This window comes from Numenius arquata, chromosome 4, assembly GCF_964106895.1.
Source record: "Numenius arquata chromosome 4, bNumArq3.hap1.1, whole genome shotgun sequence".
Taxonomy (NCBI): domain Eukaryota; kingdom Metazoa; phylum Chordata; class Aves; order Charadriiformes; family Scolopacidae; genus Numenius; species Numenius arquata.
Genome location: NC_133579.1, coordinates 31,252,617 through 31,324,705, shown reverse-complemented (window position 1 = coordinate 31,324,705; position 72,089 = coordinate 31,252,617). Strand labels below are relative to the sequence as shown.

Below are 72,089 nucleotides of genomic sequence, written 5' to 3'. Positions count from 1 at the left end.
CAGCCTGTGACAGCCCTCAGCTCAGAAAGTCTCTTTAATATTAAGATTGACAATACTGGTTTGTGGATATGAGACACATAACAGGACCTAAACTTTTATATCCCTCGGCCTTATCACAGCCCTAAAGTCTGTTAGCACTAACCATACTTAAATGTTCAATTTCTGGGGTGATTCTTTAAAGTGATGTTAAAGCCTGCCTGTGACTAGAAACGTGAGATGCTTATGAGACCTTGACAGTTACCCAAAACTAGCTCAAATTTTCAGATTGACGCTATTTTTTTTTCGATTTCTTGCAAAAACAACCATAATTTTAAGAATCACTCAAGCCCTCAAGAGGCTCAGAGGGAGGGCAAGGTCAGCTGCCTTGCCTGGGGCTGTACTGAAGACAAGCTGCTGCTAAGCCAGAGCTACAGTTTAGGAGCTCCTGACTGGTAAAGTTGTGCTCAATCCACGCTTCTCCTCTAACCAGGGAGACAGCCAATGTTTCAATGCTCTAAGATCATCCTTTGCAAAAGCAGGACGGCGAAGGAGAATAAGAAGAAACCCAAATTACAGAACAAGACCTGTTACGAAGCTGTAAAATTAATGGAGGAGAAAATAATTAAGGATAGACTCTGATTATGTTAAAGAGTTGGGGGCGGAGTGAAGATGAAGAAAAAGGGATGAAGGAGAAATAGGAAAATGAAGTAAAAAAAATGGCTCATTTTGTGAAAACTTGATTTGTGATGTACGATCGAATAAACTGGCATTTAGTCTGAGGGAGAGACTAAAGAGAGGCACAGTAACACTCTTCAGAAACATAAAAGGAGAATAGGAGTGAACTGCCTTGTCCAGATTTCCTTGGTGGATGCGAGCTTAAATTGTAGCAAGGAAAATTCAGGTTAGACATTTGTTACAGGCTTTCTAATAGTAAGGAACAGTGGAGCTATGGAATAGATCATCTGAGAAAACTTCAGACTTCATAAGTCATGATTTTTAACTACAGGCGAGAGTGAGTGCCTGTCAGGAATGATGTACATGCAGTTACATTGATGATCCTGCCTTGAGGTAGCCTTTTATCCCCAAGTCCTGTGATTCTGTTATTACCAGCTTATGTCTGTGCTCTTGCCACTCCCTCACAACAAAACCCACCCTTCTGAGACGCAGAGATTGGTAACTCTCCTTTACCTTATTTGTGCAAATCCATGGGGTCCCCCAGGAAGGGAAGGCACAGACATCTCCAACTGCTCAAATGATGTGACAGAGCCTGGTGGTATGATCAGGGTTTGCGTGTTCCTTACATGATCTCCGTATTGAAGGCACTGATCTTTACTGGGTCAGGAGCAATTCAGTATATACCCTAAACACTTCAGGGAATTCTGAAGATCTTATATATTATTGTTTTCCTGTTTCCCTGATGCCATTAATTCTTTCCTCCTTCCCAAGCCCAGAGGGTACCATCAGGGAAAGGCCAGCATGAAGCAGACACTCGGTGCTTTGCAGCAGTGTTATGCTCCACCATGGCGGGGTCTCCCTTCCCAGTTTCAGGTTTGCATTTCAAACGGTAAGGTTAAGTTTCTGTTGGATGTGGTGTTTCTGTTTTAAAACAGGTGGGAAAAAAGATAGTGAAATGAAAGCCGGTGGCAGCCAAACGTGGGTGGAATGTCACTCTGCTCAGAATGTCCTTCTCCTTGGCAGGATTTAGGAAGGGAAGCTGCCTTTGACAGATTTCTCCAAACCCTGAGGGCTTGGCTGCAGCCACCTCCACCTGGCAGGGAGCTCCTCCCCCACACCACACACTTTCCCAGGTCATTAGGTTTCACTTCTTCTTTTCAGGATACAGAGAATAGTCCTCAGAAACCTCTCAAGAGCGACACAAATGAGTTATTTGTACTTGGCTGGGCTGCGAGATTGCGTATCACTGATGCAGCCAGCTCCATCTGGCTTTGGTACACCTTCGCCGGTGAATGCAAAGACAAGGAGAGTCTGACAGGCTGTGTGAACACAGGGCTTGATTCTTCACTGCCCCTCATGCACCTGGTAAAGTCACTAAAACCTGGGAAATGCGAGAAAAAATACTACCAGTGAAGCAAAAGAAATATTGCAACGTACTTAGCACAGGTACCAATGACCAAACAGGAATAAAACAGTAGTCATGCCTTTATCTTCCTGGGACAGAAAGAAAAGAAAATGAAGACACTGTTTTAGTTGCCACTTACCTTAAGGAGGCAAGTGCACACTGCAGTCGTTTGAGACGACATTATTTTACACCCATGTTTTATGGTGGAAACGTCTATACAGGTGTTTGAGGAGCAGAACCAGGCTCCCATGGCCCGACAAAGCTCTTTTCATACTGCCTTGGCAGCGCTGCCCACCAGAAATAGCCCTGGCATCAAGAGGCACCCGGCTGGCTCCTACTTCAGAGGGCATGGCCAGGTCAGGTGGGTGTTGAATGAGAGTCCTGTGTGCTGTCGAACCCGGGCTGTTGGCACCGTTTGTGCAGCGAAGCCTTCCTGGGCTTTGGTCAGAAAATGAAAAGTTGTCCAAGACGATATCATGCACTACAAGAGTCTAATTACAAGAAACAAGACACCAAACCCCTCAGTTTAAAATGCTTTTAACCCAGTTTTGAAAATGTCTAACTTACTCAGTTTTGACAGTTTCTAGATGGAAAAATCTGCAAGCTATTTTCTCAATTTTAGTTCATTCATACTGAAAAGGTATGCAAAGTAAAAAGGAGAAGATTGAAACTAAAATTTAAAAGCCAATGTTTTGTCTCATCTATGCAGTGAAGCTTGTTAGTGCCCTCATCACTTTCTGATGCTTACTTTTCATCCTGATTAAGATGATGCAAAATTTTATGAAAACTCAAAATCTTCTGCAGAGATTTTTTCACCTAGGCCCACAGGTCAGATGCAGAAAAGAAGAGGTCCACCTACAGTTTTTGAAGTCACCTTTGCTTCCCACTTCATTTCTGCATACTGGTTTTGCTGTTGACTTGGGCTGCAATGGTTTCTGCTTGGTTTCTCTCACTTTCAGGTATCTCCAAAGCTCCTGCCTACTGGCACCCCTGTTTGGTATTTAGTTCACCGCAGCTTTGTGAAATCCTAGACTACGTAAGATTCTTCACACTGTTCATCCCCACCACATATAAAGATGACGCCTCTTACACAGGTTCAATAATAGCATTTGGCTGCATTGGGAATGGCCACTGAATCCATTAAGTCCGTTTCCATTTAATTGATCTCAGCCCCATCTCTTTGCTTGGTCAGTCTGTTCCTGAATCCTTTTCACCCTATAAAAGTGGCACTACCTCTTGATTTATTTCTACCACTTGCTGCATTAGTGCCTTACTCAGCAACTTTCTCCCCATATTTATGGCTCTCGGTGAAACAGGAATGGCATTAAGTCATTGTTTATTCCTTCTTTGCATCTCAGTTAGGAGCATGTGCTTCAGCTCTGCAATAATCTAAATACACTGTCTGTTCCCACATTTTACAAGAGGTGAGTCCAGTTGGACGTTTACTTCATAATCTTTAGGAAAAAAAAATTCAATCCTTTCCTCAAGATTTTCACAGAACATCTACACCTTAACTGCAGATTTTTCTCCAATTGGCATTGTATGGTCTGCAAAAACATCTGCAAGCAATAGTGTGATGTGAAACCGCAAAACTCCTTGCCCCAAAGGATTTACGTGGTCTCCCTTGTGTTTTGAGGTTGACTTCATAGTGACTAACCCAGAACAGCAGGTCATTGCTATAGCCATAGCTTTTCATATAGAGACTACTACTCCGTAGCGTGAATTCACAGACTCCCCCCTCTGCCGAGAGCATTCAGATTTATTGCTGGAGGCAGCGCTAGAGATAACAGATATTTGGGACTGGGGGAGAAGAGAGGGAAGGGTTTGTTTTATTTTGATTAGAAACATTGGCTGAACGAAATGATTCCTACAGGTGAAAAATAGGATCATGAACTTGAAGGAGTTAGGGACTCCTCACTGATTTTTTTTTAACTTTGTTAAAAAGTGGAAACCCAAGCTGCCCTAATTATCTGTTATGTAGTTTAAAAAAAAAAAAAATTAAAGAAGCCACATACCATGTTTCTTGTCTTTCAGCAGGTCATATTGTATGTACTGGGCAGGAAGGTGATAAATTGCAGGTTTTAACGAGTACCAGGCTTTAACATCAGAGCTTTGTGGTTGTAATATCAGTTTACACATCTGGACAACCAACTGTAAAAAAACCCCATGACCAGTATCAGTAGAAGCATACAATCAGATTACCCATTTTGGCAGATGCACTTGGAAGCCTAGTACAAATGAAGGATGAAATCCCTCTGTGGGGGCTGACCTGTAGTGAGTCCAAGCAATAAGTGGAGTCTCTCTGCAGGAGCCTCAGTCGCTGCCGCTTTCCTGGATCCTCCCCAGTGAAATCAGGAGAAAGGCTGCTGGGCTTTCGGTAGCAGAAAAAGGCAGCAACTCAGAGAGAGGGAAAGAATTAGTTGCTTGGAAGAATGAAAATCCAGGACAACTGAACTTGGAATTGAAGCTAATAAGAGAACCCCTACTGAAAAATCAGAGAACATCGATAAATGGATTGGAAAAAAAATCCCACACGCTTCTATTGTAGTTCTTTAAAAAAAAACCAAAACCCGTGGCACAGGGGATATGGTGCAGGCATCTCCAAAGCCATTTGTTGTATGTGTCTAAGGATCTGTCAAGTAGATTGTGGAGCTCTATAATGATGCCTGCAGCCTAAAGCTAGACAGAATAAAATAATTTAGCAAAAGCTTTTAGAACTACTATTTACATAAATGCAGAAAACTGCCCTAATTAGTAACAGCCTATGTCAGCCAAAAAACGAAGAAAGCAGTGCTTTCCTCAATAAAAGTGCTAATATGTCTGTAAGTTAAAAAGTATGATAAAATGCTGAAATCCCTGAAAAGCTATGATCCATAATCCTGTGGTTTGTTTAAAGTTTTGATCCTGCAGGCTTGGGCCCATAAGCAGCAGAGCGACTGCTCAGCTCCTTTAAACTCCATGATTATTAGTGCCTTCTGCAATATACTTTGGAGATCCTTTTTTTTTTTTTTCTGTAAACTGGAGGGGCTTTTCCTTACACTACAAATGTGCCTAAGTGGTGATGGCAGCCAGAAGGATGTGCATATGAACCACTGCATAATCACTTCCACGAGCATCAGCTGCTAGCGCTTTCAAGATAGACATAATCCAAGCTGGAGACTGTTGTGAATATCTCTCGTTTTCCCTTGCTGGTTCCTTAGTGGTTTGCTTGTAGCTAGTTAGAAGGAGAATCCTCCATCCTGCTTAAATTGGTTATAATCTCTCCAAGATTTGTGCTACAGCAGGAAAAGACCAAACTATCAAGTTCAAGATGGGTTCATTCTCTTAAAGGTACGACATGCAAAGCTGCAGGAAAGAGCAGAGGTTAATTTTTGTTTCTAAAGAAGAGGTTCTCTGGCTAAATGTAAGTAGCTGAAAAAAAATAGGTGTTTCAACCAATACCTTATGTACATTTATGAGTTAACATTTGACTGTATTTGCACAATTTAAAGCCCTCTGCTTCTTTCCCATTCAAAGAAAATTTAAAAAGCAGAACGTGTTTACTACTCCAAATTTCACAGATATGCCAATTACTTCCTTCCCATTTCTTTGTCGGACATTTCAGGTGGTATCATTGTCCTTAGGAAATGGATTTTGCCATTATCCCAAGAAAGTGAATATCTGTAAAAATACAGTATTAAATTTTTCTCTTCTTCAAGGGTTATTAAGCACCATTCTAATCTTGCAGAGAGTTATCAGTGGCTAAATATTTATTACAAAAACCAGGGCCTGATTAATGGACTCAATGTCTTACAATAACTAAATAAATATCCACGTAATTACTCCAGTGAATTTTGCTTTTAATGTAATGATTCCAGTATTACTCTATCTGATTCTAGATAAGTACACGTACAAGTAAGTGCTTTGCCAATGTCATGTTCACATATGCTTTCACATGGATTGAGACTACAACTGACTCCTGGCAAAACTGTGTATCCAGACTGGAACACGGAGGAACAAAAAATAACCTTTACAAACGTATATCCATGTTCTTTCTTTTAGTCATCGTATTCAATTGTTTGCGGAGTAAAGGCAGGCTGTGTGCACACAGATACTCATGCAGCTCTTTGTTGAACTGTAAATTCATGTAACAAATGCTCAGTGAATAGTCTATAAATGCCTGGTATTTTTATTTTTCCTATTATATTCTATATAAATTGGGAAAATGCAGAGTAATTAGCAATATGAATGAGCACCACACAATGTACGGAAATAATGAAAAATTATGGAATGCTTAATCCAATCCTGCATTTTTACCCGCTGATTTCACTGAGCTTTCGTAAGTGATTAAAGAGTTAAATTTGTTGGATCAGATTCTCATCTCCAACTCTTAGAAAATATCAGAGGAACAGTATTATATTAGCCAAAGCAATATCGCTGAAGAGTCATTAGATAATGCAAGTATGCATGAATTTCCATTGCCATTTCATTAGGTATCTCTCAAAAGCGAAGAAATGAGGCCAAGAGTGCTAAGCACCACTGAAATGCCTGCAAATGGGCTCTACATTAAATAGCAGGGACAGATCTTAAGTCCTACTTCATTCTTTTTGCATTTTTTTTTTCCCTTGTATATGTTCTTACAGGAATTCACATGTGATACTAGCATGTTTTAAAGCTCAGGTTGGATTTACACCAGCATGACTCACTGGCGTTGGTGTGTGCCCTTGCCCCTGATTCATGTCAGTGGGGAGGAGGAGCTCCTTGCATTTCAAATGGGCAGAGGTAGGAGCAATAGGAGCAATATGCTCATTTAATAAATGTAAGAATACAGAAATTTCACTATGGCCCAGAGCTTTTTTTTCTTTCCTGCGCTGAAATCTCTGTGGAAAGGGCAATGCATGGCTGCACCGCCTCAGAAGTGACCCCGGGACGTCCTGAAGGACCATGGCAGAGTCCATGGCTATCGCTCCACAGACGCCGGCTCGGGGATGGTGCCTGGCTCGCCGGCAATGGGGCTGGGGCTCTGCTGACACCTCAGCTGCCTCCTCTCGGCTCTAGGACAGAGCAGGGAGCTCAGGGGCATGGGTTCTTCTTCTCTCCTGCACCTGGATGATGAGCAGATAGATGAGGCTGACCTCCTGGTTGAAGGCTGTAGCTCAGCCCCTCTCCTCCAACAGCACTGATTGTTAGACAATGAGTTACGAGCGTTCTCTCTCCCAGTCCTGGAGTGTGAGCTCACTGGGAAATAAAAGCCACTTCTCTAATGGATCTTCATGGGGTGCTGGAGGGTGGGTCCCTAGCACTGCTCCTAGTGCCGAGGTGTCTTCTCTGGGAAAGTCTCTCTCATAACTGGGGCCCTTCCCAGTCTCGGGGGCACAACATGGGGGGCTGGCCCCACTGCTCGGCATGCTGTTCCTCCGGCGCGGGCTGCAAGAGCCTTTCCCATGCCGAGACAGACGCCTCAGAGAAACGCTGCATTCATGTCAAGAAGGGCAGTGAAAGAAAACAAAACAAATGCGGCACCATGGAAGTTCCTCGTCTATTGATTTCACTCCGTTCCCACAGCTCCAGGACTTTGACAGCCTCACACAAACTTTGCTGAGAAAGACCTACGCTCATAATGTGGCCTGCTGCAAAAAGATTGCAGGGCTGAATTTAACACTATCTGCTTTTCCATGTGGGAAACAGATAAGAATCATTTGAATAACCACTACAAAATAAAGCAGCTTTTCTGGAAAGCGTAAAGGGAGAGAAAGAGTTTGTTAGGCTCCATCCTTTCCTATTATAGACAGCAAAGCACAGTGTCTAATTTGTAGTCCAGGAGTTTACAAAGCTGTCAGCCAGGTCAGATGCTGCCTCTGGGAGCATCAGGGATTTCAGTGCAGGCACACACACCTGCTAGGCCATTTGGATAGAAGTCTGGTAGCTGGAGTGTGCAACTACACGGCTATAAATATTTAAACTATCTGCTCTGAGCGCGTGTTCTCAAGCTGCAATGATGCTGGAGTGCAGAGCAGAGCTGGGGCAATGCCAAAGCAATAGGTGGGGGTTTTTAAAGGGTGCTCGCATGTATCTCCGTGGTCACTTCTGCTGGGTCTTTAATAGCTGAAGGGCTATGAAAGCAGAAGATAACAGTATCTTTTCACTAGCAGAAGAAAGCTGTACCAAAAGAATACAGTGTCTCTTGCATAAGAATAGGGAAGATTATTATGAGAAGAGGCTGAAAGAACTGGGCTTGTTTAGCTTTAAGGAGTGCCTGCTGTCTACAGCTCATGGGAGCATGTAAAGAAGATGGAGCCAAACTCTTCTTGGAGTGGCAGGACAAGAGGCAACAGGTGCAAGCTGGAACACGGGACAATCTAACTCAATATTTAAAAAACTCTTTTATACTGTGAAGAGGGTCAAACATTGAAACAGGGTCCAGAGAGGTTGTGACGTCTCCATCCTTGGAGATACTGAAGCTTGACAGGACAAGGCCCTGAGAAACCTACTTTGAGCCGGAGTTTGGACTAGGTGACTTCCATGACCCAGTGCCAGCATGCAGCCTTTCAAAAATGCCAACCACAGTTTAAAAATCAGAGAAACGTAATGGTCGTTCTTAACTAATATTACTCAAAATACCCACACATTTTTTGTAACTATGAAGGAGCCAAAAGCACATATTTGGTCTCCATCTAACAAATGCCCCATCCAGTTTTTTTGCAGGCATCTTCTACTCTAAGCTGAAGCACAGATTTCACACTCTGGCCTGGCCAAAGCCAACTCAGGCTCTGAGGAAGCTGAGGAATGGGGAGAATAAGAGTTTCACGGATGACAAGGAACTGCAGAGTTGCATTGCCAGCAGGATGAATCCTCTGCAAAATCCTTGAATCTCAAGAATTAATCTCCATCCAAACTTCTAGGACAATATGATCATGGCTTAAACATTCTGTTGTCTCTATTAGGCTAAGGGTCTCATTGTGCCAGGTGCTGGACACAACCAGAGTAATGAAAAACGCCTGAGTTCACGTTCACATTTGGACCCCTCTGTCCTGCTCTGTAAAAGGTCTTCAGGAGCAAGACTGGATATCAGTAAAATCTATGTCCACTGCGAGACCTCAACATGAAAAAAAATTTGGAATCAAGCCCAATAGTTAGGTGCCCTTTGGTGGGACTCAGATTCTTCCTCCCAAATAAAACCCCAGTGCTGAGAAAATCCCACTGCTCCTCCCATATCACAATTGTAAGATTAAGGATGAAAAGAGACGAGCCAAACCCTGGAGGTACAAAGATTTTAAAAGGTAGCTGTCATGTAACCAGCAGAGAATTATAAAATAAACTCTGCAGAAATATGAAAATAAATGCCTTTTAGTTGTTCAGATGAATAAGAAAATAGCAAGATTCTAAACCATGTATCACTTTTGTTAGAAGCTTGAATGTTATTGCTTTTTCTCCCCAAAGAAGTAGTATATGTGGCAGATACAAAAGGGTTGTTGTTTTGTGTTTTGTTGGGTTGGGTTTTTTTTTCTTTTTTTTTTCTTTTTTTTTTTTTTTCCTAAAGTATTACGCCAAGTTGCTGTTTTCAAACACATGTCGATGCTGGGAAGAAATGGGCATGTATCCATCTTGCCTTCAGGCAAAGCCATTTAACCAGAACTGGGAATACTGACAAACTTTCTCAACCTCATTCTCTCCAATGCAATTGTATAAAGCAGCCCTTTTCAGATCTCTCTATGAAAATGACCAGTAAAAGCATCATGCTGTGCACTTCCGGCTGTCAAAAGGAAAATTATTTTTAATGTACTTCTGAAGAAAGGTAACAGGTGAGTAGCAAACATTCTCACGGTCATTATAAAGGGGTATGTGTCAGTCTATAAATCAATAGCTGGCTCGATGCCATTCGTTTCGGAATGGAAACCAACGATTTCTGCAGAGTTGTGCTCCCAGCAGCTGAGCATCAATGCTAAGCAGTGTGCAGCTATTAGGGAAAAACCGAGCATGACAACACAAATCATGGAGCCCCCGATGAACATCTCTGCACATGGCTGCTTCTTCTAATCACCAGCAGAATTTAATGAGACACCTGCAGTTTACAGACACTCTTGTTCCAACATAAATTGCCCACAGAGCACAAAGTCTTCTTTTAAAAAGTATTCTTCAGTAAACCATAAACCACAAAGAGTTCATTGTCACTAATAACATACTCCTCATTAATTTATAATTGTATGAAACCATATGCCCCCGTACATGTCCTATGATGGATCTGAAGATTAAGTTAAAGGCTGTTAAGATCTCCTAATTAGCGCAGTTTTCAACCATTTTAGTTTTCATTAACAAAACAGTGCTGGAGATCTTGAAATTGGACCCTTTCAATGCTGCAAAAATAGTAATTCTTCATAAATCTGACCCATATCAGGTGAAGGAGAGGACTGAATGCATCCCATGGGTCTCTAGGTAGGAAAAAGCTCAGGCAGGTTGGGATTCGTCCTCTGCTTGAAGCTTCAACGGCATCCAGCTGACTGGAGCCACGGCTGCTCCTGCCTCACCTTCCCCTTCCACTGCAGTGAGGGGGCAGCTTGGACTGCCAAAAAACATAGAGGCAGTTCATTAGAATGCCAGAAAGGATAAAGTTAACATATAACTCGTCATATGTTACTGCATTTGCAGAGAGGAGGCAATAAAAACCTCTATGTTCTAACCAGCAATGTGTTCCTTGCTGCATGGCAGACGAAACAGAGAATGGCATCTGCTAAAAAGAAAACAAAACCGGCTCCTCTGAATTAGTGAGCTTAGAGAGAGAGAAAAGGCTTGTTGCTGAGAATTAGGGATACTGTCATCCACCAAGCAAGCAGCTGGAAATCACTGGCATCAATTGCTGCATCTATGGTGTGCCCTGGGGCTTTGTTGTCTTGGACCAGAGCATGGTGTGGCCACAGCAAAGCAGCCTATCAAACTCCCTTCAGTAGGCACACAGGCTTCCTGGGAATTTGGCTACGAGCTGTTTTGTTACCATTGACAATAACATTTTGACTTTTTAACATCCAGGACGAATACTTTAGGATCTTTGGTCTAATTTTCTTGCAACCCGCAAATATCTGAGAGTTACCTTAAGACTTCCCTTAGGAGGGTCCTCAGAAATTGTTAGCACATTATAAATTGTGATCTGTGCTAACCCAAACCTGCTGCTTGTAGGAGGAAAAAGAGGATTTGTGGCATTAGTTAGTAGAAGAGCATTTAATAGCAGCATTGAAAAACAAGTAATGGAGATTTCATTCCGCTCCTCTTTTGTTGTCAAATATAATCTATTTGCCAGTGGCTGCCTCTCCGACATTTCATATCCTCTTCCCTCCACGGACAATAGCTGCATTTCACACTATGCCAGCTGGTGTAAATAGACACATCTCCAGTGAAGTTAATGGAGCCAGGGCTTTTTACACAGTCTGAGGATCTGGCGCTGAACATTTTAAGCTGGCTGTGCAGTCTCATCAGTTATCAAATGGGACATGTCAGAGAGCCACTCCGAGTCAGACAAAATCGTTGTCTAACAGCTCTGCTATCAGGAAAGCCACAAAGGCTCTCACAAAACCAGTTCTGGTGGAGCTGGTAAGAGTCTTTTACAAAATATTCTTTATGGAAAAAAAAAAAGAGCAGCACATTTCTATTCCTCTCACATTATTTAGAGATTTTCTCATAATCAGAACAAGTAAATGTCACAATAAGTTTATTTGAAAAATTATTCCTTAATAAAGAAAATGGAACCTTCTCAGCTAACAGTAGTGAAAGAGAATAATGTTAATGGAATTTTCATTAAAGAAAACTTCTTTTCAAAATAGGACAGACCATTGAAAGAGGAAAATTAGCAGTCAGATCCTCACTGGCTGCAATCTGGCATCATTCTAGTGACAGACTAACATCTCGCCTAGTGTTGCAAGTGAAATTACACAGTCAAGTTGTGCTCTGACATATGCATTTGTTATGCACTACCTGATATTTGGTACTTGTTACCTCAGGGCAGAGAAGTAAATTTGATTTTAATAATGAGAAATAAGCAGGTGACATCTAACAGCAAGCTTCTTGAGCATTTGGCCTTCCTTAAAAAAACAAAACCAAAACAGTCTACACAAAATAGACATTTCAGGCTTTAATCAAGCCTCAGTGGCTGAAAATCTCATTCCTATGGCCTGGGGGGTTTTTACATGCTCAGTTCTTACTAAGCACAGCGCCATTTCTGTGTCACCTACACCCCAGGGGCCAACCCTTTACCACCACAACCGAGCCTACAGCTGTACAAAGGGTTAGTTGTGTTACAGGCTGGGCTACCATGCTAAACAAGTTCACGGTCAACTTCTAAAAGATGTAACAAACATCCTACCTCCAAATTACATAAAGGTAACCTATTGATTTGGATTTTTTTCAACATTTTAGTATTTTCCCATGCTTGAATTGCTTCTGTCACTGTTACAGCCCCCAGGACACAGAGGCTGAGAACTTCACAAACGTTAATGCATTTATCCTTGAGCAGAGCTTTGCTACTATTAATTTTTGCATGTATTTCAAACAGCTCTCATTTATAGAGATTTTTAGAGATAAAAAGGAATAGTTAGTTAGTTCCTAGTAGTTGGTTTCTCTTATGAGGAAAGGCTGAGAGACCTGAATCTGTTTAGCCTGGAGAAAAGAAGACTGAGAGGGGATCTCATCAATGCCTGTAAATATCTAAAGGGCAGGTGTCAAGAGGATGGGGCCAGACTCTTCTCAGTGGTGCCTGGGGACAGGACAAGGGCCAGCAGGCACAAGCTGGAACACAGGAAATTCCATCTGAACATGAGGAAAACCTTCTATACTTTGAGGGTGCAGGAGAGCACTGGAACAGGCTGCCCAGAGAGGTGGTGGAGTCTCCTTCTCTGGAGATATTCAAAACCCGCCTGGATGCATTCCTGTCCAGCCTGCTCTAGGTGAACCTGCTTTGGCAGAGGGGTTGGACTAGATGATCTCTGAAGGTCCCTTCCAACCCCCACCATTCTGTGATTCTGTTACACTCTTATTTGGATTATTTACACTCATGGGGAGCTAGGTACATTGCGGGTGATTGCTCCAGCTAAGTATTTATGTGCATCTCCCAGCACAAGCCCAGCCTGAACTGACATGCCGGAGGACACAAGATGCTTGGAGGAAAAGGAAGAGTGAAACCCTGACCTTTGGGCTGGCTTTTTCAGCCCGAAGCCTCCAGCCCCTGTGCATGCTTTGCATTACCACCCTGGCCTGGCATCCTGTCTGCCCAGCAAAGCACCCTGAAGCCCAAGCTAGTGCTGGTGTTGGCAGCTCTAAAGCACTAACCATCTCCCTGGTCTGCAGCACTGGAAAAAAACTCAGGCAGTGGGATCTCTGTGGAGCTCTCTGTGCCTCTCTCCTCCTAATCCTTTCAGAAGGGAGGAGAGGAGACGCAGCAGTGCCTCCACTACAACTGCAGAGGCTGGAGGTGAGGTAGGTGGGTGAGCTCAGACACTGAAGTCACCCTCCCTGGGGTCAAGAGCAAGATTGGTGCAAGATCATCGACTTTCCCTTGCAGGTTATAAAGGTGAGGTGGCATTTGGCAGTGTTTCAGAGGAAAGCAGGTGGTGAAATGTGTTGAAACTTATATGCAGCGGGCACGAACGGAGAATCAGGTGAATAAACACCAAATATAGAGTCCAGGGAACAGAAACCCTTTTTTCTATCAGTCGAACCCCAGCCGAGGGGCCCAAGCTAATTCTGTTAGGAAACCCAGAATACCTGAGGGGCACAGGAAAAACCTGAAACTTTGCAGGAAATCTGTACACAGTTGAAGCCACTGAGTGAGCCGGTGAGATAAATTACTCAAAGGCATGGAGCAGAGCCAGGGAAAACAGACAACAATCGACCACACATTGTAGAAGATTCTGAGGATAAATTGCTCTAGAGAAGTGCAGTGCTGCTTAGGATTGGATTCAAGGGTCCTTAAGTATTATTTCTTGTGTAAAGCCTCCACAGCCAGCTGCTTTTCATTTTTTTAAAGCAACTTTTTAAAGACTCAGAAATACCAATTAATCAAAGCAAATCTTTCCCCCCCCCCAAAAAAAAAAATCTAATTTGAGGTATACCCACAGGAACACAAAAATGACACTGAACGAGCCTATTTTTTTTTTGCCAAGTTACCTACTAAGCTTAATGTCTTGTTGTTCTGTGGCTCCTCAGCAAAAGGGGTGGTCCTGCCTATGCCAAAATTTTCATACCTAAGAGTAGCCCTAATTTGTGTGCTGCCTCAAAGCATATGACCCCACAGTTTCTGGAATCCTTTTGCAAAATCAGCATTGTAGAAGCCCCAACTCAACTGCTGATTTTCAGAGCACACTCACCATTTTGGAACCAGAGACGCTGAGCAAAAGGACTCTGATATGCCGAACTCCCTATAACAATCATGGTTGCTCTGTTGCTGTGAATGATGCTCACTGTGCTGCATAAAACAAACTCCCAATTTTAGTGTCATTATTTGTAGTATTTATAAATATGGGCATGCCATCCATTAACAGAGAGTTTAATAGCTTTGAAGTATTTTTTAATAAACAAAATCTTCACATTTTTCAGTACTGAGATCAAAGCATAAATAATTCTTATAAACTATTTATTTGAACCAGCATTAGAAATCAGTTTGGCATTTGTTGTATCATTTGGCTCATTCTTATGTAAAAGCTTCCTATTCTGTTTTGTATATAATTTTATTTCGATTACTGTAATTTCGGTTTCTAAACACACATTAAAAATCAGCTAGCCTTGAATAAGTCTCTATAAAAAGCTTGCCACTCTGTGCTGCTCATTCTTGTTAATTGATGCATTAATGCACACCTGATTTAAAATGCATAGTAAAAATACAAAGTGCAAATTACAGTGAACCAAACTGCAATCGAGCTTTTCATGGCTCTGCAGTGTGTGGCGTGGTATTCACCAGCTGCAGCCCAGGGGCCAGTAGGCTACATTTAAGCCCTCGTGCCTTAATTTATTCCCAGTGACCGGCTTCCCTGGGAGCAGGGCAGAAGGCTTAGTATGTTCACTGGGAGCAAACGGCGCTACAAGACCATATGAACTCAAAAAGACCCAAATCTTCAGGTCGAGTTTCTCACCAGCCTGATTCCCACACCGCCCCTCTAGACAAGTACACCCTCCCCTCCAAAAACTCATCAGGCCATTTTATCATTAGATGATGTAATTTTTTTCTAAAATTGAGGCAGTAATTTATTATTTTTTAGCAGTTACAATTAGATACGGGCCATATTTGCAGATTCAGAGCCTTTTTATTTCTCTGAGATGCTTGATCCCCAGTGTACTAGGGAAGCACTCTGCAGGCTTCAAATCAAGCCTGCGATTCCCAATGGCAGCCGGCACGGCTCTGTAAGACTACGTTCAGAAGCAATTGCTAGATCAGATCCTTAATTTGTACTTGACAACGTTCACCTCATATGCACAGTATGTGGGCGGGGGAATTTGATGGCTTTCAGATTGTGTGGGGGAAAGAAAAAAATAGACTTTGTTCTGTATTTGGCATGAAAATGATTAATCTCTTTTATATTCTAAGTTACAACACTGATATGGAGCGAGAGAGACTTAGATTTTAATCTTTTCACTGAAGTAAAATAATTAAAAGGGTTTCACAAACTCATTTATTTCCACATGAAATATTCTATTTCAGGCATGTTTGAAAAAGTGTTTCAGAAGCTAGTGATTTAAAGCAAGCAGCTGCATACTGATAACGGGGGAAATATCTCACTGCGGCTTTAGATCACAGGAATCCACTTAGCAAAGGAACCAATTTTTCTTTCTAATTTTGAAAAAAAAAACCCCACTGGTTAGAGTGCTAGCCTGAAATTAAAACATTTATCTGCTTATTTTGAAAGAGAAACGTTACAAAAATGGGTTGAAAAAGCTGCAGCTCTTTCAATATCTCACAAATAACAATTTACCACAAAGAGAAAAGCTACTGAACTCTTCCTCCTCTAATTACTATTCGTTTGTTATGTACGGACAGAAGATGTGCCACTGTTCATATGGGTATTTTAAATACTGACTGATGATGAACTCTATGCTTGCTGTTGAAGTTATTGTCACGGAGGGGTGAGGGCAGCGGGTTACGTGGGCTCCCAGTGCTCGCTGCAGCGCATCCCGAGCAGTCCCGAGTGGTGTCCGTCTGCTGGTCTTAGGGTAGGGACTCTGTCACCACAAACATCTAATGCAATAAGTGTTTGTAATGATTTCTTTCCCATGTAATAGCCTCCTCTTGTGCCTTAACCCCTGACAGCTCAGTTTTATCAAATGATAAAATGTTTTATCACGAGTCAATGCTTAGATGGAAAATGTGTGTTGGGAGAACCAGTGATGACTTACAAGTCAGTTTGTCAATCTTTTTCTGTCCTTGGACTTTTCAAGTGCAAAGACAATCAAATCCTGGCAGTGTTTACATCTGATGTCCATCTAGAATAATTTACTGGGTCAAAAAATTATCTCATTCTGCTACTTGGGGTCACCAAGGGGTTTTCTGGGCCAAAGACTGCCAGTAGCAGGCAGATCGTCTTTCAGCTGGGCTCCTTAGAAGTTTTCACCTACAGATATCTACTGTAACATGTGGGCCCATGATTTTCTTGGCAACTGTTCAAAACTGGGCTTTTTCAAAATTATTTCCATACTCACTCAATAGTTGGACATTCGGAGTTTGTCAGACTTGGAGAAAAAGATCTGCAAGGGAATTCAGGGTTCAGAAAGTCACATTCACGTTATCAGTATTTTAATTTGCCCTGAACTCAAACTTAAGCCCAGAAGGAATCATTAAATGTTGTAATGTTCTGTAGATCACAGGCTTTCATATGGTTACCCTTTGTTGAGGCCCCAAAAATGTTTGTTTGATTACTCATTTCTTCCATGTGAGATTTGATTGTTGATTTGAAGTCATCCAGACATGGAAAGTCCTCCACTTCTCTTTGTGGTTTGTTCCAATGGCTAATCACTCTCACTTGTTTCTCAATTAAATCTGCCTGATGCTGGCTTTCAGCCATTTATTCTTACAATGTCTTTCTCATGAAGTAAGGCAGCTTTGGGTAAGTCAAGTCAGGGTCCGGCACTGGCAAGCTATATCTGCTCAAGCAAAATGCTCTGCAAGAATGGTTGTTAGCATTTTTAATTGCAAACTCTTTATATATTTATTCAAATGAATTGAGATTAAAAAAAACTCACAGTGAGTTAGTGTTTTATATAGCATTTTAAAAGACATTGAACACTGTATAAGCATATGGTTTTATTTTAATATTTCTCTAGGCAAGTATTAATTGAGAATTGGCAAAATAAAAAACCCTACATATTTGCTCTTCTGCTTTGTATAACAAAAATCTGCGTTCTTGTGTACCTCAAGTGTCTGTTTATGAAGTCAGAGAAATCTTCTGTCTAAGGAGTAGGCCAGAACAGCACTGGAAACTGAAAAGAAATACCAGCTGACGGTCTGGCTGACTAAAGAGAATTAAATAAAACTCAAAGCTTCGCCTGTCTCTAATGAAACTCATAGGGAAAAACCTTAAAGACCCAACTATGGCATTCATTAGCTGTATTTTCATTAGAAAGCTGTTTCTCCTCTGCCAACTCTACCCTGAAATCAGAATGAACAGAGAAACTGAGGCCTCAGATGCCCAGAAGAAACAGGAGTTACTCAAAAATGCAGAAAACACAGCAGAGAGAAAACGAAAAAAATCCGGGTCTGCATCCATTGAAACCTATGGAAGTTTTGCTCTCAATGCTAACACATGCTTTACTCCTTTGACTGAAATGTTTCTTCTACTGAGTCCCCTCAGATTCAAGAACTGTTAATGTCACCCCTCCGTGTTCATGTCACTGTGCTGGGGTGGGTCAATCTGCTGCCTGTTTACAGGCTGGGTTTGGACGATGGCACCATAAGGACATACTGAAAACCTGAGACAAGCACAAGAATGCTTTGTAAATCCACCAGCCCTGAAGCCCACAGAAATGTAAAATCAGGCAGAGAGCCCAGGGGCAAGGGTAGGTAATATAAAAATATTTTAAAAAAGTCTCCAACAACCTGCAAAGTATTACTGTAGAAAGTTACTGTCATCTTTCAAATACAAGTTTCAAAGACCCCTACAGTTATTTTAATAATTGAGATAATGGTCTGACTTCTTGTTGTTCTCCACCATGGAAGAACGACACTGCACTTAACTAATCATTGTGAATGAATCGATTACACAATTACCATTAGTGCAGTTATCTGATTTTGCCCTTTCGCGCAGCTAAAGGAAATCAAAGACAAGCCACGTACATTAATGTGATGCACCTTTTCTGCAGGATATTCTGGCATCGCATTAAGTGCTATTTCTAGAGATTGCCTGCAGCAGATTTAAATTCTGCTTGGGTTGAATAAAGGAAAGATAATGTTACTTCAATCTCTTCGAGTCATCTGGGTTTTGTTTTGATCATATTTCAGGAATATTCACATGTTTCCCATACATACTGTAAGAGTATTTTTGTAACATAAAGTTCTCCTTTCTAAGGTCATTTATTTTAGTTTCAACGCATCTGTGCTGATAAATGGGAGATGAAGGGGCATGAGAACTTACTTCCTCATTTAATCACAAACTCTAAGCAATAAACCGTACTCCCTAAGTACTAAGAATAGTTTTGGGCCAAATCTTACATATGGGAAACTCCAATGACTTTTAATTTGCAAAGTCGTCTCTAGGCCACCTCTATACCCCTTTACTAGGTTAGTCTTGAGGGTGGCTGAGGCTGAAGCACTCCTGTGGTATGGGTATAGTACCTATCCTATGGATACCTCTACCGCAAGCCCTTTAGGGCACCTTGGCAGACCCTGAGCATGGGGTCTCCCCCCAAGTCCTTGCAGCTCTCTCCCAGCTTGTTTATTTTACACCCATTCAGGGTCCTAACTATCTGGCCCCATACAAAGGGCTCTGCTTGGCTTACATTACTATTTACCACTGCCACTTAACACAAAAAGGAGACATCCCGTCCTGAGCTCCCTGCACTGGCCACTGGGAGCCAGAAGCTGGCATTGAATCCAGCAATTGGCATTTGCACCCTCAGGTTTCCCTGAGCACTTGCACAGATGTAGACTTTATTCCATCGCAAAAGTCAAAGTCTATTAGTACTGCCTCAGTTAAAAGCGCACCTTTGCTTTCCTCGTTCCCATGCTTTGTTCAGACATAAGTGACAGGGCTACAAAGAAGTGCACGCTCATGGCCTCAATGCCCTGTGAAATCTTAGTCCAGTGTGGGATGTCCTGGAAACCACTGTGGACCCAGGCCCACCATGAAGGCTGTGATAAGACTTGCTGTGGCAGGAGAAGCACAAACAAGGTTATCTGCTTTTCTAAAAAAGCAAAAGAAACCATGCTGAGCCCAAGGAAACCCATTTTGTGATTGGGGGTGTCACTAAGAGTAAGCCTAAAGGATGGCCGCTTTCAGAAGGCAAGGAGGGAAGGTGTAAAAGCTTCAAAATGAAGAAACTATCTGCTCATAGAGCTGTGCAGGACTACCCATTAGTGTCAGTCATGGATCCACCTCCTCTGTGTTTTCTTAGCCTTCATGTCCTCCCAACACCTACTCATTGGGTAGTTCTGGTGGTGCCTAATGGGAACCAAGCTGTGCAGTAGGCACAGCCATCATGAACTTTCTTGTTAGATGGCTTCTCTGTCAGCACTAGCTCTGGCAGGGATGGGGTTGTTTTGCTGGTATATCCATCACCCCGTCCTGGGATGCTACAGGATCACTTTCCAGATATCCATATACACAACTGGAGGAGTACACTTCTTGGCAGTGATCACTGATTGGGCATAAAAGGATGTAGGAGCTAGAAGCAAGATGATGGTGCAGTCAGGGGAAGAGCATCATCTGTCTGAAATCAGTGACACATTCCCTCACTCTCACACCCTGGAAAAGCCACTGCTCTAAAGGACAAGTCTCAAGGTCCTTCTCTTAAAGGTCCCTTAAAGCAAATCTTGGAAGAGTAGACGCCTGGAAAACTTCTTGGTCCTCCCTGGACCTTTGCTTGGGCTGATACAAGGGTGGAAGCCAGGGCAGGGGTAAGAAAACACTGACTCGTGATGGAGATTTCTGGCTGGGAAACTAAGACAATACGGGAGCAGGGTAAGACTGTGGGAGAGAGCGAGCCTTGTGGGAGAGGCTGGCATTGCCTGACTTGCTGGGGCACGCCAGCCTGCTTGGAAATAGATTTCTGGCATGTAGTCACAGACAGAATTAGCTGCTGGCCCAGGAGGGAATCAGCTACATGCAGCTCACATAGTGCCATCAACCAACCTGGATAAGCACAGCAAGCCTGGGATGGGGAAATGGAGGGGTGGGTGTTAGGGTGTCAAGGGAGGCAGCCATCTGGCCAGAGCCTGGGTACTGAGCAGGATCAGCACCTTAGAGCAAATAGAGCAAATTCAAACAAAACCTGTTCCTGTTAAGGTATTTTCTGACATTGTATAAAGCGGCTGTGGGAAGAGCTGGCTTGCTCAGAAATGACATAGGGGCTGAATGTGAGGACAGGAGCATGGCAGGCACCTTCAGCAGCTGCAGGCATGGCAGCACTGGCACAGACAACCCGCATCGCCCTGCCACCTGTTTCTCCGGCTGCTGCTGACAGGGGATATCCGGGTTCAGTGCCCATCTGACCACTGGTGCAGGAATGGAGAACCATGCTCAAGTGTGAGGGAGGAGGCTGAGGGACAAGAGAGAGTGTTCTGCTGTCCAAGCACAGCACCCTCACCAGGGCTGCAGTCATGTTGTCCTGCCTGGAAGCCCTGCCACCACTGGGATGCCTGCCCACAGGCAAAGCTGGGCTGGCACTCCTGGCAAGCGAGATGCTGACAGGGACAGACACCCTGGGACATGGACAGCCCAAGGGACTGTGTTCTTGGGTGACCCACTTGGGAACAGAGCAGGAGGAAAAGCAGTAAGCGGCAAAGAGCAGCAAAACGTCATCAGGAACAGGAGCATGTAGCTTTGTGAGACAGCACACTGTAAGCACAAGCAAGAAGAAATGGAAGTTTATGTGGAAAGGACAAAGGCAGAAAAGACACAAAACGAGTCTATGAGCAGAATACCTGTACTCACAGTCTTACTTGAAGTCAAAATATTTTTTTCCCCAAGAATAGAAGTTAGAAGGAAGAGGTAAAAGAAACCTAATTTGTATGGCTGTGAATGAAATACCTCAATCTTGTATGGCTGTGAATGAAATACCTCAATCTCAAAAGACCAAAATGGGAAAAGTAAAGCTTATTTCAATTCTTGTTAGATTCCCTTTTCAGAAGACACCTGGCTCTGACACTCTGAATGCATTTAATCACATCTGTCCTATTAAGCAGGAGTGAACAACCTAAACTGTATGAAAATTGTTGCTGGCCCAAACATGACTCACTAGGAATGAAAGCCAGCCCCATTAATTACTTTCTGTAGAGGATTCCCAAAAGTGCATTATTCACACTGAAGTTCTAAACACGTTGTAGTTCATGAGGTAGAGGTGGGAAGACCCTTGTTCAGATGCAGGCAGAGAGCTATGCCTTTGGACTGAGCACGCATAAACTTTTGGGAGAGGGGAGTGACAAAAATGACACAGGATTCAATATGATTAATTACCTAGCTGTAATAGAAGTACTGCCATAATCATAAAGGGAGACATGATTAAATGTACAAAGAACTTGATGGGAATCAGGTGACCTATATTCAGTTATAAATTTTGATACCTCCTATCTGTAGCTGGTGCCTCCAACCCAGTGTCTCTCCTGACTGGTCGAGTATAAGCTCATCAGAACAGCAAGCGTCATACCCGGTGATGCTGTGCGACTTCCAAGTTTTTATAGACCTTCTGACCTTACGTGACTGTCGCATCTAAAAGTGATAATAAAACATATTATATCTTAATGAAATAGTGAGTTACTGTATAAATATCCTATGTTCACAAAAATATAAAAAATCCACTGCATTCTATGGTAAACTATTTTTTGGTAATGAACATGTTAAAAGGCTGCTGTGTTATTATTCTGAATTATTCTGAAAATACTCGCCCTGATTATGCAGCACTAGGCATGTGCAGTTGATTTGAAGGAGCTAAACTTTGCATCAAATTTCCCCTGGGTACTGTGTGAAACTGCACAATAAATGAGTGTTGCTGTAACTTAAACAGATACTGACTCTTCAGAGACATGAAAATAAAAATGTTGTGGTGTTAAAATGTAGCCCTGGCAGGTCTATTACACTCTTCACAAAGTCTGATAGTTTTCTTCTAACAGTAGCTGTCTTAAAAATTAATGGTGCATACTTTCAATGTTATCTCATTACTGATGCACAAGTCAGTAGGTTCAGATGAGATTCCGGCTAGATGGGTACGTCCTCCATGTATCAGGGAATGGGTTTAGTGCACCAAAAGGCTTTCCTTCTGTGTATCTTCATTTTTCTACTCAATCTACAGAAACTTTCTGTGAGATCGCCCACTCTGTTCTCCTTTCCAGTTACCAATAAGACTGCTTTAGGTCTCCATCTTGGGTTACAAGCTCCATATGATAGCATAAAAAAAGTGTGGGTTTTTTTGTCTGAAGTTTGGAAAAAAAACCAAAATATTTTAAGCAGAAAAAACCCTTATTCTATAGCACCTTTTAAACTTTCCAGTAATATTTGAAAAGATCCCAACAGATGAGAACTTTCCTCCATAAAGATGTACACAGCATTCAGAGTATTAAAACTCCCAGCTTAACTGTTATGATAAATTCCTGCTGGCTTATTATCACCGACTAACAATGCAGAAATTAAGTAGCTTTTAGCCTTTTAATTTGAACTAATTTAAAATTAATTGATCTCTGTAGTCATATGTCAAACACGCAAACCAGCGTTCTAAAGAAGTGTCTCTGTGATTTAACACAACTTCTCGCCCACTCCCACCCAGTGGGCTCCCTCCAGCAAAGAAAAAGCCTGGGAAAGTAGGTAAAATCGGCATTCTGACCCAAAGGTCGGTGGATTTGACTCTCCTGGGGGTGCGCAGGACGTGGGGGAGTGAAGTCCAGCATCCCTCACCCAGCCAGGGCCTCAGATATCAGCAGAGACACACATGCCAATGGCCGATGGATATATGCACACCCACTATTCCCAATACAGGAGAATACCGAAATCGATGCTGTTTTTTTCCTTTACATCTGAATGGTTGTTTACACTGCTTGAGTTTATGCTGCTAACATCAGTCGATTTCTCTCTAAATGAGAATTGATGAAGATGTATGGTTAATATCAAGCTGGGCTGGCCGGGTGCCCAGGTACTGGGAGCTAGGTGTTTTCCATTACTGGAGTGCATTTAGTCTCACTAATGTGCAGAATTCTGATTTTATTGTTATTCTTTCTAAATTAAAAAAAAAACCAACAAAACCAAAAACCAAACAAACTGCAGAGGCAGAATATCTAATTAGTACTACAATACTGGAAAATAATAACCCAAGTTTGGTCAGTGGGTCAAAGTGCTCACTTTGGGTGGCACTTTAGTGAGGGCATTCTGAAAGGAGCTGCGAGATATGGCATGAAATGAATGCTTTTGTCAGCCTTCAAAGCATCTGATCTTTCAGGAAATAAAAACTTATGGAACTGAGTCTTACTTAAGTCTTTCTTTCAATAGAAAGAGCACTACGGAAATTTCCTGGTTAACAAATGTTTGAATTCACATAAATTTCAGTTCCTTACAATGCTGGTCACATATGCTAAAAGATGCACAGCAAGTTGCAGAATGATATCTGCTTTACAGAGAGTTTTTCTTTTTTCCATATTATTTTCCATTATGTGAAAGGTAGAAAAAGAAATGAAGTTAATTTTTGGATAATTTTTTCCTTTGAAGACGGAAAAATACACATTATCATTTTGAATTATGACTTATCACCCTTTTTTCCCCTGTTCAGCAGAGGTTGAATTTTGTTTCATCTACCTCATCTACTTTGAAACATCCCAGAGCCACACAGCTCCAGCCGCAATAAAAATTTTTCTGCTGCATAATATAATCAAAAATGTAACATAAAAAGTTAAATTGGTATCAGCATCTATTTTAGCTGTGTAGGCACAGGTATCTTTTCTAGCACCTCCCGGTGGAATAAGCCTTTTAATTCTTATTCTGGAAAGCTCTTCGGCACTGAGCAGGCTTAGCTGCTTTCCCTGGTACTATTCTCTGGCTGGGCTGAGACTGGTGGCCAGCTGATTTGTAAGACAAATGTTTATTCTTGCCAAAATCTGTGCTGCGATAGCATGCGGAATGAAGGGAAATGCATTTTATGGGACTGTGGAAACTGAAAAGCAGATAATTACTTGCTTTACCTTTATTTATGCTAAGGTTCAACTTTGGATAATCTGCCCAGGTGACCGCTCTGCCTCCCAGGCACATCTGCAGTGCGTGGACCGATGGTAGGTCCTGGCATGTAGAAGATCTGCTTGAGGGTAGGAAGGCTGTACAGAGGGACCTGGACAGGCTGGATCGATGGGCCAAGGCCAATGGTATGAGACTCAACAAGGCCAAGTGCCGGGTCTTGCACTTGGGTCACAACAATCCCATGCAGTGCTACTTGGGGAAGTCACTCTTGAGGAAGAGTGACTGGAAAGCTGCCTGGTGGAAAAGGACCTGGGGGTGTTGGTCAACAGCCAGCTGAATATGAGCCAGCAGTGTGCCCAGGTGGCCAAGGCGGCCAACAGCATCCTGGCCTGTATCAGAAATAGTGTGGCCAGCAGGACTAGGGAAATGATTGTCCCCCTGCACTCAGCACTGGTGAGGCTGCACCTCAAATATTGTGTTCAGTTTTGGGTACCTCACTACAAGAAAGACATTGAGGTGCTGGAGTGGGTCCAGAGAAGGGCAATAAAGCTGGTGGGGGGTCTGGAGAACAAATCTTACGAGGCGCAGCTGAGGGAACTGGGGTTCTTTAGCCTGGAGAAAAGGAGGCTGAGGGGAGACCTTCTCGCTCTCTACTACTACCTCAAAGGAGGTTGTAGCGAGGTGGGGGTCAGTCTCTTCTTCCAAGTAACAGGAAACAGGACAAGAGGAAATAGCCTCAAGTTGCGCCAGGGGAGGTTTAGGCTGGATATTAGGAAAAATTTCTTCACCGAAAGTTTTGACAAACATTTGAAGAGGCTGCCCAGGGAAACGGTGGAATCACCATCCCTGGAGGTATTTAAAGGATGGGTAGGTGTGGTGCTGAGGGACTTGGTTCAGTGGTGGTTTTGGCAATGGTAGGTTAATGGTTGGACTCAATGATCTTAAAGGTCCCTTCCAGCCTAGACGATTCTATGATTCTAAGAGTGAAAGTTCTACCTTCACTTCTCAGTTGGCATCACCCAAGATTTCATACCACAGCCACGCTGCAAGCTGCAACTCTCAGCGCTGTTGATTTATTTAAATAGTAGTTGAAGGTTTAATAGTATTTAATTAAACGCATGTACTGATAGAGACAACGCAGGTGAAGCCATCTAAGCTTTGGTAGCCTGTTCCCATCGATGGAAACGGTGTTTTGTGTCATGGATTGTGACAAAGGAACCAGGATGACAAAAATTATCCCTCGCACACCACCCCTTGGTACCTGATAACAAGGAACTACCAAACGCTCCTGCCCAATTTCAACTGTCTGTACTAGAACATTTTTCTCATTACACATACTCTGCATATATTTTACACATCTGTAATGAAACGTAGTTATGTGTGTGTATACACACACATGCTCTAACACATATACCTATGTGTATATATATTTTTTTTACATATTTATTTATTTATTTATTTACACACGTACTGGGCTGCTCCTATGCTGGGACGAAACTGTATCTGGTCCCGAAGGTGATTATTTGATCCCAGCTTCATCCTGCAAGAAAATCAGACATATTAACTTCCAATACTTTTGAACTTCTCTCACTGGAGCAAGCTTCAATCCCTTTTACATATTGGGTTTAATAGGAAATTTGTTTTCACTGTTTCGAACAATAAAAAAATCATTGCAAGAAGCTATGTGTGCTCCTGGTGGAATTGTAAACTCTTTGGGAACAATTTTCACATATTTTCCAGCAAAGTTAAACGGCTTTGTCCCAGATTCTAATGCTACCCTGGGGGGATTAAACTGTTTAGAGGTTGCATCCAGTTCTGCACAGATCCCAGGAAAAACATACTTACTCATCCTGGCTGCAAATTTTTAGGTGAGAGGTTGAGCCGCTGCTCTGTGCAGCCCGTGGGCTGCAGAACCACACAGTTTTGCCAAGAGACAGAAAACACTGGATCGCTTTCAGGGCTGGGATGAATAATTTTCCTGAACTAGTACAAGAGAGGCCACAGAATTCTTCAGTTCATGGTTCTCCATGAAGCTGGGAGGAGCACGTTGATGCAAATCAGCATGCAGCCCAGGGTCCTTAAATTGCTGTACTTACTAAATTACTTTGTGATATAGTGACGTAGTACTTTCAGAGGTCTTAACCCACTATTTTTAAACCAACAATCAACAACAAGATGGAATGACACCGGCACAAAACGAACTAAACAGCAAGCTTCCCTGCGGTTATAAGCACCTATAAAATAATTTGTAAACTGCTAAGTTCAGATTTGACACAGCACTTGAGCATACGCCAATCTACAGTATGTAAGTAGTCCCTCCGGCGTACATCTGTGAAGAGGAGGGAAGAGAAGAACACTGTCAACTTAGGAAAATATTTGAGAAAATGTCACGCTCCGGAAGTGCACATGTACTAAATAATGTGAACTCATTATGAATACTTCAACTCAACGAACACTTTCTGAATCCTCTAATACAGTGGACAAAGTAAATCCAGCAAATGTAAATCTGAATCGACTTAGACACAGAATCAGATGATTTGAAAACTGATGAAAAAGCTATAAAACACCAAAAAACCCAGCAGGGGTCAAAGGGCAGGTGATATCTTCTGCCAACTGAGCTCATACCAGCTTCTTACACCCGGGGATTGTTTTAACCTTTCACATTTCTACTTGTTCCTGATGTACATTTATATCTTTTGGGACAGGTGGAGGGGTCTGTTGCTTTTAATCTTGAGAAATCAAGCCTGCAGACATCACGTGTGATGGCTAAGTAAGAACTGATTAAAAGAAGAAACTGAGGCAGGCTCTTACAATCCCTGTGTACAAACAGCAAAGGGTAAGGACAGCAGTAAATGTGCCTTCGGCATCACCAAATGCTCCAAAGGCAGCCCCAGCACTAATCCTTCCTCCCCGTTAGCAGCATTCCCACCACTGCTCCTACACCCAGCATGTCTCCACTCGGCATCAACACCTTCCTACACATTTTCAAGGAGAAGGTGGGTGAGGTAGAACAACAGGGTCCTCCCACGCAGCATAGACCGGGAAATTTAGCGATTTAGCACAAATGAATAACTCAATAGTTTATCTTAAGTGGAAGAAATTAGACCTGCAATAATTGCATTTTCTACATTTTTAGTATTATAATAGATAACACAAAATAATGCAAACATTTTAAAATGCAAGAATAATGCAAAATGACTTCTGTTATAATGCAAAGCAAATGTTAGCAACCGGTAGCATTTAAAAAGCAACAATAGGAAATAGATCAAATGAAGCACTAATTTATATAGCACAGGAGAAATGCAACTGCTCTACAGGCTATTTCACACTGTAAAACAAGAAAAAGATCAATTACATATAGCCAAACCTATGGAAGAATAACTAATCTACAGGACCTGAAAAGTAGCTTTGTATACAAATTTCCAGACAAAATGTAAATACGATTTGATTTCTTGCTGAGCATATTGCTCTAATTTTTCTAATACTTGTGTTGTTTTATATTTTCTGTATTACATATGAGAAAATTACATGTTGATGAAGTGCCCACTTCCTTTTAAATGCTGGCACCATTACATTAGAGCTATGTTAACAGTCACCATTTGAGAAAAAAAAAACACAAACAAAAGTTGTCACTGTAGTAGGTCAAAATCCTACTTTGAAAAATGAGGTAAATAAAAGCACAACTATGGCCATATAAACCTAAAAGGGCTTTCATAAAGTGCATTGACACATTCCATTGTGTCAATTCCTTCAGGAAAAAGATTTTGCAAATGTATATCCAAAGCAAGTGTTAAACTACTGTTCTATATTGTTTGAGTTGTGATATTCGATTCCTATTTTCCAGGTAACACAACAATATTCACTTAAAAGCAGCAACTATGGGGCAACAAACATATATATGTATATTTTTGTATAATTTCAAGTAGGGCATTTAAGATGCTTTTATTCTGGTAAATTTACTCGAAGGGCTACTATACATATTTTGTGTGAATTGCTGAAGAATGGCATTATCAATTAGACTTAAAAAATCTTTTACACAGCAGTTTCATTTCTGAAAATGGAAATTCATTAAAAATGATAAGAAGAATTAAAGAAGCTGGAATCAAATCCAGCCTTCGGATTATTCCCCTAAGAACAATCATACTGCTTATTTTCTAGCCATTTGACTCAACAAGAATTTATTTAGGAATGTTTTGCTGATGAAACAGAGACCCAAACATTGTAGCAAAGAATTAAATATACCATAAAAAGACAGAGTTGAAATTTCAAAATAACTTGGCAGAGTGATTAAGTGAGTAAGCAAGTACTAGGACAGATACAATGTGATTCAAAAACTCCAAGCAATTTACTAAATTTTTTAATTCATTTGAGGCTTATTAACCTAAAGTGTCTGGAGGAGTTGTTGATTCATGGATTCAGTTGACTGTATGTATTCAATCTCAGTTTTTCATCCAAAACCAGGTAACAATCACATGAAATAAACACAGCAAAATTCACAAAGCTGAGATCCTTAAGTTGTTAATGTCCTCCTGGGAACCTGAATGCAGGAAAACAGAAAAAGTTTAGATCACAAAAGAAACCAAAAGACAACGCAGAACTGTATGGTTAATATGCAAACAAAAGTGCTGTATTTCCACATTTGTATTTGCATTCTGTTAACCAAGTTTGGATTTAGAGCTTTCAAGTTAAATGTTTGCATTTTTATACAGAACAAGAAAGAATTCTCTCCTTGATAAATCTACAGTACTATGCAGAGCTTCATCCTTCCTCTTAGGTCTGGCTTTTTAAATTTAAAGCTCTCAAAATATTATAATCAGCTGTGGTGCTGGAAGAAGGAACTTCAATTACAGAAGTCTATTCACACCTTCTTAATGAGCTGAGACCAGGTAGCCAAATCACATTCCTAACTCTATAGGCAAGTAAGAGACAGACTCTTAAGAAACTATTCTTTAGCATTTTCAAATGGTCAATGATGCAGTAAATTAGATTATCCCTAACCTGGAACAAACTTGCAGCAATGAAAAATGGATAGGATAATAGCAATAACGTTACAATAGCATCTATTTTTGGAGTATGTCTCAAGTATTTAGGTACAAACAACCTACAGTGCACAGTCCAAAGGTTATTTCTGCTACTAGATTTGATTAGGAAAATATTTTTTCCCCATCATAAAAGAAATTGCTTTTTCATTGAAAGACTAAACATTTTCAGAATCTTTTTTCAGTGAAATCCCAAATATTTTCATCATATACAATTTCCATGCAAATATTTTCAAATTCAAGTAAAAACTGTTTCTTCATAAAACCAGCTCAAGCTATTATATTTACATGATATCTTCAAGGTATTGTTGTAGCCTAATATTTCACATCAAGAAAGTATTTGAAAGATGGCTTTGTCGAAATTTCTGTACCATAGCCTTCTAATTAGCAGAGGAATTCCTAAATGTTGGCTTGGGGCGATCCACCTTTTAGAATAAACAGTCCAATAGATCTCCAGCCCTAATATACAATACTGCTGAGAATTTTGACTTAATTCCAGTTGTGTGGGTCCCCTGCCTTCATCTTGTGTTCATACAATATACTCACAGTAATGGCAGCAATTATTTCCATGTAAAATAATACTTTTATTACTATATGCAATGAATTTGTAGCTTCTCATATGCTAAATGAAATTTGGCAACTAAACCAAAATGTCAGTATCATATGACAACGCAAGAGCAGAGCAACAGGAAGAGTTCTGCAGAACAGTGGCAAAGGCTTGGGAACTTCAGCGCTGCTATTTTGAATATGTCTGTGCTAGCACCAATGTCCACTCTTTTAAATCATTTTTCTGTACTAGTATATACTCTCCTTTGGAAGCTCTGCTCTTTGATTGATCTTAGAAGCAAAACATCCCTTTCACAGTAGCTTTTGACATTTAAAAATGATAGGAAGACTTTCATTAATAAAAGACAAAACAAAATTGTAAACTTCAGACTTTTTTTTTTACTTGACAGCAAATATAAAATAGCTTAAAAAGTATCTATAAACCTCTTCTGAAAACTCTAATCATGCAGGTCTTTATTTAAACTATAAGAAGGCTACCTGAATAACTATTCAAGTCTGACTCTTGGGATGGTTTTGAGCTTCAGCTCTAGCCCACCTACATTTAGTTGTCTATATGTGTGTTAGATGTCAAAACTCCTATTAAATTCAATGGAAATCTAGTAGACATGCCCAACAGACTCTGCAGAGTTCATTCAGCAGCAGATGTCCTACCCCAACCCCATGGGCTAGGTAGCCCAGCATTCTCAGAGGCTCCACTGGCCCAATCTGCATGGCCTTGAAAAAGAACTACATACCCAGCATAGTCCTGACTTCTAAATATGGGGGCAGGAGGGCGGGTACCTCAAACTTGAGCTCAATATCTAGCTACTCCTTTTATGCCAAAGAAAATCCTGAGTCTTTCCCCAGAGAGTGGGGGATTGTCTATGTATGGATAAAACCAAAATCAACAAGAATGATTTAGTATCAGAATCAAATGACCAACTTCTTCAAATGTTAAATATTTCTCTCACGCTGCTTCATGTCCTTGTTTTTATTAACATACCCACTATTTTCACCAGCAAAACAAAGAAGAAAATTAGGATTATGCTGTGATTTCCTGGACAAGTTAAAAGGCTGTGCAGCTTGGCACACGTTAGTCATAAAAAATGACCCTTTTTGCAAGATTATTGTAGAAAAATGTTTTTATTGTCATGAATTATAGATTCAAGTCCTTCCTGTTGACTACATCATTGAATTCCATTCTAAGACTTCTTACCCATAAATCTTGCCACACAGTAAATTTGAAAACTTACAAGTAATTCTCAAGTGCTCAAATGAAAACATGCACTCTGAATGCATGTGTAATAATATATAATAAAGAAATTCAGAACAAAGCTTTTCAGAATCAAAAGGGTAGGCACCGATCCAACATCAGCAGTTATTTTAGCTCTAGTTTTCTTTTTAAGTCATCAACACCAATGAAGAACCCACACCAATGGGATCCCTATAAACCATACTTTAAACACTTTATGGAAGACACTGTTTCCTCTCCAGGGACTAAGCATCACCTACCATGATCAACTTGATCCTGTGGCATCCAACTCATAACTAAAAAAAAAGTTAGATTTTTTTTATTTAAGTTAAAAAAAGTAAAGTTCTGGTCATTCTCTGAGACACCATTTCTGTTCATCAATTCTCAGTGAAAGTCACAGACTTTGGACCTGCAGATATCCAAGCTGAATCACTAAAACAGATTATATCTGAGGATGGACCATGACTGACCTGCCTGGCTTGAATCAGGAGAGATGAAACACTAGACGTAGGATCAGGATATGCTGAATACTAGAGTATCAAGGCCCTATATGGAAAGCTTCCATCCATACAATGGACTTTCTTTAGGGAAAGCAGAAAACTGAGATATATGTGTATATGTATATTCTATATTCACTGGAGGAAATTTATCCATGCAAAGATAGGAAGGACATAAAGTCATCTCTGAGATAAAATGCACATTTGGCTACTTGTTATCACTTATGCTGAAGACAAAAGTCAGATTAAAAGATGCAGTTTATATTTTGCTTCTTTATTGCTATGTTTTTCTTTTTTTATGTACAATATACATTTTTGTGCTGTTGTGTCTGTGACCGTCTTTCTTACATCAATATTTTCTTTTTAATACATATACTTCTATTTATCTCTGAAACAGTTAACTGTATAGCCTACCCCTTCCTGCATGTTTTACTACTGATAACTTGTGATGAACATTAGGTCAATAAAACTTGCGTTTCATATACTATACGTATCCTTAATATTAATGGAATATTCAAAGGAAAAGCTTGTTTTAACCTGCAAGACTATTATCGACAACCACCCATCAAGCGGGTTAAAGTATCTGGGTCACAAAACTAAATGTATGCATTTTGTATGACAGACCATTTTGTCCTTGGAGTAGATCTTAGCACCACAAAAGCATTTAGCCACCCCATTTTGTGTAATGGTATTAAATAATACACATAGCATCACTTTAATAGTTTATGGTTTTAACTTCAGCTCAGGTTCAAATGAAATTCAGGACCACAAAAAACAGGTTTAAATGAGCTAATCAAAATACAAATTTAAGCCAAATTCTAAGTTCTATGAAGTACAAGATGCCTTTACATTTAACATTGCTTGTTTCACAAAAAAAAAGCACAGCTTTATTTGCTAGCATCCAATAACACCAAGAAACTTAGCTTGTGCTACCTCGTTATTCTGCTCTAGAATCCATTTGCTTAGTAAAGTGGTTCCTTTGGAGACAGCTGATGTCATTATCATGATCCAAAAAAGTAGGGACTATTACAGATATGTGATACTATTTTAATAAAGAAAAATATTTAAAATTTGGAATGAGCATACCCATGGTTTTCTTCAGTACCCCAGAACATCCTAAATAGGAGGCTTACTTCTTTTGGCTCTCTTTGACTTTGAATAACCTTCTTCTTTCTGTTAACAAAAAACAAACAAAAAGGCAAAAAAAAGTAAAGCAAACAAGCCGTAATACTAAGCTAACAGCTCAACTAAAAAGTTGTTTCTGAGTGAAATGCTTAGTTGAATGATATGAGAAGTAATTAATAAGTTTTTAATTTCCAACAAAAAGTATGTTTATATGTACAGTGGGTATATAAATAAAACCAGAGCTATTTTGAAAATACCCTTTCACATGCTGGCAGCCAAGACTTTCAAACCCAACTGATCATTTTTGGTGTCCAAATTTGAGATAATGACACAGGCTTACCCTTCAGAGAAGTGTTTAGCAGTGTCCCCAGTCAGCACCATTGTATTTTAATCTGGAGAGAAGAGGAATCAGACTAACGAGCACTGGAGAGTCCATCCCTACCCCAGCTAATAGACAAGTCCCCCTCCTATATCTGAGACTCCAGCTGAGGCTTCCACCTCACTTGGCTCCAGCAGTGGCCATGCTGCACTGGCAGCATGGCAGGCAGACTGTGAGAATTTGCTGTCTCCTGCCACTTCCCAAAAGTAGCTTCCAGTGCTCAGGCTGGTACCTGTGCTACCCAAAGCCTGCCTGGAGGGAGAGGAATGGCATGGGGCACTTGTGACACATGACTGGGACAGGACAGTGCCCCCTTCCCCATCCCAGTAGCGCTGCCAGACAGCTCTGCTTGCCCAGTCTGCCCAAGCTGCAGAGCTAGCTCCATGCTTACGCTCCCTAGCATGGCTGAGTCATTCCCAGTGGCAGGCAAAGGACTTCAGCACTTAATTCTTATTATGGTGGAAGTCTCTCTTCAGTACTCAGACCCCTGGGGTTGTTATTCTTATAACCACAGTTATTTTTAGTTGCTGGTTTTCTTTGCTTCTGCATGAGACCGACTCCTGACTCTTCAGTGCTGGGCCTGTAACTAGTGACTCAGTTGTGGTCCTGCAGGAGGGCCTTTCCCAGCTGCAGTTGGATGGGGCCAGCTCAGAGCAGCTGGGCTGGCGTTTCCCCCACCAACTCCTCTCTTCCCTGCTGCAGCCTGAGCTCTAGGCCATGAGCGTGTTCCTGCAGCAGGCCCCTGAGGCTGCTCTACTGGCCCTTTCTGAACTGCATGGAGAGCACAGACTGTGCTCCTTTAATTACCATTAGAAGTTACAGAATTGTCTTGCATTTGGTTTTAAAGGCACAACAAAACAAAAAGATGACAGATAAAATTTAATGTTAATAAATGCAAATTAAGTGGAAGAATGTGAATTGTAGATACATACTCTTAAGTTCTTAACCAACAGTAAATGAGTACGCTGACAAGGTAAGTTTATATAGTGCAACATGTGACTGGGCAAAAGCACTTCATATCAAGCATGGGTAATGAGACCTCAGATGGTCATGCTTGAAATGAAATAGAGAAGGCAAGGGAACCTGAGTGAAAAGGGACTTAAGTGCGTGCAACTTCTCCTCCTGCCTTGTTTTGTAGAGTTATTGCACAGTATTTTCATTTGGCTATTAGCAGAAATAATACATATATATCTATGTAAGAAAATAAAATTGTACTGAGCGTTGGAGACTTGGGACCTGTTCCATCTAATGGGCCTAATTTTTAGGTAGTTAAAACATAGAGAATGTGGTCGTAAGGAGAAGGAGGTGGAAGACACAACTGAGTTTTAAAGAACTGATACAAACAGAAGTGTAGCCCAGTTGTAGGCAAAAGCAATATTTAAGAATGAAAAAATATTTTTAAGAGGAATTTAAAAGTGCACACTATTATCATTACAGCAGCATCCAGAGGAAAAAGTCTTAAAAAAAAAAATCATATTAGGAACCTATCTAATTGATGATGATGATCCCATCTAGTAATACAATAACAACTTAAATATATTAAATAATTTAGGGAATATAACTTTTAAAAAACCCAGAATGGATTACAAATAGCCTTTTGGAACTCATCTCTACAGAATGTGCTGAATTTAAGCACTTAAGATGAGACACTTCAGAGCCAATGAGAATGCCCACAGTTGTATTAAGCAGAATAAAATGGTTTTCTGTAGAATCAGAAAATCTGCTCCAGAAACATATTTACATTAAGTAACATCATTAAACATTTCCATTTTAGTAGGACCTTTTCCAGGAGATAAAATGCACACTTGAAGTAACAGTAACACAACCAATGTTAATTTTATCCAGAGCAGGCTCAATAAGATTTCTTGGTTTCCCTGTTTTAACTGTAACATGCTAAAATTAAAAAAAAAAAAATAAAATTTCCTTTTTATCTCTTAATTCAGGTTTCTATAGACCAGATTAAGGGGTATACGTGTTGGGGTTTTTTACCTGTCGTCTTCTGGTACAACCTTTCTTTACAGATGCTTCTGCATTGCTCTCCTTGACTGAGGAAGTTGGTTTTGAGGTCAGTGTTTCACATGTCAGATACTCATTCCCTGTAATCATCTTAAAGTATAGAAGTTTATACCTTCATTAGCAAAAAAAACTCCAGTATTTTTCTGCTTGTTAATATGACCTACCTTTTCAAAAGGTGTCCTCATAACACAAAGTTGAAATAACCTACCAAATTACGTTTTATAGGTGAAAAAAGTGATAAGCACAACACATTTCATCTATGTGCCCGATCTGTGAAATAACATCCTCATAAAAATTGCTCTGAAATCAGCTCAGCTATTTATTTTATTCAAAAGCAGGCAGAATAATAGAAAATTCAGCTTGTAAAGTACCTCTAGTGGTCATCTAATCGTAGCTTTTACTCAGAACAGAGCTAACTTCAGAGTTATATCACATTACTTTGGGCCCCATCCAATCAAGTTTTGAGAATCTGAAAGGATAACAACTCTACAACCGCTCTGTGCAATTTGTTCCAGTACATAACCACTCCCACTCTGAAGATTTTCTTTTTTGCTTATGCCCAGTAGGAATTTTTCCTGTTGCAACTTGTGCTTTTAGTGAAATTGTAATAAAACTTGTTGTCCTGGTTTGGGGCCAGCCCAGCCCAAACCACGACGCTTGTATTTGCAAAATATCCATGTTTGTCTAACAGCACAATGCCTTACAAACACTGCAGTCACCACTACATAACTGATGAGGTTTGAGATTCCTTCCAGGAGCTGTTCATTAATATGGTTTCATATAAAGACAGACTGAACACCAAAAAATGTTCACCATGTTAACCTCATACAATTCTTGGTAAACTGAAAAACTGTCATAAAGAAAGGAAAACCAATTATCCCATTTTAAAAGTCCCAAATAAAAAATGTATCTCTAACAACACCGTAAATCATCTTCCCTTTTGGAAAAAAGCAGCAGTGGCTGAAAACATTAACTCACATGGCAGAAATTTTAGAAAACTATATTGAGAATGACAGTAGAAAATGATGAAAGCAATGCTCTTCATTGCTTAACATTGTTTATACTGAATTTGTGAAAACCAGTGACAATGAGGCCTGTTATTTACTGTACCTGTTCAAAGTTAGATTTGGAAAGACGACTGGTTGTCTTAGCGAAGGAGTCGCTGAGAGTCTGCTTAGAATGGCAAGCTGATTTATTTTCTTCATTTTTGGCAATGCACATCATATCATTTAAGAGAGATTCATGAATATTTAACCCTGCTCCTTCATTTGATCTCTTTGTTTGTTGCTGTGATAAACCAAAATTTGTCATTTCATTGTCTAATTTCATTGTCTGCAAAGGTTCCTTCTTTGACTGGTGAGGTTTCTCAAGAACTTGCACAGTATTTTGACTTGCAAACTTTTTTCCCCTTCTTGCACTAGAAGTAGGAGATGCATATCTATTCAAACTCAGATTAATGTTCGATTTCTGAAGCACTGACCCAACGTTCTTAAGAAAGGAAGGAGAATTTGCCTTTTTGTGATTGACTTCACTTGAATTCCCACCTAAGTTATCAGAAAAATCAGAATTAGTCATTTTTCCACTAGACACTGTTCTCCATCGAAATACAGGTATACCGTGCATTGTATTTGTTTTCGTGTTCATTACCTGAAGTACGCTGCTATGAGTAGGATTTTTGACTGACATATTTTCAGCAGGTTTGTAAACTTGAGCTGTGCTGGATTTGCATGCAGTTAGCACAGAAGATGAAACACCCATATTTTTTATTGCTGAATGTCTTTCAGCATTTTCTCTTTTCTTCCCATCCATTTGATTTGTGGTCTTTCCATTCATTTGCATCAACTTTCCTTTGAAAATTGGTATAATTTTGCTGACGTTTGAGGGTGGGAGTTTAAAGGCTGTATCTACCGGCATTCCAAAAGACTTCACAACTGGTAACTCCAGTACTCCTGGTATTTGTCTATTATTCATTGATTTCTCTGTTGCTTCAATGCTAACCTTTTCTGTACCCTTCCGGCTACTTGAAGAAGTGTGTGTTTCTGGCTCTTTGATCAAACGCTCCATCCAGTGGCTGTTTTCCATACTGCAGTGTGAAGAAGTTCTAGGCAAAGTCTGTTTTCTTGGAGGAGCCTGTGTTAGAGATACTACACAAACCATCTCACCATCCAATTTCATATGCTTTGATTTTATTTCCTGCAATACAGCAAGAGTTGCTAAATTGAATGAACCGGATTTAAAAATCTGATAGTGCCACCTAATGCACTGATATATGTATCTACCTAATACACATCACAATATACAACCATACGTTTCCCTGTTTTGAATTAGAACGTACTATATTTTTAAACAATATTTTGTTGTCACTATAAATTAAGATTTGTTTTCTCCTCCCCCCAGTTCCTTGTTTATAAACTATGCTGGAATATTGTATTTCTTGGAAGGAAAGACTTAAATTACAGTCATTATCCTGGTTTATGCTTTCAAAGTGGGTAATGCCCACCCCTTTTGAGGGGGGTCTGCAGAGACTTTGACTGACAGGGCTCCTCATTTCTAAAGACTTCTAAGGGCATCTGTATTCTGAGCAAAAGACAGTTTGGATGTCTACAAAAACTGCAGATGACAGAGGAGCCATTCCAGCTTTGATCACTGAAGAGACATAAATGAGAACTGCTTTCTGAAAGAGGATTATAGTATTTTAGAATCTCTGCAATTTCTGTCACTACTCTTTGTTCAGAATTAATTACTTCATTTCTTCTTTCACACACTACTACCAAATAAATTTGAGTCTCAGCCTTTGTCACAACCTCAAATTAAAGGAGTTTTGCTTGCTTGCCTTCTTTCCATCACCAGCCATGGAGTAAATCTTACAGCTTGAGTGTTTTAAAATGCGTAGAACTTTGCATTTTAAATTGCGTTTTAAAATCCACAGAACTTTGCTTTTCTCGGGTTTGTTTTTTTTTTTAATAAATTGTTGTAGTAATAATAATAATAAATAATAATAATAGTCCTTGTTGCCTTGTTGTTGTTATTGTTATGAAAGAGGTGTGAGAAAGTTCTGGATATCCAGCTGTAAAATAAGGCCTATAGAATTGCGAATATTGATAGCAACTAATTAACACTAAGTCTAATTTTTTAATGGCTTTGTCATGTGAACAACAACATAACAATGGCAAATAGCAATACATTTAATCACACATTTAATTAAAAGTTACATGATTGATAGTTATTTGTTGTGAAAAGCAATGCTCTTACTGTGTTCTGAATATGATAAACACCACTTCATACCATGAACAAAGTACATGTCATTACTATATTTATAGAAAAACCTTACACCCACCGGAGCCCTGGAGAGTTCCTGTGCAGCATAAAGCGCTTTACTTGTCATCTTTACTGGAAATCCACATAGATGTGAAAGATTACGCTTCATGTCAGAAAGAAAAGAGTTCAACACACTTTCTGAATCTATTCTAGGGAAATACTGCACTGGCTGACTTCGAATGCAACTTAAAGGGTACCTAAGTGTTCAGGGATACATAACAATTTTTTTTACATTTCTATAGTTATGAATCACCTTCACTGAGAGGAAACCATGAACATGCCTAAAGCTTTTTCAGAAAGGTGAACAAAAGCACTTAGTTTCTTTAGGGACTGATGCTTATAAAGTTGACTTCAACATGATTATACCAGAATAATCTACCATGCTAATGATTAGTCAATGTAAGTAATCCTTAGTCTAGTCTTTCCTACCAGGAAAACTCTCTTCACAAAAATAATCTTTGTTGGCCATATTTTCACAGTAATTTTACTGTTCCTTTTACATCACCATTTAGAGTAGCATTATCATGTTTGCAGAAGCTGTAAAGCAAGCTGATCTATTTGACAATATTATTCAACACTAGGACAAAGAGATTTGACTAAATATTTTGTTCCAATTTGTCTAGTGAAACAATTCTCCACTGACTTCTATGAAATTATGGAAGAAGAAAATGTGGCACATTCAAAAATGAAAATTCAGAACTTCGCTGGAAGTGTAGTACAGGAAATGTAACAAAAATATTCTGAAAGGATACGTAAAGAATCTTTCCCCTATTGGTTTGAAGTAAACACTGAAGTATATTTTCGTCTCTTCAAAATCCTCTGGAAGAATATATCCATACTTTAAAAAAAACCAAAACAACACAAACGTATATTACAAATACAAACTCAAGACGTCCAAAAAAGGTAGGGGAAAACAAAAGCAGTGTATGTTGTTTCTTACCAGGTTCTTCCAGTGCATCTGAAATTCTTCATATGAACGGAAAGGAGATTCTGGAGGAATTACGTGGCTGATATTTATGATTTGACCCATTTTCATGCTGTGCATAGGTAAAGAAGGGATGCTTAGAAATGGTGTCATAAAACTCAGCTGAAAATATACTGGACTTTTGGGAAAGAAAAGTAAATATAATTTTTGGCATTGAAAGTATTTATGAATTATTTTTATGTTTTGAGGACTAATACCTTTAGCTCATAAGACAGAATAATAGCAATATTTCCTGAAATATAGAAAAGAACTTGGCACCTACAAGTCTAATTTCTCTTGTCTGTAACACTCACTACCAGTGAATGTAGAACAAAAGCATATATATCACTACTTCTCATATTTTTATGATGAAAATCATAGGTGAAAATAGAGATAGTTTGTTGCAAAGGTAGAAATACATTTTTTCTTTAAATTGACACTTTCTGCTAAAACTGTATTTGAGAAAAATTAATGCTCTTGCATATCACAGAAGTAGCAGAGAGATTGCTAAAATTGAAATAATGTTTAAATGTGTAAATTTTTGATTCACTAATTAGTCTCCTTTTTTATAACATTGAGACCATAAAAGAGAAAGATTCCTGAATGTAAAACAGACTGTAAAACAGAAGCTTTCTCATCACCAGTATCAAATTCACAATTTGTGTGGCAAACGTTCCAGGAAATGTTTGTTTCTGCTGAAATGTAAACAGAGTCCTACCTTGGCAAAACATAGCACCAGTTACTTAATATTGAATGTTGGTGAATAACTGTATTTTCATTGCTGTCAAACAGCTTTAAGGCGTTTGCTGAAATATCAAAATCTCCCAGCTTAAAAGTGCAAAAAAAAAAAAAAAGTTATTTGCAACTATTTCTACAGCAGTACAAAATTAAAATTTTCAAAAAGAATTGTGTAGCACTACACTGAAGCTTATACATTATTATTCTTTTATCAGCTCTCACAGACTGTTTATATCAGAAGATATTCCCATTATCAAACTGCACGCTATCCTACATTAGAGCCTACTCTTCCAAAAGTTATGCAAGTACAAGGTTTAAAGGTTATTTAAATCAGTGAGATTTAAACTTTATTTGAAGTGTTTTAATAAATAAGAGTACAGAAGGAAGTTCTCAAACTGAGAACTAAAGTCTAAATCAGAGACATATGTTTGACAGTCTAGTAATTGTGTATGCTATCGTGCCTAATGAAGTGCGAAGATCCAAGCAACAGAATAAATGGGACACATAGTTTCACCCTGTGAGAAGTCAAAAAACACCACACATTTTCACAATGTGAAAATATTTGACTGCAGGAGCCAATCAAACACTGAGAATTGAGAAACCTTTTCTCTCTATATGGTCTACCAGGGTTTTAATTTATTCACTGACAAGAAGATCTGGCCATTTCTGTTTTTAGAAAAGTGTTAAAATGGCCAAACTGATAATGAAGCTACGTCATGATTGCTTCCATCATTGCTTTGTGTCATTTTGGAATTGGATTCCTATAGATAGATTTAATGTTTAGGCTGTCCAACTAGGTCACAGATGAAATCCTATTCTTTTATTCTAAGAAAGAAGAATTTGGATCAGAAATACTTGTTTTTGAAGAAATCAGCAAGCCTCACTAATATGCCCCTGTATGTATGGACATATTCAGCAAAAGTGATATGGCTGTCAGAAAAGATGGTAACTTTTCAACCTCGATCATTGCTTAAACAATGTATTAATTATGCTGACAAGCAGCATAATTCAAGCTGCTCCAGTATTTTGGAAGCTGCATAGAAAATGAAGCAGATTCCAGAATAAGTATACCCGGGGACTTTAAACATAGTGCTGACAAATTACCTGTAGCTTCACTTTAAAGATGTTACTCAAAACTGCCTATGTATTACACTGACATAATGAATGCCTTCTAGAAAACACTCCTAGTAGCAAATCTAGGATCATGAAGACACTTCACTACTGTATTGTTAGCAGTTTTTGAAAGGTTTCTTAATTAGACTAGAATCTCAATTTTACAATGCTTGCTAGAATGCATCAATATAGATATAATATGGATGTTATGCACTTATAACAGATGCAGATAGTGAATATGATTACTGTCTTAACGCTACCAGAAATAAGCACTTCTATACCCATCGTGCTAATTGCAAGTCACCTAACAGAAGATAAAGACTAATACGTCAAACACACGCACAGGAAGTATAATGATTTTATACCTCAGGGGGTGGCAACCGAATTGAGCAAGACTCCACACTGATGCAAAGCTGTTTCTCTGATACATTGAGGTCTAGAACTAAAATAAAAACAAAGCACAAAGCTCTGTTTTGAATTACAGTTCATCTATTAGAAAGCTAAACCAAATGTTTATTTAAAGTAATTGTTAATCAAAATGCTGCATTTGAAAATCAAAAGCCTAGACCTCCTCATCATGAAAATCAGTTAGTTGCATTTCAACTGTGAAAAATTAAAATAATAATGAATTGCTACCCATACAGTACACCTCCCTAGGAACTCATGGCTGTCCATGCAACTAGATGCTTGAGATTCATATCCTTCATATACAAACACCCATTTTCAAAGCAAATGTAGTTCTTGAAACTATTGGCTGTTCTGAATCATCTAGCCCAGTTCCACATCCAGAAGTGGTCGATAAGGAAAGACTATATGAGCAAGACAAGCATCTATTGACATGTCTCCAGAACATCCACACAGCTCTGAGCAAGCTCTAGCACAGGGACTAAAAGTATTATGTTCCTCAATGTTTGTCCCTGCCACAAATTTAGGCTTCAGTATTCCCAAATGTAATCTTTAACTTTCATACTGGGATAAAACCATTACTTTGTCATTTCTGCAATAGCTAAGCAGCATGCTTTGTGACTTAACTTTTGTGAACAGCAAACACAGTACATACAGGACAGACACTTTAGCTCATTTCTCTATCTATTATTATGGAAACTTCACATCACTTGCAAGACTCATAATTTGAGGTAAATGCATTTAATTGTAATAATCATAACTTTAAAATGGTAAATTTCAATCTATGGCTGTAGAAAAATTACCTTTTTTGTGGGTAATTTTTCAAAGGTGCAGTTGAGCTGGCAACTATTACATAGAGAGCATCATCTGCCATAAAGTATATTTTGACAGAGGTTATTTCAGAACAAAATACAAAAAGACATGTCGTTGGTAATACCAAGATCATGGCAATATGAAAGCACATAACTATACCTTGCTCTCACAAGTTTACTATTAATGGAATATTGTACTTACCAACAGCATTTTGCCTTCCTGAACGAGACAAAAAATCTTTTCCTTAATAAATAAAATAGACATTATTTTCTAAATCATATGCCTCACATCTATGCAAAAAAAAAAAAAGAAGAAATCCCACAGTTTCGTTTGCGTATGTCATGAATGCTGAAAGGTTTGTTCCTTTTACGGAGAGAAAATCCTTCTATCAATAACTTTTTACTGATTCATTAACATCTTATATAGAAATTAAAAAAAAGATATATGAAAATATAGTAGTGGACAGCAATTTATACATTGTTTTTTCCTCACAGTAAGGAAATTACACATAGAATTATTTTTAATTGACTAACAGTTAATAAATTTCTCAGGTTCAAAAGGAAATCTGTATAGTATTACTACATATTTTACCATATATCGTCAGTTTTGCCCAGCTTTAGCAACATATATGATTAGACAAGCTGCATGTACCAGGGTCACATTCCTGTTCGTCAATGTCTTTCGTTGAAATCAGTTTTATATCAGCTACCATCTAGCTCTCTACTTCTAGATGCTATTCCTAAATAAGTTGATTTCATTCAGAGAACTACATATTTTGAAGATACTGAAAAAAAGATGCTGTTAATATTGTGGCTGAAGATAAGACAATAACATATACACTTTTCTCAATGTATATTTCGAATTATCTATACAATTGCTCTACTTAATAAGAGCACACCACAGTATCTGAAACACCTCTGTTTTCCTATACTTTGGCAATTCACATTTATCCTACACAGGAGTTAGTAGGGAGATGTCAGGCAAAGGAACTACCATTTAAAAAGACCGAGCTTGGTAGAAGGACATGGCCTGACAGAAAAAACACTTCTGTATTAGAAAAGCACGCAAACCATGTGCAGAAGGGCCACTGATGAAAGCATGAATCTCAAAAACAAGCCAAATTTTTAGAAAATATTTGCTAACCAACAATATTTGGTTTGGAAATTATTAATCTGGTATGTTGCATTCAGTTAAAATAATTATTTGATCTATTGATTATTTGAGCTGAGGAGGAAGATGAAAAAGTGAATGATTTGTCCATTCACATTGTTAACTTGAATCACTGAACTTGGATAAACGAACAATAAAAATGCAATCAAAGAAAAAAAAATCAGAGGGTAAATGAATGAAATAATTGAACATAATGAATGAAACGATGGAAATTAAATAATTATGGAAATTAAATCATCAAAAATAAATGCAACAATAAAGAAAACTAGATGCTTGATCCCTGACCCAGGTGAGTCAAATACCTTGCACCAAGAGATGACCAGCCTTGTTCCATCTAGGTGCAAGTCTGGCTGTAAGAGTGTAGGAGAGACAGGTCTGGAGAATGGCTGAACTAACTGTTTGTGGTGCTTCCAGCTAATAACACCAGTGAGGAAAGAAAAATACACTATTAATAATTTAACAGATTTTTTTCTAAAGGCTTCAGTGAAAATTTTATCAAAGATACTGCTACTGCATCTTGGAACCAAATCTTAGCATGTTACACATCTTTACTTTCATCTACTTCTCTACAAGAGGAAGTTAACACATATTTTGATGTAGGCATTTAGATTTCATGTGTCGTCAAGGTAAGTTGCTCTACAATTCTTTTAATGTTCTCACGAAGCTGATAAAAGACGTGGGGAAAAGATTAATTGAACTATATGGAGTACTTCACTAGATACGCATCTCTTTCCAAACAATGGCCACAACATCCAAAATTTACATACATTAACTCTGCTGTCAAACTCAAGACCAGAGAAATTTTCTTGCAATCTCAAGAACAATAGACAAATGTAGCTTTCTTCACCCAGCAGTACTACTCGCCTGACTGCTTGCCTGCCCTGCATAGCTTTCTATTGACGGTATTATTCAAGAAAAATAAACTAATTACAATGGGTTAAAAAGAGTTAACTAATACACCTCCAAGAAGATGTCTCTAATGAGATCCTACAAGGATCTGCATGCAGCTCACAGATATTAAATATGCTTCACTCTAATAATCTGCTGGTGTTGGAAAATCTAACCATGACAGGTCGGTTACATGTATCAACATAAAGCAGTTTTGTATGGTAAGCTTATTCAGTGTATGTCGTACTAATCCAAATACATATTTACACTTCTTGGAATAAAGACAAATACACCTGACTGGCTGTGCAAATGAATCACAAGCACCACTAGCTTAGATTACAATCAGTCCTTTGACTCAGCAATTTTAGTGCATCCACACATATATTCATAAAACTCACAAACATTCCATACTAGAAAACAATAAAGCTTATGCAAAATGGTCTAAAAATATATCAGCTGTTAAGGTCATTGGTTCAATTTCTTCTCTATGTTTTTCTTTTGTTTCTCTGAGACTGTCACATACCAACTAGATAAACCCAAAATGTGAATGGGGAGACAGTTCAGCTGTCTGAACAGCCTGGCCTGTGGAACCTACAGGGCACACGCAGGGGGAATGACACCAGCAGGGGAGCTGCAGGTCTTTGGCCTGAAGGCCAGGTCTGTTGCTGCCTTGAGGTCATCCATGAGCAGGATTAGGATCCCACTGAACCAGAGAAATCTAGTGAAATTGCTCAGGAACTTCTTAAAACCTTTGACTCTGACAAAGTATGCTTACTATCCCCAGATTCATAAGAGACATTTTGTCTATGGGACAGACTTTTTTACCCTGAAACTCAGCTACTGTAGTGCAAATTGCATGACCTACAAAAAATACTCATCTCTGGCAACAGCAATTGCAGACAAGCGTAACAATCTTAAGAACTGTTACATCTTTCAGTACTCACGGTAGCTCCTTGTTGCTCTATGTAGTCTTGACATATTCCTGATTTGTAAAATGGTATCTAAAAATTAAAAAAAAAAATCAAGTGTCTGAAATTAAGGGGTGTTTTAGCAAATCACAAATTAAATTCTGGTCCATCAGTGACTTTGCCTAGGAAAAACACGCTAAGGAATAATTATAGCAAACACCATATCCTGTATTTTAAAGGAGAATGATAACTGAAATTAGTTCAGGCATTTGTCATAGTGTAATCTCATTTCCAGCTAAAGATACATTAGCAAACAAGCAAAAGACTGCCCAAAACAAAATCACAGAACTCTGCCCCTGCTGCTCTCATTGTGAATTGGGTGGCATCTTACCAACTGAATCCATTCTGTTCCACAAAAGGCTTACCATCTGAAAAGGCCGTTTCATTAAAAGAGTAGAAGACATAAGCTGTCACCTATATTACTAATGCACAAAAATAAAAATTTGCTTTAAATGTCATAATTTCACTTACCCTTGGTCCTCAAACAAAACACTTCTTAGAGAAACATGTATGTTTGACGGATACATTTGACTCCTAGCTGTACTTTGGTTCACGCTGACCAAGAAGCAACAGACCTCACGTCCTTGGGGTGAACTTGTGAGCTAGAAAGCCCCTGGGTCATGTACAGGGGCATGAAAGTGTCTTGAAAAATATTTTGAAAGGTGGTTTTGAAACCCAAAAGTACAAGATAACCAAAGTACAGAACAAGATATCAGAGCTAAACTGAAGACATCGATCTTGTCTGTGCTATTGACTAGCAGCCAGCTACTTCACCCTATAAATATTAAAATCAGGACAGGCCCATTTTGAGCTCCCCCTGAATGGCAGCTGGCCTGCATGCCAGGTGACTCTCCCCTTGAGCAGGGACATCTCTAAAGGCTAGAGATTCCTTACCTGAGACTAAGAGATCCTTCCTTGCCCAAGGCAGAGAGATCCCTTACTGGTGACAGACCCTCGGTAAGTGACTGACAGCATGCTGAAGTAATACTACAATCATTACTAATCCATAATTCCATTAGAGATGAACCGTTGACCAAATATGAGACTGAGATTGGATCCAGCCACACCTAGGCTCCATAACGGAGTTTAGAAAGCAAGAGGGTCCACTCCGAACCTTGTGACTCAATGGGAGGGTCCTCTTTACTCTTCACACCTCCTTTGTATGTTTCTTCCATGCAGTAATTAATAAGTTGACCCTTGCCATCAAACTTCTTGAATCTTGTCAAACCACTGTTAAAACGTCGTTAAATTCCATCAAATTTATTAAACTCCATCAAATTATTTTACCTCAGTAAAACATATTGCTGCTTCACTCTTTTGAGCAAGGTGCATTCCGCTCATCTGCAACAGTATGTAACTACATAGACTTATTTACACAGTGATACTGACCGCCATTACAACTGAAATTTGATTTAGTGTTCCAATGACAGGCGCAGAAAGGATGTCTTGATACAGGAATAATAACTGTCTATAAGAAAAGGTTAGAAAAAAAATTAAAAAATAATTTTCAGTACTTGATTTTCTCAGCTTAAATTTATCTTCCTCACCTTCTGCAAACATAATAAATTCCACTTTTAATCAATTTCCAGTGGTTCAGTATAATATATGAGACTAGTCCAAGTTACTTGCTCTCAACACACCCACAGCAGTCTAAGACAAAGACTATGGGCCTTGGTACATGAACAGAACTCTCCAGAAGTGTTCCTTTTGGCAGAATTTCTCATTTCTTCCCTAATAAAGGGAATGACATCATTCTTGGTGAACACTGCGGAGTGTACATATGCTTTCCGATTATTCTTTTCACTCAGTCTCAACCTACGTAAAGCAACACAATAATTCGAAAGGTGTTATCTAAAGCATTCCAATTTTGCACAGATTAATTTTAACTATTTAGTAATTTGAAGACGGTGGCCTTGTTAGTTTTAGCTGATGACATTTAAAACACAATAGATAATACAAAATATATAGTAATGTTTTGTCCCCCAATACCCAGAAGTCCCTCACCACAAAAATTTATACTGTTTGCTGCTGACAAGAATTTTGCTGATTTTATTACAGGTAATTCTGGTACTGCTAATAAAATCCTTGAATAACAGCCACCAGCAGCTTCTGAAAATAATAGCCCTCACAGTTCTTTACCTGCAAATCTTTATCTGTGTATTCCTTGTCTCAGTTTCTGGTATGTGAGAACTCAGTGTTACAGTACTGGCACAGAGTTTTTGTAGCTCCGGCAGACTGACAAAGAACAGAGACTGGTGCCTGCTGTTATTCATGTTGTATGGTTGATTGACCCAAAACAGCAACTGGATCTTAAAAGAAAAATATTAATTCCTTTTTATAAGGCAGATATTTGTTTACAGAACTTACAGTAAGTTTGCATTTGTTTACAGTAAGTATATGGTATCAGGTAAATGAATAATCAGTTATCTTCTGATTAGGATTAGGTAGCCAATATAACATAATTTGGTCAACTAAAACAGACAGCTCAATATACTTTTGCTATAAATAATGCATTATATTTGAAAAAATAATTATTTACACCAGTCAAAATATTCAGAGTAAAGACAATAACAAAAGCATCCTTTCTACCTTCTTCTCAGTCTGCGTTGGGGCTGGAATCTCTCTGGGATCCAAGAACTGAGGAATCCCTCTGCAGTGCTGGTCCCCTTCTCTCTGGCAGGAAAGTTTAATTCCCAGGAGCTCAACAGAGATCTCCTCATTAAGTCATACAAGGACTTTAGACAGCCTGTCAAACAGAACATAAACCACAGAAACATGGAGGCACATTGGAAATCCTTTCCTTTTTCCCTACACCAGGCTCCCTTCCTAGTGATAAAGGGAACCCTGCACCTGTGCTCCCTGCTTAAATCCATCTCTTTTCTCAAGTGGCAGGTGAACACCATATTCTAACCTATGCAGAACTGAGTAGTCTTACACTGGACCAAAAGCTGTACTAATCCAGAATTGCATTCAGCTATACGATTAATAATAAACACAGACAATTTGTTCTCCCATTCTTAGCCAGCCAAGACTATCAGTTCATCAGAGAACTCCAAAAGCTACAGCTTAAGGACATTTTGAACAAATGAGAAAAAAAACTTGTCCATTTGCAAACACAGAAAAGAAAGGCTGGGTCCTCAGTTTTCATAATGTTTAAAAGAATCCTAAATGGTCAGCTGGGGATTTTTGTGGCAAAGATGTTGTAAAACCCATGCTGCAATGTTCCAGTGATCCACTTGCTGTTTGAGGCCAACTCCCCTGTGGGAACGACTCCCTGTATTCAGTGTAAGTTAAATCTTCTCAGTCATCTTAAAAGCTAATGGGAGAGAGTGCTTGCAAATGGCTTTTCCCTTCAGGGGAGAAGCTAAAGAGAGAAGTACCAGTTAACATAGAACTAACAGTTATAAATCATAGGAAATAAACCCAGCTGCTTTCTGTACAAGCAGGAGAACTTCACGCGTGTGGAAGAAATCGCATCTTTAGATGCTGATAATCACAACACATGAACTTGAAAACACCACAGAGCTCCTGTAAGATGAACAGGATGCCAGTTGGAGAATGGCTATCAATGGTTTTCTGTCAGAACAGACGCGTAAATCACAGAGCTTGTTGTTATTTGCTACTTTCAGTAGCAGCCTGGAAGATGGAATGAAAACCCTCCTTATTAAAGCTGAGAACACCACCAAGCTGTGAGAAACAATAGCTAGCTACTCTTCCTGTTAGGTTGACTGTAATGAACTAGAGATGGGATCTGAAGATTGTGGTGGCATTCAGTGAGGAAGCACAAAGCTGTCTTGCACACGGATAACCAACAGCCCATGTAGAGGGTACAAAACACCTACCTAAGCACCAGCTTTCAGGAAAGGTGCCTTGATAGGTCACACTGGTTAACTTTTGTGTCACTGAAGTTATTCTATGAACAAAAAAACCAAACCAGGCCTGTAATCATGATGAAGATGTACATGGGGCACTTGCTGTTGCAGCACTCAAGTGGCACACAGGTGTGACCCGGCACCGGGTGCTGCCCCGAGTGGAGCCGGGGGGGACCTATTCTGGCCCCACAAGCAAACGAAGCCATCAAACACATCAGAGAGAAGGAACCGGGTTTTATCTTAAAACTGAAGGAAAACAGGGTGGCGGGTGAGCAAAACGGCGTCGCAGAGAAAAGGGGCAGGCGCTGCTCCCCATCCCCTCAGCCCACCTGGCAGCACAGTGGGGGAGTGTCGCAGGGAAGCCTGTGCCCAGAGCCGTCAGCAGAGCTCCCCAAAGGCAGGGCGAGGGGCTCCTGCCGAAGGTTCCGGCAGCGAAGCACCTCTGCCGGCCGCGCTCCTCAGGCCGCCTCCACGGAGCTCCCTCACAGGCCGCGCGCCTCCCGCCTTCGGCGCGAGCAACCGCCGCGCGCACGAGGCGGGAGCAGTGGGGAGGGGGGGGGGAGCGGGCGGGCGGGCGGGCGGCACGTGACCGGGGGGGAAGGGCGGGGCACGAGGCCGCCCACCCAAGCCCCTCCCCCGCGGCCACCTCGGTGGCCAGCCTGACGCCTTCTTTTGAAAGGCATTTGGCTCCACCAATTAGAAGCTGGTGAGAGGGGGGAACGGGCGCTGATAGGCTGGCGGCTGGGCCCAGGTCGGCATGCGTGCGGGGGAGCGGAGCTATAAGAGGTGGTGGCGGCGGTGGGGTGGCGATTGTCGGCAGCGTTGTGGGGAAGATGGTGGGTTCCAGTGAGGCCGGGAGCGAGTCGTGGCGGGGCCGGTACTACCGGCTGGAGGAGGTGCAAAAGCACAACAACAGCCAGAGCACCTGGATCATCCTGCACAACCGCATCTACGATGTTACCAAGTTCCTGGACGAGGTGGGTGCCCTGGGGAGGGCGAATGAGAGGCCGGGGTTGGGGAACCGGGCTCTCCTCGGCCTCCCCCGGAGCGGGGACGGGAGGCGGCCGCGGCGCAGTACGGTGCCGCCCTTGGCCTGCGCCGATAGAGCTCCGGAAAAGCCGCCGTGTGGCGCCCCTGGGACCCTTGGGGCGGGGGCGCGCGAGGGCGGCCCTAACGGCACAGGGTGGGCAGGGGGAGCGGCCGCCCCTCGGGCTGGGAAAGGCACGGCTGTACCGAGCCCGGCGGGCCCCGCTGGCTTGTGACCCGCTGCTAGGGAGCTGCTCCGCCCCGCTTCTCCCGCCTCTCAACTCTCCCAGCCTTTGCAGGGCCGCCGGTGCGCTCTTGTTGCTGTCCCAGTGCGCTCGGCGTGGCCATGCAATGAAGCTGGGAAAGTTCAAACTCTAGTGTGAGTCCAGCCGTCAAATTCAACGCCTTTGGTTTGTTTTCTCGCTCCACCCCCCCCACCTTTCAGTTAACGATTGATGCTCTTGATCCCTTGCTGAGTGTGCGCAATTCATGTAATCATTGGTGGTCATGGTTAATGAAGAAGCGTTTTAGTTACTGGATTAAACCAACGACAGTGTTCTTCTGTGGAGGTGTAGAAATGCAAATACTGAGTGAACTTTTCCAGTATTAAATGTAGCTGGGATTTATCAGTGATATTTTGAATTTTCTCTCTTATTTCTGTTATTCCCAATCTGCAAAAACGTAGCATCCAAATAACTAGTGTTATTATGGATTTAAATTAATTTCTTTGAGAATACAGTTTGGATTAGTAGTCACATGACAAAATTCAAGTCTCTAGTTCTGTAGCCAATCTTGATTTTTGTGGTTGTAAACATCTGAAATTCAGTGTATAAATTGAGCATTTTGCAAATCATGGGTTGACAAGCAAGTTTTCAAAGGCAGTGTTCACACAAGTAGTATTTGGCTCTTCAGCAAGGCAGATTGCGAAACTGATCTACTGACTCTTTCTTGATTACTTTTCATCTAGCTCTGTCCCTGGTCTTGTTCGTCCCTTAGTTATGGAAATGTTTTTTGATCATGCAGGCAAGGCCAATTTAATTATAGAAGCCCTGGAGGAGAATGCATTTTTTCATGCAACCTGAGAAATTGAAGTAGCTGTTCTTGGAAACTTGGTCAGTTTTGGTTGATGCATAACTGTCTAAGTGCTTCCAGATTGGGGAGTAGTGATGAACAACCCACACCATCCACCCCCAACTTCCCCAAAAAAAACCCCACTTGGACAAAACTGAAAAACCCCAAACCTATCACAAAACAAGAAAAAGCACTTGACAAAAACCCCAGGATATAATGAGCTTTTGGATTTAAGTAGCTGCACAAATAAGCTGATTGTCTCTTCCTTCAGTACGTGTGATGAAATTGGTAAATATTAAGAGGCACTACCTTGTGCAGACTTCTCCAAGAAAGTCATTTCAGCCTTCAGGACAAGGTTGTTAATTCAGCAGTATATCAAAAGAATTCAGTTTGTAAGCAGTTAAGTAGTTGCTTCTTAGACAATTGTGGGATGTCTGTTGGACTCCGGTGCACATAAGTCAAAATTTAGCTTCACACTAAACAGCTTTCAGTGTAATATGGCTGCCTCTGAAGCTGAAATTTCTGGCTTGTATTCTGAGGTAATAAGTGAGATTGGATTGCTATTTTTAACAAAGTATGTAAATGAAACTGTTCTCCTAAGGAGAGCTCTGAATATTGTCATCTTCATTGTGTTGGTGATTTTTGGATGGAATTGGATTGACATATTTCATAGGACACATTTTTTTACTGGTTTTGAATGGGTTTGAAACTTGGTTAATTTATCAAGTGGTATGTTAATTCTTTTGATACTGTCAGACAAACTGAGGCATTTACATGTGACAGGTGAGGAGAAATTGGAGCTAGTTTATTGCTGGTGTGTTCTGGAGTACAGTAGATGCTTCTCAGTGAAGTGGGGATTACGGTAGCTGTTTCCATAGTATTATTGGTCAAAGTCTGTTTTACTTCTTGCAGTTCCTTGCAGCAGTAGAGAAGCTTAAAATATTTCAAGAATTAAATATAGGCTACTGAATTAAATCCAGTAATACTTCAGAGGGAGTGCTGCTAAAGCACCACCTCACTTCTGGCCTTCCCAAGTAGTAAATAAGTAAGAGTATCAGTTTACTAAGGAGTGAAGAACTGGGAACTTCACCAGTTTTGTTTCTTAATTCAACAAGCAATCCTTCCAGCCATTTCATTAACCTCTGGAAATATTTTCTTATTGATTGAGGTTGAAAACTTTACAGTGCTTCAGTGTTAAAGATGCCGTGGATGCTCTCATGTCTAGTAAGTGAAAGTATGCTGCTACCTTACACTCTAAGTATTGTAATGGGGTGAATTTCCTCTGTCCAGCTGTTGTCTCTTCATAAAGTTTGTAGATGTTTTGGGAACCATCAGCCTCTGTGAACACTTCATTGAGGTTAGATAGTAAGTAGTCTGGAGGTGATGATGTATATATGTTGGGAGTGGTGAGGCTGAATAGGAGTGGAGACATGTAGTGTGACCATATTAGCTTGGTTTCCTAAGGACAAGGCTTAAAAAAAGATCCTTGGAAATACAGATGAAGTGCCAGAAGAGAACGATTGTGCACTTTGAGACCTTATCTGAGGGGTTACAGAGGATGAAAATTCCAGCAACTGCTTTTTAAATTTTTTTCCAAATGGCAGATCTCAGGAAAACTTTATAATTTGAATATCTCTCTGATTTTTCTTTGGTTATCACAGTATAACCAAAAATGAGATGAAATCCAGAGACCTCAGCTCTTGAAATGCAGTATCTTTAAGTGTTTGGCATGAAAGACTATTCTTGCAACCAGAAACTTGTACATCTTTTTTCATTCAAAGGCTTCTAGACCTATATTACATAAAGTTTGGGAAACCTTTTCATAGTTTCAGGTCCTACATCAATTAAGGGAAGGTAGTTACTAGAAATGCATGTGCAGTCACAGCGGGATCTTATGGCTATATCTTTACAGATAATTACATATCTGAATAATATTAAATATCAATTAATGGATTAAGTGTGTTGGTAATGCTTAATAGTATTTCTCCATAGTTTAATAAAGCAATCCCACTAGTCAGGCTTTGCTATCAGTCTGTTGAGCTAAACAAGAGCAGCTGTGCCTATAAAAATAAGGATTAAATGATCAGTGTCCTGATCTGCTTCCCATGGTGGTGAGAATCCTCCCTATGGCTTTTGTGGGAACTTGATTAGATTCCTTAAGCTAGCCAGAGAAGCTAACAAGAGTAGAAACATCTCTACCTGAGAGAAATTCCTTGTTCTGGAAACTATGATACATATTTAATATTAATCTAATACAGACTGTTTAGGTTACTTAGTTGGTGGTGGTCTAAAAATTTAGCAAAGATTTAATGGCCAGTGAAAATGTTTTGGTTTTTTAGAAGGTGTGAACTTGTGCTTTCATAGCAGTGTTTCTAAACAGACTGGACAGCTCCCACAGAATGTGTTTTGGAATCCTGATCAAATAAAGTGCAGAAAAAACAAATACTGTTTTATTCTGGCAGAATGAAAAATGTTTTCTCCACTATGTGGTGGTAAGTTATATTCATCCAGGATGATGGTATTGTGGAGGAGTAGCATAATACCTTCCATATTAAAGGTAATGAGTAGCTGACATCAGAAGGTGCCAGTGCTAGTACACTTGAATGTAAATTTTTATTGCGGAACCTTGCAGTCTAAGGATTAAAACCAGTGTTATCATTTCCTTAAGCTCTGATGAAGCTTGCAGGAAGATTTGAAAATGCTTTGAGAAATAGCACTTCTTAACGCTCATTTATGCAAGACACTGCAAGTGGTAATTGTTTTCTAAGTGGGGAAATGGATACCAGCTGCTGGGCATTTCTTTTGTAGTTCATCTAAAACCCTAATTATGGTTTTCAAAAATACTCTTGTAAAGCAATCTACTCTCCTGGGTTTCTAAAACTTTACATAAGTGCAGAATTTGTCCTGTAACTTAAGTAGATGATGCAAATTATTTGGAGGACTCTTCAGACTACATGAAAGTGTTCTTAAAAAAACCAAGTGTTAGTCTGCCTGTCTTGCACAATAAAGCTGAAGTTCTCAAAGTCTTTTTGGCTTTGTTGCTGCCCCTTTCTGATTCTCATTCCCTGCAGCACAGAAAGCAAAACTTGAATTTATGACTGCCACTGGTGGAAACCTTTGCGAATCTCCCCAAAAGTTAAATTGAACCCTAGATTTGATTCTCCCAGTATGGGAAGGGGTGGGAGACAGGAACTGTGAATTAGGATAGTTACACTTTAATAGAGTCTTGAACTATGATACCGAGAAAGTTGCATGACTGTAGTGAGGGAGAGAAAAGGTGATAGGAGTTCAGGATGAAGTAATCGCAGACTTCTGACCCAGATAAGAGCAGGGAGTTTAACTGCTCATTTCCTTTATCTAAAACTTTCTAGTGTGCTGCTGTTAGGAACCAGTCTATGCTATGTACTAGTGCTGGCTTTGTACTGACTTCTGTTATGACTGTAACTTTAAACATTTATGTTATTGTTTTGGGGATGTCCTAGGAATGAGCTAGACTAGCTTAACTTCATCAGCAAAAGCTTTTTCATTTCCCTTGAACCAGAGTTTTACCTGCAAAAACACTTGAGTTTTTATTAGCAGGATTTCGGTTTAGGAGTCATTATCTGTGTAGTCTTGTGGGCTTCCAGTGCCAGTGTCTATCCAGAGGCTCTTAATTAAAGTAGAAATTCTGGTAGCAAGCTTTTTTACCATGCATAATGTGAACAAAGGCCCTGTATAAACAAACTTTTAGAAACTCATTGAACCATGCAAAATGCTCAGCTTTTGATAGTGAAGTCACTTCTTGCCCTCTGTGGGACATTACAGTTGCTCCCTTTCATTAGGGGAGGCAAAGTCTTTTCATTAATTGCATGTGTTGCATGCTAGTTGTTTGCCAAAGGTTTGCAAATTTGCATCTTTAAGCAGAGGTGCCATCTAAATAAAACAAGGTGTTTTGCTTTCAATTACTTCTATGTATGTATAGTAGGTTACTGATAACATCTGCTAGATGGCTTAAGTTGGGACTTCTGTATGTAATTCTCTCTCTAGTCTTGCTGATATCAGGAAAAACTACTACCAGTTCTCCAGCTATGGTAGCAGAGGTCAGGATGAGTTTGTCCCAGCTGATGTGTGATGGCCACTGAGTGGGCTAGTCACAGTCACTGTGGTGATGCTAATATTGTGGTTTTGCAGACAGAGGGATCAGTTACTGATTAGACCAAAAACTTAGCCTGCAGCTAAGTGTAGCTGGAGTGCCCTGGCGAAGCTGCCCATGTGGATTCCTGAGTGCTGTGTAGCAGCACAAGGGAGAAATCTGGGAACAAATTAGTATATGGTCATTCTGTAGTCAGCTACCTACAGGGAGTGGTTAAAGTACTCTACCAGTTATACTGGTAGATAGCCACTTATTTGGCTGGTCAGTGAATTTTTTCTGGGGGCTAGTGTAAACCGTGTGATCTTGGCAACTTGCTTGAGTAACTAGTTTATCTACTTGTATGAGTAGGGTTTGGGTTTGTTGCAGTGCATGAGTATACATGCTACTCATGCTACTAGTGCTTCATGGGTAGTTTGGTGCCTTTTGCTATTTGTTGTCTTGTTTGCTAAGCATGTTTTTTCAAGGAGTTCTGCTACCTTTTCTAAGGAAGATGCTATGTATTTTTTCCTATTTCAGGGAGCACAGTTCTCTAGCATGGTATTAAACCAAAACAAACCCCTAAACTCCACATTGCTGAAGGAATTATTTGAAGACTTAGTTGTGGCAGTATCTGGGAGAGCCTGTTAGACCCAAGTTCAACTTCTTAAATGTACTGTACATTTCAAGGCACTGAACTTGAATGATCCCTCAACTCTTGTCCAGTCCTTTCCCTGAATGCTTATCAGAATGGATTCAAGGTCAGGATTTTGGTGATCGTGCCATATTTGCATGTCTGCTTGCATAATCTTTACTCTGCATGTGCTTGTCCAGCCTTTTTTGGCTCAGCTGCTGTGTGTAATCTCTATCAGTTGCTTAATCTTGCTTTTGCTTAGTCATGGTAGGGATCCCTTACCCTTCTAGCTGTGGTATCTTGGCTCTTCAAAAAAGTGTTGAGTTGGCTTGTTTGTTCTAAAAAACACAACTTTCTTAATCTAGTAAAATAAGTGTCTACCTTTAATGCAATGATTCACGTTTTAGAGTTCTGGTACTGCTGGAAACTGGTAGTAATATTTTCCTGATCTGTATGATCAAGCCTTATTTTTGTTGGAAGAGAAGGATTGATAGGAGGTTAATATTGTAGATTTGAAGTAAATGCGAAATTGAATTCCCTGGACTAGCAGAAATGTTAATGCCATTTCTATAATCTGCTGTCTAAGCACAGCCTTTCTGTTCAGCTATATTCCAGTCAAGATGACCCTAAACAGTAGAAATTTTGCCTGTTTTCATCATTTTAGATCCTGTAGTCAGAAACATTAAAAATGGAATTGAGGCTCCAAAGCCTATTTCCTCTGGTAAAGTGTTAGAATTTTTCATGGTTGCCTTAATCCAAGGCAGTAGTAATAAAGTATTTTCAATTTACTTACCTAATTGCTCCCTGTGTTTATGGAGTAGTTTCCTACTTAAAAGTTGAGTGGTGAATTTTTATGGTATGTTACTTGTTATATGAACCAGTAACTTGAAGATGAGAAATTTCACTGAACTAGATGTCATATATCTTGCAGTATGTACAGAGTTATTTGATGGATGGAAGTCTGCAACTGCATCCAATCCCAAAAGTGCATCCTGGGGAAGAGTAAAAGTCAATGGAGAACAGGGATTTAGGTTAAGGGAACAGTGATGGGTTGAGGTATTAGGAGGTACTGGGAGATGACTTCTCTAGCATCTCAAGGGTTTGGTCAGCAATGTGGTTTTGGTATTCTGTAGTCTTCTAGAACTGAATTGCTATTCTAGTGTCTTGTATGAGCTTTCTGTTGTGGTTAAGCAGTTCCAAAGTAGCTGGCTTAATAGATAATCATACAGTAACCGTAAAGGATCCTTTCCAAAATGAGTTTCTGGTCCAGCCCTCAGTTTAAACTGGGATTAACTTGAAGTTCAGGTTCCTTAGTGCCTTGTCTAGGCAACCTCAAAGGATAGAGATTCTGTGTGCTCCCTCCCCAGATTGTTTCAGTGCTTGATTGATCTTCTGAATAAATAGCCTTTTTATGTCTACCTGGAAAATTTTTGCTACAACTTGCACCTTTTGGTTTTTTTCCTTTTGCTGTATAAAGCATTGTTTGGATAAAGATACACATTTCCTGCAGAATTGAGAATATCAAATGTAGCTTTAGATAACAGTTGGGCTATTAAAAGACTGACTTCCTGTAATGCTCTAAATGCTTTAGTTGCTAGGGCTAATGCCTCTTACTGCTCCATTGCTGATAGAGTAGAAACTTAGCTTCCTTGGTTTTGGCTTCAGAGAGTACATAAAGCTCTCTAGTTATTTGGAGAGGTTTGTTTGCTCTAAGAAGTCTAGCAGCTGATTTTTGCAAGGAAATTTTTATTTTTACAAGTGAGGAGTTTTCGTGTTCAGAATGTAGAATGGTTTTTAGTAATGAATTCAAACTCATTAAAAATTGCAGCACCCTGGTGGTGAAGAGGTCCTTAGGGAGCAAGCTGGAGGAGATGCTACAGAGAACTTTGAAGATGTTGGCCATTCTACAGATGCAAGGACACTGTCAGAAACCTTTATTGTTGGGGAACTTCATCCGGTGAGTATGTGAGAGCACTAGTACTTGCTGTCTACTATGGTTTGTTTGTGTCTAGCTATTTCTCTGGTAACTTACCTCAAAATAAAGGGGAGCTGCTAGTTTGGTTGGATGCCAGCCCTGCAGCTGTTTTTGGACTGGAGATAGGTTCCCCCATTGTGAAGGGATTTGATTAGTGTAGTGTAAGGGTGGTCACATAAAATTTGCTGCTTTGAAATATTTTAAAGCCTGGTTCTTGAATAAACTGAATATGAAATCATGCCATTTCTGATGTGCCCTGTGAGCTTTGTAATGTTACTATGTAACCCCTCAAGGTGATATGTCAGAATGTCTAGACCTTTTCTTATGTCAACATGCAGAGTTTTCATTCAACAGCTGCTTTCATTCTTTAATCATCATAAATATATATGCCAGGTTTCCATCTGGATCTAAAAGTACAATCCTGGCTGTTCATATGTATGTTTGGGAAATGGCTACTGTAAGCATCTTGCTTCTAGTTTGATTCTTTGTCTTTCCCCTCTCTGGTTCCCCTGTTTTGTGCTGTATCCATATTCCGTACTTGTAGTTGTCAGGGTTGGCTATATGATCAGTTCCCACAGGATCATTTGTCACTTCTTTATACTGTTATTTCCTGTGCTTTTAACAAGCACACTTCTGCTGCCTCAAGCTTTGAAGGCTTTATTTCTAAATACAGAGCTGCTGCCTTGGCTTCCTTCAGATAGCCTTTTTTTTAAGCTCTCCTGCATCTTAACTGTTGAAAGCCACATGTTACAGAGTTAAGCTGCTGGTGTGCCCATCTGCTCTGCTCCACTGCCCATTCCTGCCTCCTCCCTTTTCCTGTATATGTTTTGTTTTGCATTCGGGGTAAATATCACTGTCTTAAGTAGCATACTTCACAGTAAGGTTCTTGATCTTGTGTCTTAGGTCCTCTCTTGATAAATATTAATACTGTAGCTTCTCCTAATAGAAAACAATTCAGATCTGATGCACATTTGTAACCCTGCAGGCTTGTCATCTATTTCAGATGGCAGTTGATGACAGTGAAGTTGTTTGTAACCTGGCTACCAGTCCAGTTCTTCCTCGTTTGACAAGTGCCTCTTTTCATTTGATATGAAAGAAACAGCTTGACAGTTTAATGTACAAATACAACACTGTCAAGATTATATGCTGTTGGGCTTTTTTTTTTTGTAATGAATGTGACCATTTCAAGTAAAACTTCATGAGGTTTATGAACATTCATAATTTTGGACCTTTGTGCAGGACATTGGACCACAACTAGCTAGATAACGTCTAGACTAGCTAGAAGTAAACTAATATGATTGTAATCGGTGTATAAACTAAGGCTATGTGTATTGCTTAGAGACAAAAGAAATGCAAAAACAGGGGCCACAAGAAATAATGAAATATGTTGGAGACTCGTGTTTCACTTCTTTATTGTATACTGGGAAGTATTATTTAAGGAAGTGATCTTGTTTATGGTGGCTTAAAAGCATACACTGACACCTGCTCTTTTGCAAGTCTGTTTCCTAGGTGAAAGCAGATTGTTGTTAACAGTAGAATTGCAAACTGAATTTAGTGATAAATGCTATTTGACTGATTTGGGGTTTTGTCTAAATGTTTGTTTTCTTTTTTTTTCTTGCAGGATGATAGAGGGAAGCTTCAGAAACCAACAGTAAGTGTGTTTCTTGAAAGGCCACATTGTTGCATTAGGTGCATGGTGTCTCTCTGTAAATGATATACCTCCAGAGGCAAAAATAGTTCAGCTTGATTTAAACGTGGTGTTTCAGGTCATAAATCTCTTAAACATATTGATCTAACTTCAACTTACTCTTCCTGTTAGCTATTCTTTTCTTTAACTTGTGTGGTTTTTGAACTAACAGGTTACTAAGGGTGATGACATTACACTATATATAGCAAGAAGGTGAGCCTAGGATCAGACAAAGGTTTTCTGGTATTCAGTTTAAGACAACCAGTTTATAGACAGAAGGGATCAAACTAATGTGTTTGTGGGGAAAAAATGTGGTGCTTACCAATATACTGGTAACACCAGTAGATATAGAATATAGAGGCATTTGGTTGCTGGTCAGTTAATTTGCAATTGTGAACCCTTTTCAAGGTGACATACTGTTTGCTTCCTGACTGTTTCAGTAGATTTTTGAGTGTCCCGTCAATGGACACTCATTGACACTCACGTCAATTACACTTATTTTCTAGGGTTTTTTCTATTTTTAGTAGAATAAAGTTGTGTTAGCACAATCAAATTCATAAAATGCAGATGTCCCCTAAAGAAGCAAGTGCATCAGGGATTAATTTGTACAGTTGCTGCTGCTATGTGTTTAGAGGATGTTTGCTCAGGGCTGGCTTAATAGTACAACAGTGCACTTGGGAAACAGATTATTTTTAAATGAAGTGTAGTAGGAGTAGAATATTACTCTTTCTGTTTAAGAGATTACTTTTAAGAAACCACTTTTGTAAGATCTTCCGATAATATTGATAGGTTAAAGGAAAGTTAATAAAATATATAAAATATTTATTGTAGCAATTATTAGCTTGATTAAGGACTGGAACTAGTATACTAATAAAAATAAGAAATGGAGTGTTGACTGGAATTCAGAGCTTCTTCCCACCAGGAATAACATCTGCTATTCGGATTTCTTTTGAAATTCAGGGCAATTTACACTTAAGTTGTAGGAGCAGCAATCATAAGTGCAACTGAGAAACAGACTACCCCATGTGAGTTGCATTACTTAATCCTTTGATTAAGCTCACAGAAACTTAATAACTGAAGTACGTAAAATAATAGTTTGTTCAAAGTGTGGTCAGTTGGGAGTTAAGATGTATCCATATTACTTTATGCTCCTATTTGGCTTATTCACTTCTTTTAGTGCTGGTCATAGTTACTTATGCTACATATGTGCTTTCTGTCATTCCAGAAGGAAGCTGGAGCCCTTTCCTCCAGCAGGACGGGTGGGCATAGCTGATAAGCTGGTTTCACTTTGCACTGTGCACTGAGTGTGTAATGTGACAGGTTAGGCATTGTGTGCCCTGGCTCGAGAAGCTGTCAGAAGGCCTTGTGCTTTCGAGTGTCTCTTTTGTCCTTGCACTGTATTTAAAGTACCCTTAGTGTACACATCCAGTATCCTACTGTTTAAAAACAAGCTTTTGATGAGCTAGGCCATGTTTCTCTTACTGTCTTGATGTGGGTGAAACTGTCCCCCGGCCCTGGAAGTGGCAAGGCTGTTGTAGAAGGTGTTAGCCTTGACAGCGCGGACATAAGCTGTTCCGTAATGTTTGGCTTTGGGATTAGTTTTTCATGGAGGCTTTCACAAGACCAATATCACTGAGTCTTGTTTTTTAAATGTGATATTTGTCATGTGTTAACCTGTGATGATTTGGGTATTTGAAAAAGTAGCCTGGTTGAACCTGTGAGATGTTAGGAATGTTTCGCTCTTTAAATGAATTGCAAATATTCTGATACTGAAGCAGTTTGTTTTTCAGTGATTGGTCTTGTGCCACTAAATTTAAGTACAGTTTTAATGCTTGAATCTTTTAAATGCACTTAGGGCCATGTGCAATTAGTAGTATTCAAATTAATAAGTCTTCGTATAAATTGTGCTCATGTACTCAAACTGGGATTTGATCTTATAGTGCTGCTTTTTCTATGAAAACTGAACAAATCCAAATCAATATCAAAGCCAACTATGATAATTTGATTCTTATGCATTCTGAAACACCACACTAAAAAACAAAGTGTAATAAGCCTCAATTAAAAGCTTGCTTTATGTAGGTTCCATATAAGAAATACTTGTGTGTTAATTCAGAGTTTTTTCAATTAGATTTTAGGAAACTAAGAGATCTTAGCCTTTTAGGTGACTAAAAAAAAAAACTTTTCAAATGTAACCTGAGGTTGAAGGTAGCTTCATAGAAAACTTGCAGCAAAATTCTTTGATATTTTTAAATAACTTTTGATGCAATGTTGACTACAGAAACTGCTGCTAGCTAGCTTCTAACACAACAGTCTGTTACAGGAATTCAGAGAAAATGCTTTTCAAATGCAATGCACCGAGTTGCTTTTAAATTAGTCCCTCTTAATGAATTTTCTCAAATTGAGGGGCTAGTTAAGATGGAGCGGAGTGTCTGCCTGAGGTAAATATCTTTTTGTTTTCTTTTCCAGGAAACTCTTATTACCACCACTCAGTCTAATTCCAGGTATAGTATGACACCTGATGGCAACTTGACGTTCCTTATGATTATGTTTCTGAAGCTTATGAAGTTGAATAGCTTTTATCTGCTAGAAGCTTAGATGTCAGGATGGTGCATGAAAACTTCTGTTCTCTGTAAGGTCCAAGTTAGCATCTATATGCCACTTTACAAGCATATTAGCTTACTGTCCAAATTTTTTTCTCACATTGACATGTAGCAGTCTGTACCAAAAGGCTTATGTTGCACAAGCTTTTACTTCTGGAGGCATCAGGTGAATAGAAGCCACTTGTTGCCATTACTGAATTTTGTACTGACATGGATGCCTCACTGTTAAAATTTGCTACAACTGTTGCATCCAAGGGAAGTAAGAGGATTGTGTCTATAAGAAGGAAAATCTGTTGGGGTTGGGGGGGGAACACTTTGGGACACCACTGAAACAAAAAAGTTATGTCCTGCTGACAGTTGCCTACTGTTGAAACCCCAGAGGACTGTTCCATGCCCCTCTGGGTGGTGGGGAGCTTGGGTGCTTGAAACTGTCATGTGACCCTGCTGCTTATGTGGCTTTTGAATGAATGATGTTCAGGGCAGCATGCCATGACTTTAAATGTGTCTAGAGTCTTACTCTTCTCTAGTAAGCAAACTTCTTGTAAGCTGTAGTGCAAAGCCTTAAAAGTACAACCTTATTTTACTTGGCTGGAGTGTTAGTTGCCAGACCAGGTGTTCTGTTGCCTTGACTTTGAAGTACTTGTTGGAGTGGGGAGGAAGGACTTTTTTTTTTTAAGAAAAAAACTTGCTGGTTGTCAATTCCTAAACTGCTGTTTCAAAAACTTCCTTCTAGTTCATGGTCCAACTGGGTGATCCCGGCAATAGCAGCAATTATTGTGGCCCTGATGTATCGTTCCTACATGTCAGAGTAAGTGCCTTAATGAGAACTAATGCAAGAAGAGACTGATCTGGGAGAGAATATAAGCAATCCTAACCCAATATGTTTCCAGACAAAAGCCTGATGTCTGAAGAAAAATTCACCTTTTTCAGAAAACTGAACAATTCTCTTCTGCTGTGCACTTTTCTTAATGTTGCCTTCTTATTTGCTGCTCTGAAGTGATAAAAAGGCATGATTTCTCTTTTTGTATAACAATTTTATTCTCTAATGAATTATTTGATAACTGTATTGGTTTCTATGTTAGAATATTGTTTTGTATGTAACACTGATTCTGGTTATTCCTCTTTAATCTGTAATGGGGTCCATAGGGCTCTCTTTACGTATAAACTTCACAGCTTTAAATGACTACCAAAACTGTGTACATGTATTGGTCCATGTATACAACTTGACTTAAAAAATTATGTTGTCTTAAATGTAGTATGTTTGAATGAAATGCTAATTAAACCTAATGGAAAAAGCCAGGTGGAGTATGGGGTATAGGTGCCTGTGATCAGTTGGGCCCTATCAATCAGGCTATAATGAGCTGATTTTTTTCTTTCCTCTTGATATCTGCTCTTATAGTTCTTGTAGATACTCCTACTAGCAAACTGTTCTCTTTGGCTGCCATTGAAAAATTCAGGCAAAATATGAAACCCAATGTTTGGCCCAATTAGGTCTGTCTCAGTTCTGTGAAAAGTAGCTCTTTTTTGCAAAAAAAGGCACAAAAAAGTGCTACGTAAGTACCACTACAGGTAATGTAACTGCTACTAAATAATATACTGTTCCTTCCAAGCACTCAGGTGACTCCAGAGTTTGTTCTGGAACTTCTAGACTTTTATAAAATCTTTGTCATGTACATTGTGAGGGGAAAAGCTGATATATGAAATCTGTTTCTGACTGTTCTGTGATGTGCTCCTTGGTGCTTTACTATGAAGAGATCACTATTTTCACTGCTAAATATGATAACTGAAAGTTTGCATTTTTGTGGTGAACATTTTTAGTCATATGTAAATGATCATGAATAAAAGTTTAATTGCTTACTCTTGCTGGCTCAAATGCATTAAATTCAAATTTTTTTGAAGGCCTCAGAAGGGATGCTTTTGCATTGGGACACTTACTAGAAGTACCGATTTGGTATATCTTGAAAGTCAAGATACTTTCGTTATGCAGGGAAGCTGCATATAAAAAGTGGGGAAACTGTGCTATGCAGCAGTTAGCATAGATAAATGTTTTCATTGGCATAACCTCAGCACTGACTAATGACTTAACAGTGGTTTGGCCCTGCGAGCTCTGCCTCCCTTAATGTTCATCAGGTTTTGAAACACTATTCTAAGGGCTGCCTTTTAGTAGCACCAGGTAAGATGTAAGCAGTGTAGGCCCTGTGTCAAGTCAAATCAAATTGAAAGATAATACACTGTAAACAACAGCTTAGAAAAATAGGGTAAGGGAATTGTTGTGACTTAAGATTGTCTTGTGCATGTATAGGAATATGTCAATACAGGAATCCTTTAAGAATTCCTTAGTGGGATTTCTGTTCTGGGAATTCCTTTACTTATTTATAGTAAATAAGGACATCTTGCACAGCTTCATCTGTGACAGCGTTTAGGATCTCTTACATTTGTACTTGTGTTCTGTCAAACTTGGTTTACAGGTAAAGATATGTGTGCACTCACAGTAGATTGTATCAACTTGTTTATGTTGGAAACTGTAACCTGCAGAAGGTTGGGATTGTGTCTAGCAAACTTTTGTCCAGTTCTTGCCCTACGTTTTCCTTTAAATGTAGTGAAGCTGAGTTTAATAATTCAGGCCTTACTGACTTTTTAAAGATAACCTTTAAAAAGGATATATTAACTCTGAGGTGATATTTAGACTCAAATCAAGTTTCAAGTATTGAATTTTATTTGTTTTTAAAATAACATTTAAGTTTGCGTGTCTAGGTGAGGCAAAAAAGCAATGCAAATTTAAAAAATGTAACCTTTTGTATCTTTTTTTTGCAAGACTTTCAGGCTGGGATAATTATGTCCACATCAGCAGGCAGGGTAGTGCAATCAAAGTGGATCCATAAGGCAAAACACTTCTTGCAAAAAAGCCCTTTTTCCATGGTGTGTATGTTCTGGGAGTTCTATTATAATACAGCTCTGCTTGGGTCCTGTATACTGGCTGTGTATTTATGCAATCCCCTTCCATCTGAAAGCAGCCCAGCTGGCAGGCACACGGAGTTGCCACAATGTGAACCAGAAGCTCAGTGAGTGGAGATGAGCGGGCCATGCTTAAAAAAACTGGTACAAGTTAAAGTGTTGATGTAGGTGCACACAGCTCCTTTCCTGTAGTTGGTCTCTTCATACTCACTTTCACCACTGCCTGTGTTTTTCCTCAGAGGTGGGTGTGACTGCTTCAGGTTTTTAAATGTAAACTGATAAATTTGTACACTCAAAAAATAATCCAGCTTAAACTTTCCTTTTTTAATACCCCGAGGTTAGAGCTGCTTTCTGTAGGGGATCATACAGGAGTTTTTATGTGAATTTAGCTTTTGATTATGAATATGAGAATAGGTATATGGGTGTGGTGAGGGATGAATGACTAAGCTATTGAAAAACTAGTCAAGTGAATTAAGGATAGTCAATGTTTTTATGGTCTGACAGCAAAAAGAAAAGAATGGCCAGTTTGCTTTCTTCCCAGAACAAAATCCTTTGTCTTTAGATCTGAACTGACAGTACTTGCTCTAATTGTCTGGCAAATAGCTTTAATACTCATTTTGGTTTGGAGAGGCTGTTTTTGGTGGTCAGTGGTTTAAATCAGATGTCATCTCGTGCTGTTTACTTGTACAACTTAACAATGTTGATACTGCCCTTGTACCCTGAAATAAATTACTTGGGTGTTGCTTTTTTGGCCTTCATTTGCCTCTCCTTTCTTGTTCCCAAGGATGCATAGTGGCAGAGAGCTCCCTTAAATGGAGATGGCCTTGGCTTCCTCTTGGTATCTGTGGAGTAAAGCCAGCACAGCTTGTTCACTTGCTCCCTCTGCTATGAAGAGGAAAAAAAAAAATAGCTTGCTGTCCCTTTCTCTGGCAGATTTGCTTTGGCACGGTGGGCCAGTGCCTCTTGATAGTGCTGAATGTGGTGCTGCAGTCAGGATTTTGCAAAATACTAAAGAGGAACTGGCAAACTCCTCAAAACTTAGGCAAATAGAAGCTGATCACAAATTTTAAGTCAATATATCTCTCTTCAGCGGCAAAAAAAAAAAAAAGGGGGATGGTGCTATTGGTTTTATTTTCTGAATGTGTGACTACTGAGGGTAAATGAATACTTCTAAATTCTTGGCCATTTTGAGCAAAACTTGCTGTATTTTTTGTGAGGCTGGCAATGGAGATTATCAACCAAAACTCAGTGAGAATAAATGAGCTGTATCATACAAAACATGTAGAACATTAATAGTATTACAGTGTTTTCTCCTGAATATAGAACAGGATTTCAGAAATCAAAGGAACAAGGAGGGGAAGGAAGCTCATGCTCCTGCGTGCTTAGCTCTAATATCTGGCAAGATCTGAGGTGAAGCCAGTAACTGACGGATCATATATTTGAATTTTACTTTCCTTTCATACTATGTTACAGTCTTCATGATTAATTCATTATATGTTGAAATATTTTGAGTTTTGAATGACCTGGATTATAAGTAGGTGGACAGACAAGCACATGAATTCATGAGAAATGTTGGAACATTGGATCCCAGTAGATGATTAATGCTGGATGCTCTGTTCTTTCTGAAAACTAGTTAGACTTGTTCTTAATCTTCTTACGTGTAAGAGTGCATAAAACAATTCTTGACATTTTCTTTGCCAGCTTTTTAAAACTGGGGATGTACAGTGCAACTACTGGTCTGTCATGATAGCTGCTAAACCAGAGCTCAGAACGGACTCGGTTGTACTGCAGGGCCCATCTGGAGTACTGTGTCCAGTTCCGGGCTCCCCAGTTCCAGAAGGACAGGCAACTGCTGGAGAGGGTACAGCAGAGGGCTACAAAGATGCTTAGGGGCCTGGAGCATCTCCCGTATGAGGAAAGGCTGAGGGACTTGGGTCTTTTTAGTCTAGAGAAGAGAAGGCTGAGGGGGTATCTGATCAATGCTTATAAATACTTAAAGGGTGGGTGTCAAGAGGAGGGGGCCAGTCTTTTTTCGGTGGTGCCCAGGGATAGGACAAGAGGAAATGGGCACAAACTTGAACATAGGAAGCTCCACCTAAACATGAGGAGGAACTTTTTTACTTGAAGGGTGGCAGAGCACTGGAACAGGCTGCCCAGGGAGGTGGTGGAGTCTCCTTCTCTGGAGACATTCAACACCCGCCTGGACAAGTTCCTGTGCAACCTGCTCTAGGTGGACCTGCTTTGGCAAGGGGGTTGGACTAGATGATCTCCGGAGGTCCCTTCCAACCCCATGTGATTCTGTGAATAGATTTTGACTTTTATCCTGTGTAGTATAATTTCTGTGCCTGTGTCTTCTTCCAGTTTACTGCACTTAGGCAGATGGTGTACTGCCAAGAGCTGTCAGTTCTGTTCACCGAGAGAAAAGTAGCGCTGCCAGGCAAGACGAGTTACGCACAGGAAAACCTTAGGGAAGGTTTTTTGGTGTCTTTGTACAGAACTCATGTGGACACCCAGAGTCCAGGAACTGTACACAGTAGCACAATTCCCACTGAAATCTTGCCTTTTTCCATGGAACCTCATCTGTGGATAAAGCTGTTTGATCCTATTGCTGGGTGAGAACACTCCTCGGTATCTCGAGTTCCAGCTACTGAGATCCTCAATAAATGCTGCCTTGTATTGTTTGAAATTGCACAAGGTTTTTACCTGTCAGCTGTGGGAAATCGTCTCTTTAAATAGAATGTGTCTGGAAACTGCTTCAAGGTCTAGGAGGGGCTGGTTAGAGAAGAAAAGGTAAGCCAAGCCAGGGGAGTGCTTTCCTAAATGACTCCTTGAAAATAAGAAAAGGTCATTCTCCTGTCACATTCAGTTGTCACAGATTTCTGAAGCCAGTTGATACTTTCAGTGTTACTCATCTGGTCTTAACATGGCTTGCAGGGGTGTCTGTAAGAGCACGGTAGGTGTGTTGTCGAAGTAGGTGTTTATGTGAAAGACAAGCTTAACCTGCTGCTTAGAAGCATACAGGGTGGTGGGCTGGTAACTGGAAACAAGCAAATCTGTCCTTTCATTTGTAAACTGCATTGATTCCCAACTTGTATTTGTTTGGATCCACTTTCAGAGTAGTGTTGCAGTGGATAACATTCTCTGCAGCAGTCTGAGGACAAGTGGTTTATGAATAATAAAAGGAAGTTGGTATTTGAGCAGTCACAGCTTCTGGGATTAGAATGAGAAAACCTTGTTTTATTTTTAGGTGATTCTGTAGAACTACTTTTTGACCCTATTGAAGTAACAAAGACATTTGAGTAATACAGGTTATTATATACTTTGTTGTCACGGTGAAGGGATCTTCAGACCTGAGGATATTGGGTGAACAAGCTAGGGTGTGTAGATTTAAAGCTAACTAGCTACTCCCACTCCTGGTTGTGGGCTGCTTTTAGTCTCTGTTGCATGCAAGATAATTTATTGCACCTTTGCTGAAGGATATACGATCACACACTTGAGAAGCTCAATATCTAGTAGATGTGCAACTCTGACCAAACAAGACCTTCCTGCCTCAAGCTCCCTGGAGAGTCTTGATGTGGGGTGGTGCCTCAGATGACGTATAACACACATGGACAGGATCAGACTCTTCACAACAAATTATGCTTTTTCGTACAGGAAGTTGGTGTCTGCAAATAAGTGTCAGCAGGTGAGAAGGAGCAGGAACAGTCACTGGAGAAAAAAGAAACAGCCTGTGAAGCAAGGAATGTCACCTGGGATTTTCTTTCTGAGCTCTGTGCCCTAACTGCTAAGCTACAGACAGTCCTACTCTCTTCTCTCCAGTATGAACCCAGCATTGTTTTTGTCTGCTGGAACAGATGAACTGCTTGAATATTTACCCTGGTTCTTGGACAGTTTTACAGCCTGGGCGAACTCTGGCCTAGTTTAGAGTGAGCTTGGATGAGTCCATATTGTTCCTGTAGGCGTGACCTTACTGGTTTCTGCTGGGCCTCACTTCGGGCTTGCTTGAAGCACGAAAATACAGCTCCAGACTTGTCGCACACTTCCACGTGGGAACCTCTCGGTTTGTTCTTGAAGTCAGCATGAGCTCATTATGAATCCCTTAAAAATCGATGGCCTTCTTACTTCCAACTGCTAATTTGAATTTTTATTTAAAAAACCCCACCAACATAGGGTTAATATTAATAACAAATCACCAAACTACATTCTTTTTGTACTTTAAAAATCCACATATTTTAAACCCATCAGTGCGGGCACTTCACTCTTGTGTGTAAAATACCTAGTACAAATAGACTCTGATCTTGTTTTGAGTGCTCAGTAGTTCTAATAACACTGCTGAAAAGGGTATCAGTAACAGGGCTTGCAGGCAAGTGGATGAGTCTAAATTCCCTTATAAATACAAATTTGTACATGTCAGTGTTAGATTTTTTGTTTACTATCTAAACTACAGAACAATTAAAAATCTGAAGTACGGAATGAATTAAGACTACAAACTTTGTCTTGAAACTGAGCACAAAATGAGATACCACGTGAACGTTGTGATGAACTGCAGTTGTGTGCTATGCTATGGAGTGTTATTTAAAAAGTAAGCAAGGGGAGTATGTATGTCACTCAGCATGCTGTTCTGGCATACTGCACTCTAGTCATGCTGTCTTTTGGGTAAACCTTCCCTTAATAACCTCATTTTGAATCCACTCATACAATGCTATAGAAGGTGGCTAAATATACCTGAATACTTGTTTTATTAACACAATAAAAAAGAAAAAAAGGATTTCTAGGTTTTTAAACCCTCATATAAGTTCTATGAGTTCTAGGATTCATTGACCATATCCTGGCTTTGATGTTACCTTTGGAAACCAGTGACCGGGAATGTTATGAAGAAAACAGGATTTCCACAGAAATTAGATTGCTATATCATAAAAATCCTTTCTTTTTTTAATTTAAAACTTTAAGTAAACTTTAAACTGAGGCAACAGTGTCCATTTGAGAGGGATCAACTGAGTCTGTGTAACAAAATGCCCTCAAAATGTTCTGGAATAAAGATAGCCTTCTTCCAGAAACGTGTCCACTTACGCATACATATTTTTTAGCATCTTGTTGCATAAATCAGCTCTGTGTAGACCACAAACCCATGCAAGCAGCTGCTCAGCATAAGACAAATTTTGTCTCCTATGAGTATAACAAAATAGGCGTTATCTTTATCAATGTGTTGTATTATAAACAACACAAATAGAAAGTAGTATCAAAAGTTTTAGTGGCTTTTGTTTAAGTAGCTAAGACAGAAAATTATGTACTGTATACCCTGGTTGTCATCCTCCTCCTGATTTCTCCATTTCTTGAAATAGTCTGAGTCTTATTATTACAATTTAATGTGCCCAGGCCAGAATGCAGGCATTTCATATCTCTGCCCTAGTAATAAACATTTCATAGGGTACATTCAATGACTTCACAAGGTCAGAATTTGATTTGATTTCCACTCCAAAAGACAAAAGACAAACATATTACATTACTTTTTTTTTTTTTTTTTAAACTGTAGTACTCCAAATACTGAAGCTTGCATCCAAAAGTGCCCCCAGTTTCTAATGGTATTGTGAGTTACCACATCACCAAGCAGTTCAGAGATTAGAAATATGACAGTAAAATAGAAATAGTGTACAGGACTCATCAGGGCTTTTTAAATTTTTGGCAATAGAAAAGAGTAAGAAAGGTAAGTGCAAGTTTAACAAGCTCTAATTGGCAAAATAAAAGTGTGGTTTCTTTCAGGCAGTGAGCATCAAAGACAGGGCATATGGATTTGAGAACTCCAAGAAACTCTTCTCAATAAGGGTTGCTTTTTTATACCACCTTCTGAGTATCCTGCAACACTTCATTGGTGCCAATTTTCAAAACCAAAGGATTTCTAGAGTTATCTGTGGGTAGTGACAGTCTTCCAGCCCTGCTCCTCGCACGTTGCAGCTCCTGTGCTTTGCTACCCCACCGCACTCTGGCTGCCAAAGCTTCCTTGGGTGTCAGAGGGTATCCTTGCTCCAGAGCATTTCGGTGGTGCTTTGTTGCATTGACACGGCTGATCCAGCTCAAATGGGCACTGTTGCCTCAGTTTAAAGATACTTGCGAAGCTGCATTCATGAGAGACCTTTTGCTGGTAAAACAAGGACACCTTCACCCACTTGTTCCATCTGTTGCTCCGAGCCTTGGACAACTAGTGCAGAGGTAGCTGCACTTCTCAGAGGCACAACCATGAAGGAGACACAGTATTTATTAGAAACAGTTGAGCAAAGCAAACAGATTTACTGAGCTACGGTAAATCTTAAGGTTGCTTAATGCCAAAAACTAGTTGGATTGTTGTTCTGTGCTGCTGAAAGGATCTAGATATCTTTCTAATTGTTTATCTAGCTGCATACATGTAGACATATGTTAACAAGTGAAAAAGGGAAAGCTCCCAAAAAACCCCAACCCACACCAATTCTCAGGCTTATCTGCTCATCCATGAGAACTGCACACTGAAAAATCCTTTTCTTTTTGAAAACTTCTGTTCAAGTTTTACCTAAGAATTAATAG

The 72,089-nt window shown here is 39.9% G+C and overlaps 2 protein-coding genes across 3 annotated transcripts; one reads left to right on the top strand and one right to left on the bottom strand.

Moving 5' to 3' along the window:
* Window positions 1-32,825: 32,825 nt before the first annotated feature.
* Window positions 32,826-47,879, bottom strand: C4H18orf63 (chromosome 4 C18orf63 homolog). Its single transcript, XM_074146868.1, has 13 exons — window positions 47,746-47,879; window positions 46,996-47,074; window positions 45,583-45,639; window positions 44,053-44,164; window positions 42,782-42,823; window positions 41,728-41,804; window positions 40,230-40,339; window positions 39,488-39,584; window positions 39,300-39,385; window positions 38,567-38,744; window positions 36,340-37,422; window positions 35,203-35,319; window positions 32,826-32,882 (listed from the first exon to the last, which is right to left on the bottom strand). Exons 1-13 carry the CDS (start codon window positions 47,877-47,879, stop codon window positions 32,826-32,828), a joined length of 2,229 nt encoding a protein of 742 aa, XP_074002969.1.
* A 2,383-nt stretch (window positions 47,880-50,262) lies between these two features.
* Window positions 50,263-64,449, top strand: CYB5A (cytochrome b5 type A). 2 transcript variants are annotated; one of them, XM_074146374.1, is made up of 6 exons: window positions 50,263-50,455; window positions 58,146-58,274; window positions 59,914-59,943; window positions 62,446-62,480; window positions 63,313-63,387; window positions 63,470-64,449. In XM_074146374.1, exons 1-6 carry the CDS (start codon window positions 50,312-50,314, stop codon window positions 63,486-63,488), a joined length of 432 nt encoding a protein of 143 aa, XP_074002475.1. In that variant the 5' UTR covers window positions 50,263-50,311; the 3' UTR covers window positions 63,489-64,449. The 2 variants fall into 2 exon arrangements, with proteins under 2 accessions (XP_074002475.1, XP_074002476.1); XM_074146375.1 differs by lacking the exon at window positions 63,470-64,449 and having other exon boundaries at window positions 50,312-50,455; window positions 63,313-63,391.
* Window positions 64,450-72,089: the final 7,640 nt, after the last annotated feature.

Excerpts from the sequence above, each read along its gene's own strand:
- C4H18orf63 (XM_074146868.1), bottom strand. The coding sequence starts at position 47,879 with ATGAATAACAGCAGGCACCAGTCTCTGTTCTTTGTCAGTCTGCCGGAG. Across the intron at positions 38,745-39,299 it reads ATAGGGGAAAGATTCTTTAC|GTACCCTTTAAGTTGCATTC; the intron begins GTATCCTTTCAG and ends CTGAACACTTAG. Across the intron at positions 37,423-38,566 it reads AGGAACTCTCCAGGGCTCCG|GAAATAAAATCAAAGCATAT; the intron begins GTGGGTGTAAGG and ends GCTGTATTGCAG.
- CYB5A (XM_074146374.1), top strand. The coding sequence starts at position 50,312 with ATGGTGGGTTCCAGTGAGGCCGGGAGCGAGTCGTGGCGGGGCCGGTAC. Across the intron at positions 50,456-58,145 it reads TTACCAAGTTCCTGGACGAG|CACCCTGGTGGTGAAGAGGT; the intron begins GTGGGTGCCCTG and ends TAAAAATTGCAG. Across the intron at positions 58,275-59,913 it reads TTGTTGGGGAACTTCATCCG|GATGATAGAGGGAAGCTTCA; the intron begins GTGAGTATGTGA and ends TTTTTCTTGCAG.